A 72,089-nucleotide genomic window follows, 5' to 3' on the forward strand; every position below is an offset into this window, starting at 1 on the left:
ATGTCAACATGTTCATATGAACAAAACATTTAGAAACCATATGTAATAGATGTTTCATTGAAAAAGGGATCCATTGATTCTCTTCTATGAACAATATGGACCTAGGCCCACAACCTGATGTCCTCAAAAAACTTACTCAAGTTGAAGAAATGTTTATAGCTAGGGTGGCACCTATCTTGAAATTCATACATGCGAGAGGAGGAAAATATAAATACAATGGCCATACTATTAGTTTCTCTCATGATATCTCAAACATTGCTCAGGTTTTGCCTCGTAGGTTGCATGAGATTGAAATTCTCATTGTTCGTAAAAGAATATTAAAGGGAAAAACTATGATTGATATGTCAACAAATATAATTGGATGCATTCAAGTACAAAAATTAAAATAACCCTTACTATGTTGATGTTGTCATTGATCTTGAAGTTGTTAATATGCTGCTTGATTCAAGCATGCATGTGTCAAACATCTTGCATAGTGTCGATCAGAATTTCCAAGACCCGCAACAAGAAACAACAACAACAACAACCAATCCTTATGATAGTTTTAATAAACATGAGATCAGATCTCGCGTCCAACTGACCACAATGATCCACTTGCTTGGGACACCCACACTGTTCTTTACTTTGAGATCAGCAAATACCAAATGACCTGACTTGCACTAATTCTTCCTTCCTTCCAATGCTGCAGCAACTAAAAGAACGAGGAAGCAACTTATTGACAATATCATCCAAAATCCACATATCACGTTATTTTATTTACACCTTCAATTCACAGCCTTCCGTGAGGAAGTTATTGAAAAGATTTTGCAAGCAAAAGATTACTAGTATATATATGAATGGCAACACTATGGATCTGCTCATGTCTATGGCTTCATTTGGCTTTTTGATACCCCAAATGTGGACACACTTGATTGGGACAACCGATATGAAATAGAGAAAGCAAGATGCTTTTTTGACACATATGTTTCTGCTTGGAACCCACACCCACCTTGAAAGATACTGGGGACAAGAAAATGGAAAAAGGGTTAATTTGCATGTAATAATCACAAAACTCAATTAAAACATATGAAAAATTCAAAGAACCTTATTGATGCAGAGATTCTTGGAGTTGATCCAAATCACCTACTTGTCTTTCTTGTTTCCTCCAACCTACTATCTACTCAAGCCCATCGAATGGTACTTGGTAAGGGTTCTGCTAATTATACCTCAAAGGCCTAATCCACTTTGGCTTTCCTCCAAGGTATAGCCTCAAATTTTTTACTTCAACACTTCCTATTGAGGATTCCACCTCAATCCCTATCACACCTTCCCAATGCTCCAACAACCTCTGCAAAGGATCTTGATTCACGAACTTGTTCCATGGGTGTAAGATGAAGTTACATAGTGTCTATGATGTCTTTTAAGGGTTTCATCACCTTTAAAACCATTGCCAAACCTTCCCAAAGCCACCTTGGCTATACCGGCTCCAAACAGGCCTAATTCAATTAGCCCTCCTATTACGGTTTTTCAGGGCTTAGTTTCAAATCTTCCCACATAAGGGTACTCATAAATGTAATTCACAGCTACATACAATATTGAAAATGGCATCTGGGTTCTCCGTACACATGGGGTTTCTAGAACTGTCCTATTTTCAAGGGTTTTAGGCCTACCCGGGTGACTTGCAAACTTGGCGTTAGAAAGTTTCACCAATCAAAACCTCTAGACAAAATAATCATATATTTTTTAAGGGAATTCAATAGGGTCTCCAACCATGTTTCAACTTTGGCTCTACCAATCCATGTGTGCTCTAAAAACGCACATCCTCTGCTGTCCTAGTCTCACCAACTCCTAGCTGTGAGCCTAGGGTATCATTGTAAAATCACCACAAAAGTCTGCAAAACCAAAAAACCTACACTAAAAATATTCCTATCATTCCACTGGATTTCAACTGGTTCCATCAGTGGATGCTCAGGCTAGAGCCATTTCTTGCTTAAACCCTAGCTTACAAGGGTTTTGTACCTAGTCACAGAGAATGGTTTGAATCTTTGCAAACACTCACAATCAAACTTGCTAATATACCTTGTTGGAAAGTAGATTCACTAATCCTTCATGCCCTACAAGTAGGTTCCTCTGACAAGTCTGTACTGGACCATACACACAACAAAAACAAGGAAAAAATAGTCAAAATGGTATAAAAACAAGGTTTTTGCTTAGAAACAAAACTTGCTTTGCATTCCAACACTTCCAACTTGTACAATGATATTGTCTTTGGCTTTTAACAACATGATTCAGCTGGTTAGAACCAATTTATTCACTGCCAACAACAAAGAGTGTAACTTTTGCAATGTTGCAAATGTTGCTTAGCACTTTTTACATCTTTTGGTTCTTAGGATGCAAACTTGCACTCAAGTGCACTCCAAGGCTCATAAAGGCCCTCTATCCATCCTAGGAGACCTAAAACACTACATTACACCCTTATCACATGATGACTTTGGTTTAGAGTAGTGCATCTATGAACAACATCAGCATTACATCTTTCCAGGATATCAACATTCTGAACACAACAAAAGCTTGGACAAATCAACCATGACTTCATTGAGTCCCAAATGGTTGGTCCACTTATTACAACATAAAAGACAACATAAAAAACTTAAGAATAAGCCAAAACAATTGCATGGATTGATAGGTTCCCTGCACCACTTATACCTTTTCCTTGCTCCTCTGATTGAGCCAAGTGATGAAGTGGAAGAGCCCTATATGGATGGATAGAGAGAGTGATATGGATGGATGGATTTGGCTAAGTGTGGCACAAATTAGGCATAATATGGGTGCGATGGATGATTTGAAGCTCAAATGGACATCATAAACTTGCTTGAATGATGGCTATGGATATGAAGGGAGAAAACTCCAATTTATAGATTGGAGGAGGCCAAAATGGAGAGTCAAGATTGATTTGGAATGAAAAGTTGAGATTGAAAGAAAGTGGGAGAGGATTGAGAGGACACCTTCTATGTCATGAATTATGACATATTGCCAATGCAAAGGTTAGAGGACTAAAAGCCTATGACATCTTGCTATGCCAATGGTATGACGCATGAGAAATTCATGCTTCCACCGAAGCACAAAAATAGGGAGAGACTAGAGAGGAATTGATTAGAAAATGAGGTGGAAATTAGGAATTAGGAAAATTAGAAATGATGAAATAGAAATTAGGTGAATTAGGAAAATTAGAAATGATGAAATATAAATTAGGTGAATTAATTAATAGGTTTTCATCCATTAATTAATTCATGAAAGAGACCTAGGACTAAATAAATAGATTTATTTAACCCACAAAGAATAAGAAAAGGATTAAATGAACAAATCATAAAACCCTAGAAATAAGAGGACAAGGAATTAGGTCAAGACAACAAAAAATTAATGTAGGTTCGATCATGATTCTGACTGACAAAGGACCAATGTTGATAAATGATTAAAATTGGTTGAGAAAAATCAATGACAAATTGACCAAGATTGACAAGGAGATCAAATTGAAAAGCGCCAATTGACATGATTATAGAGGACAAGGATCGATGATGAATCGATCGCAAAATGACAAAATTGGCAAGGACAAGGATCGAAGATGAATCGATCACAAAATGACGAGATTGACAAGGACAAGGATCGATGACGAATCGATCACAAAATGACGAGATTGACAAGGACAAGGATCGATGACAAATCGATCGCAAAATGATGAGATTGACAAGTTGGTAATCGCAAATGATTACTAATAAGCCAAAAATGATTGAAAGGTTGACAAGAGGACAAAACCCTAATTCTATCATCGATTAGGATTGACGATGTCCAAAATGATGATAGATGAGCACACACCATGATGCGATAGGATAAGATCGACCAAAATCATGACTGAAGATTGTTATCGACAAGACCTAATTTGAAAGCAAGAAAAATGAGGAATGTAGAAGGAGGACTTGATCCTTGCAAATGATAAAGACCAAGTGCGCAACATAGAAGAAATGTTAATGCGACACAAGAACCCTAAAATAAGGCAATGCACAAATGTTAAAGTATGACTCCGCAAGCATTGACCATTTTTAGATGTCTACATTTTGCCCCTCTTTGAGACAATGCGATTCTAAGCGTTGTTTCAAAGAACAATAATGAAAATGCCCCAGACAATAACAATGACATATGCATGCCCCCTCGAGGAATTGGCCAGAAAAATCCAGAAAAGAGGCCAAGTGATCGATAAGAATGACAGAAGATGATAGGTTCAAACGGATCAAAAATCAGAGGTCGAATGCACAAATTACAAGCAGTGGAAGGTGCAAAAGACCGCGACCAGCATAAGATGGAGAGGATGCACGTCCATCTAGGTACTGACAAAGAGCTATATAGGAGACAAAGAGAATGAAAAGAGTTCATTTGTACTGGCCAAAGTGGAGGAATTGTTGCTCTGGAAAAGGACCCTTGCATAGAGATGGCGAACATTCCAATGGCAGATCACGGGAGCAGCGGTATGTAGCTCAAAAACCCATATGCCAAATTTCATGAATTTTTCTTGCTTGCGGGACATTGTGGGGCCCACAGGGGAGAAAAAAAGGAAGAGCTGCGCCTGTGTAAGGTGTTCTGCACTTGTGTAAGGTACACAGGCACAACTTGATGCTGCACAAGCGTAAGACATGGTACACAAGCGCAATTGTGCACTGATGACCCTAATTTGACGGAAAACAATGCGTAGATGATCCTAAAAAGGGGGATAAGGGTAGGATAGGTCAAAAATAGATAAGAAAACCTTGATTGGTGAATGAAACAAGGAAATATAGCCCTTAGGAAATAACCCTAAAAGTGACAAATTGTGCCCCAATTGTGATGCAGAGTTGACAGTATCCATTGATTGCGCGGGAGAACAGACCCGACTGCTTCATGTTGCGATATAGACTTAGGAGTACTGACAAAGATACACTAGCAGGACTTGGATTATACTACATCACATACATGCCCGAGATTAGGGTAAACACAGGACTGCTCACCGTATTGGCAGAGCGATGGCATTCAGAGACTTCCTCATTCCATCTGCCGACTAGAGAGGCGACGGTGACACTAGAGGACGTGTGGCGTATCCTCTGCATTTCGATTCATGGGGAGATGGTAGTATATGACCCAGGGACAGGGAGAGACTCGTTGTGTAGATTATTTGAGTGCGATGCAGATGACTGTGATATCGTAGAGAGGGAGATCTGCTGGGAGACCATGGTAGCAGAGTATGATCAGTGATATGTGGTGATAGCAGTGGTTATAGCATGCCTATTAGCAGGGGACAGACGAGGATATGGATTCCCTATTGGATGGGGGAGAGTGCTAGAGTGGATGGAAATAGAGGGGACTATATATGCATGGGGACCATGTGTGCTTGCCATGCTATATTTTCAGTTGCATCAGATAGCATATTAGGGGGTTCAGACTTTGAGCTATGGGGTCACACTGTTACAGGTATGGGCATTTGAGCACATAGCCATATGTCAGCCGATTGTAGAGAGACAGGTAGTACCACAACGACCATATGTGTACTGCTATGGGGGAGCACTGAGACAGGGTCCATTTAGCTACATATTTTATTGGCGACATGAGCTAGACAGGTTGAGAGATTTCACATGGAGGCCATATCATGATTGCCTTGGATGGTCAGATGATGGCGATGAGCTACCATATTGCAGATAGGAGAGATACCTGATTGGGTGACCAGTGAACCGCCAGAGAGTGATTGAGATGTATTTGCTAGAGAGAGTCAGATGACAGTTTGGAGAGAGGCAGGATGTACTGATAAGGATTGCACACTTTTCCTGATCTCACAGAGAGATGAGTCAGTGGGGGAGGATGATTCGACCACACATAGCATATATCGACTTCACACAGCTATAGCAGAGACAGTGGGATTGGAGATCAGATGTTGTAGATGCCAAGACGATAGAGGAGTATGAGCGATGGTTTGCATGATGGGGGCCAGTGCCATTGACAGATCCTAATATTCCGGTACCTAGGAGACAGGAGGACTTCCCACTCACTGGAGAGGAGGAGGAGGATGATGAGGACGAAGATAATGAGGAGGGAGATGATGAGGATGGAGATGATGAGGACGAAGATGATGAGGAGGGAGATGATGAGGATGAAGGGGATGAGGATGAGGGGGATGAGGAGAGTCCTAGGTGCATGCAGCGAGATGAGTCAGATCCAGCAGATCACGAGGCATTGCAAGATATACCCATAGGGCAGGAGATAGCGAGCATAGAGGAGATGCAGACATGTAGGGCCACCATAGTGAGTCAGTATGATTTCATTGCCACATTAGAGGGACAAAATGCTATCTTGAGGACAGAGCAGGATCAGTGGTCAACTAAGAGGAATAGGTACAGAGTAGAGATAGTCAGGCTGACAGTGGCTCAAGATACAGCGATAGCCTAGGCACAGCAAGCAGAGCAGAGAGTGACCGAGTATGTTAGGTTGATTAGGGATGCTAGTGCACGTGAGATGACACAGATTTTATTAGAAGCTGGAGATGAGATGCACCATTTGAGGACTTTATATGAGAGTGAAGTTCCACCAAAGCAACGAGCAACGTCATATCGGTCATGATCGAGGACAGGGAGTAGGCAACACTCGTGGAGGTTAGTGAGTAGCATGGGGGTGAGTGGACCTATGAGACCACCACAACCAGGGCCAGGGACAGGAGGGGTGTCATCCTCAAGACATGGTAGGGATGAGGAGGACAAAGGGAGCACCTAGTGATAGAGGCACGTGCTCCTTATGATGGGGACATTTGACATTATGTATGCAGCCTGCGAGCCATATATGGGACAGACAGTCCAATTTTATACTCTGATACTTTTTTTTGTTGATATATGATATGATATGTAGCTATATGACGGGATGCAATGTATTGTGGCTTATGTTTACTTTCCATGTATGGATGTCTTATGCACTGTCTATGTACTATTTTTGGAACATGTATGAATGTTGTTTATGTTTTTGATGCATGTATAAGATGAAATGGATAAAATGCTTTGTATGGGCTTGATATATTGCAAATGTACTAACCCATGAATGCAGGATGCAACTTATTTATTTGGAGATCAGAGAACTAGATTGGATGGACTACCAAGACTGACGAAAGAAATGGTAGTAAGAAGAAATTAGACAGAGAACAGTTAGAGATGAAGGAAAACTTACTTTCGCAAATGCACATAAGTAGGTGAGAACCTTTATTTATTGTAGCAAAGCAGATGCAGAGCATCATGGCATTGAAGGCCAGAGCTGGAACGCAACCCCTTTGGCAAAAGACAGATACATCGCACACAAGGAATGAGTGAAGCATCCTAGGGTGCATACATCAAGGGTCGAGGTATGTGCAGCATTCACAAAGCGAATGTACTTATCACAAACACCCAATGATATAGTTGCCCCAGTTTGTGACAAACATTCCACAAATAGCAAACACAACAACAAACAAAAAGGAAAAGGGACCATGAACCATCCCGGTCACTCTAAATCACTCAGTGACATCATCAAGCAACATAGGAACATGATCGAAGCCAAAAATAAACCAATAAAAAGATAAGATGCACAAATTCAACCAAGTCAAACAAACATTCTGATCGTTATTGTCAAAGGTGGAAAACAAGAATGATCGTGCTGTCTGGTTTCAGGGAATGCGGTACCCCGTCTAAGACAGGACACAATCTAGTTTCGAGTATACCACACCCTGTATAAGACCCATGATAATAGTGACAAGGACAAATGATATTGATGTTGATTGATTGATATGACAATTTTGCTCAGTTTGAATGTCTGGTTTGATTGAAAAGTTCATTTGTTAATGCGTGATTTCAGTTAAAGCACAATGTTTGATTGATTGTTGCATGCTCAGCGATCTATCTATGCACAAAGGGGACCATTTATTGACAAAATGCAAAATGCCAAAGAAATTGTTTTTGGATTTTTTCAGGACATTATTTGATTTTTTTTTTTAGGAATTTTTTCAGGACATCATCCGATTTTTTTAAATTTTATTTTTGATTATTTTAGGACATTATGTGATTTTTTTGGGATTATTTTAGGACATTATGTGATTTTTTTTTTTGGATTATTTCAGGACATTATGCGATTTGAAAGCTCCAGTAATTGATCATGACAAGGGGCACACACCCAATGAACATTTGAAAGATATATATAGTGACCAAGACTGAAACATATGCACAAGGACTGGAAACCTGAGTATGCAAGACAATGATGTTGACCAATCATAGGCCTGGAATAGAACATTGGGTTAGGGCAAGGATAAGCATGATAAACTTGCGGGGGGAAAGTATAGCTAGGGGTCATGATAGATGACGGAGCAATAATCTTTTACACATGGCGCCTATTTGCCAGGTTTTCACCATGGTACTTGCCCAAAGCGCTTGTTTGCCAGGTTTTCACTAGAGGGCGAATGATTTTTCTTTACTTTGTTTTGCAATATTTTCACTTTTTTTTTGATCTTTTTAATTTTTTACTTTTTTTGATTTTTTAATTTTTCACTTTTTTGATTTTTTTTTGTATTTTTCACTTTTTTGATTTTTTTGTATTTTTCACCTTTTTGATTTTTTTGTATTTTTTCAGAATCATATTGAAGAATTGCTGACAGAAAAACTATGCTCAGTACTTTCGAAGATGCATGCTATTTACAGGATCTGACAAAGGTTCACCATCTGGGGTTGCAAGCTGATATGCCCCTGAACCATAGGCCACAGTAACTATGAAAGGCCCAACCCAATTAGGCTCAAATTTTCCTTTGATGACGTCAGTGGATTGTGTATTCTTCGGGTTCGCCTTTAGGACCAAATCTCCCACTTCGAATTGTCACCCCTTGACCTTCTTATTATAAGAGCAACAGAGACGGTTTTGATATGCTTGCAAATGTATCAGGGCTGCCTGACGTTTCTCATCTAACATCTCAAGCTGATGCAGCCTAGAGACTCTGTGTGTCTCATCATCAATCAAATATTGCAGGGAAACACGCAAAGAGGGAATTTCCACTTCCAAAGGTAAAATGGCTTCCGCACCATACACCAAGGAATACGGTGTTGCACCAGTAGGTGTGCGGATGGAAGTGTGATAAGCCCACAATGCTAGATTCAACTGCACATGCCAATCTCAACCAACGTTATTGACAACCTTTTTCAAGATCTTAATGATGGTTTTATTCGATGCTTCAGCTTGACCATTACTTTGTGGATAATAAGGACTGGAGAAATGGTGTTGGATGTGAAACTTTTCACAGAGTTCCTTGACATCTTTATTTTTGAAAGGACGGCCATTATCTGTGACTATTGCAAGGGGAACCCCATATCTGCATATGATATAATTCAGTAAAAACTTTGAAATTTGAACACCAGTAATATAGGTCATAGGGATAGCCTTGATCCTTTTTGTGAAGTATTCTGTGGCTGTGATGATGAATTTGTGTCCATTTGCAGATGTCGGGTGAATCTTGCCAATAAGATCCAATCCCCATTGAGAAAAGGGCCACAGAGATATGACAGAGTGAAGTTCTTGGGCTGGCACATGAATGTAATTTCCATGTATTTGACATTTGTAGCATTTCTTGACAAAATCATGAGCATCCTTTTCCATGGTGGGCCAATAATACCCAACACGAATCAACTTTTTAGCTAGACTCAGACCATTGAAATGGCCCCCACATATACCATCATGAACCTCGTGTAAAGCTATTTGTTCTTCGTCAGAATCCAAACACTTGAGGAGGGTGTGGTCAAAGGAACGATGGTAAAGGGTGTCTACGATGATGACATATTTGGCAGTTTGGCGTATGAAGGCTCGGTGTTTGTTAGAGGAAAGGTTAGGTGGTAAGGTTTGGGATTTCAAATATTGATAGATGTCATTGTACCACTGGGAATTAGGACCAACAAGAACACACATCACATCTGCTGTTGAAATTTCAAAAGAAGGCACCAGCAACTGTTCGACCAAAAATTCACATCTGTCCAGATTGTGAGGCATATTTAACATGGAAGCAATAGTTTCCATAGCATCTGCTGACTTGTTTTGAATTCTTGGAACTTGACTGAAATGGATAGCTGTAAATTTTGTCTTGAAGAAATATACCATATGCTTGTAGGGAAGAAGCTTTTCATCTTTTGTTTCATAGTCATCATTCACTTGACGAATGACTAACTGGGAATCTCCATAGACTTGCAAATGTGTAATGTTCCATTGGATTGCTATTCTGAGTCCTGTGACCAGAGCTTCGTACTCTGCAATATTATTGGTGCAATAGAAAGTGATCCTGCATGACTTGGGGATAGCATCTCCTTGAGGGGTGACAAGCAATATACCTGCTCCTGAGCCATACCTTGTGTGAGATCCATCAAAGTTTAATTGCCATTCCTTAGAAGAAGTAAGAGCAAATACTGATTCATCAGGAAAATCTGTCAACGTCGGATGATCATCATGAATAGGTACCTCTGCAAGTTGATCTGCTATGATTTGTCCTTTTATTGCCTTTCTCTCAATATACTCAATATCAAACTCACTTAGGATCATAACCCACTTTGCTAGGTGACCTGTCAAAGCTGCCCCACTAAGCAAGTATTTCAAGGGATCAATTTTTGCAACTAGCAATGTCTGATGATTTAACATATAGTGTCGAAGCTTCTGTGTTGCAAATACCACTGCTAAACATGCCCGTTCAATAGTTGAATAATTCAGCTCATAGCCTACTAGTGTCCGACTAATATAATAAATAGCCCATTCTTTGCCTTTCTCATCTTGTTGGGCTAAGAGAGCTCCTAGTGTTGTTTCAGTTGCAGAGATATACAATATGAATGGCTTCCCTGCTATAGGAGGCATTAGAATAGGTGTCGACATCAGATAATCCTTGAGAGTTTGAAATGTCGACTGACATTGCTTAGTCCATTTAAAGGTGACACCTTTATGCAATAAATGTTGGAAGGGATGACATTTTTCTGCCAAGTGAGCTATAAACCGGCGGATTGACTGTAACTTTCCTTGCAAGCTTCTTAGTTGATGGAGATTGGAAGGAGGAGGCATGTCCATTATTGCTTTAACTTTTTTGGGGTCCACTTCTATGCCTTTGTGAGAAATAATGTACCCTAATAATTTGCCAGCTATGACACCAAAGACACATTTCTTTGGGTTGAGTCTGAGCTTGTAGGTTTCCATTCGATCAAAGATTGGGCCAAGGATGGCTAGATGACTATCTCTTGTGATGGATTTGCATAATAGGTCATCAACATAGTCTTCCATCAAAGTATGCATAAAATCATGGAAAATTGTTGTCATAGCTCTTTGATATGTTGCTCCAGCATTTTTAAGGCCAAAGGGCATCACATTCCAGCAGTAGGTACCCCAAGCACATGTGAATGCAGTCTTATGTTGATCTTCAGGAGCAATGCAAATTTGATTATATTCGGAAAAACCATCCATCAATGATAGCATCTCATATCCAACAGTCATGTCAACTATGATGTCTATATTTGGCAGTGGCAAGTCATCTTTAGGGCATGCTTTATTAAGATCCCTAAAATCCGTACAGATTCTGATGCCCCCAGTTACTTTGCTAATTGGTACCAAATTTGAAATCCAATCTGCATAATCAATTGGTCTGATAAAGCCCACATATAATAATTTTTTGAGTTCTACTTTGACCAAGAGAGCCACCTGGGGATGCATCTTTCTGAGTTTTTGTTTGATGGGCTTGGCATCTGGTTTTAATGGCAAGTGATGAAGGACTAATTCTAGATCAAGGCCGGGCATATCTGCATAAGACCATGCAAAATTGATCTTCCTTTCGAGAAAGAAATTGACAAAATCTATCCTTTATTGTTTTGATAAAGAGGCAGCGAAATGAATGACCTTAGGGTTGTCAGGTGTACGTAAATTTATCTCTTCGATCATTTCCACAAGCAATGTTGATTTATCCTGACTTGACGAGGGTATGTCCAATCTTCCACCTTTGGGCACCTTAGAGAGGTTTTCACCCGCAGGTACGTCTTGTATTTTTACTTTTCCATGGTCAGAGAGTACCTTACGATTTTCACTCAAAGACCCATTCTTTTGATTTTTTACTTTTTCTTTTTCTTTTTCATTTTTATGACTAGAAGATGGAGTTGACTCCTCAAAATATGATGTGGAATCTAAATCAATAGCAAACCCTACCTTATGATCGCCTTGTGGTATGCCTTCCCATAGTCCAAGGAATTCTGCAATTGCTTCGTCATTTTGAAAACAATCCAATTTGAGTGGTTCTTGTTGGTCATGTTGGATAAGCTGTGGATAGACAAGGGGTATGTCATCATCGGTTTCAAGGAGAGTTAGGGCCGAGATGGTAAGGATAAGAATGTCCGTGGTATCACTGTCTGAACTGCTCATATCTGATTCAGAGCTTGGGTCCCAGAATGACTCTATCCAAGCATTAGGACACGTTTTGGGAGGGGAAGTTATTTCATGTTTGTCTTCCATGGGCAAATCATCAAGGTCAAGGAAAACATTTTCAAGGGCATAGGAGCTAGAAGAAAAAGAACTCCAATCCCATTCATTGGAATCAGTTTTAGGTTGGGTATCCTCAGGTGTTATTTCATCATCAGAGGCATGCCCCTTTCCACACGTAGTCACTTTGGTAGATGAGAGTCCAATTCGCAATGGTACAAAACCTAACCCTAAAGTTGGATGTTGGATCTTAGGTATAATAGGTTCTAGTCTTCCTTTCTTTTCAGGGCCTAAACCACTACAACCATCATATCCCTTTTTCTGCAGTATAGTAAACCCTTTTCCATACTGCTCCACTGGCAACTTGACAAGTGGTGTATCAGTTGGATCCTTATAAAGCCAATCTATTACATCATCATCCAAAGTTTCTTTTTTAAGTTCACCCCATTTTGTAAATGTAGTGGGGGGCTGATATTGAATGACTATCTTAGGTTCCTTTTGCAACAAATGTGGTTTGCCATGTGATTTTGGAGATATAGGTAAATTCCCAATGAGGAATGTTTAAGCCATTGAATACTCTCTGCATCCTTGGTCTTGTATCTTCAATTTTCCTTTGACAACATCTAACAATTCATTAGGATCCACATAATTATGTGAGTGGGCCTCTCTATTGACTGGGACTTGTTGCTTCAGAGAATCTTTTAGATTAGCACAAAATTGAAATGGATTACTATCTCCTGGAATTGTTATCTCAGTCCCATTGTAAGGATATTTTAAACACTGATGATAAGTAGATGGAACTGCTTTCATTGCGTGGATCCACAGACGACCAAGAATCATATTGTAAGGGAGATCAAGGTCTAGGACCTGCAGGAAAGTGTTTTCTGTCACTGGACTGACTCCGATAGGCAATGAAATTACCCCTTTAGATGGACGCTCAACATCATCATATGCTTTGATTGTCATTTTCTGTATAACCAAGACCAATGACCACTCTCAAGGTACAGATGTTAAGACCTGCTCCGCCATCTATCAAGACTCGTCAGATCTTGCAATTATGGACAAAGACTTCAAGATGTAAAGGATCATTATGAGGGAGCTTATTAGGAGAAATATCGTTATCAGAAAAGGTGACATGTTGGGAAATAGCTAGATGTCCAATTCGGGCTTGAAACTGGTCAACATCAATGTCTATCAGGACAGTGGACTTAGTTAAAGCTTTATCTAGGACTGCACGATGCATAGGGGACATTTTCAACAACTCAAGAATTGATATTTGTGCAGGTGTCTTCCCCAGATGATCTAGGAGATTATATTGACTCGTAGGAGTTGATTTGGGAGGAATTGCAGGAGCTCCTTTCAGGACTGTTTTGGATCGATGAGTGGTGATTGCGCAAGAAGGATCTTGTCCCTTTATTCTTATGGTGGAAACATAGTCATTTGACGCTCGAAAATAATTGATGACATTGTTATAACCAGTATTTGCATAATTAAGATTCGTTGTTTGGGTAGAGTTTGAAGAAGATGCTTTACCCTTGTCATGATCAAGCAAAGGAGTTTTGAAAATTGTATGATCAGTGTTAGAGGTTGCATTGGGCAGGTCTACCTCAATTACTCCTTGATCTAACAAGTCTTGAATCATATAATTGAAAACACGATGCGGTTTTATGTCCTTTTGACCGATGGTATTCACAATATGCATTATCATTCCACCAATGCGGCTTTACCAATGGTTCTTCCTTGATATCTGGTAACTTGATAAACTTTGCTTGTATTAGTTGTTTCATTACTGACTCAATAGGCTCTCCCAATGGCGTAAACTATCGAGGAGGCCCATCCCTTGATCGAAAAGCTTTTCGCTGCTGGTTTTGTTGCTGACCTTGTTGTTGATTATATTGTTGGTATTGCGGCTGTTGAGTAACATTGCTTGTTCGTGTTTGATTTTGTTCCAGAGCCGACATATTAGGAGCACTCAATTTCTTTATTGTGAACGGGGGTTGTTTTGCATTCACCGCTCTTTCGTCGATAACTCCATCATTAGTGACATTCTTGTTTTTGTACCAAAATCTATTTTTCTCCCCAGATTTGTTTGTGTTATCACTATCTTTGTTGAGTTTAATGAGTCCCTTAGCTACAAGAGCAGTTTCAATGTTCATCCCTTTCTTAATGAGTTTCTCAATGGTACTGGGACTTTTCAATTTGAGTTCATCCATCATTTCTGGGACCAAATTTTGAATAAATAAGTTCACTTGTTGTTCTTCAGGTATATCTAGGGAAGAACGCCTATACAAGCTTCGCCATCTTTGCAAGAAAGTCACTAATGGTTCACCTTGCTTTTGCTTGGTGTTGCATAAATCTGACATGGTCACTTCACGGTCAATGTTGAATGCGAAGTGGGATATAAACTTTTGAGCCAATTTCGACCATGTCTTTATGTTCCCTGGCAAATGCGAATACCAATCCATGGCTTGTCCTGTGAGACTTCGTGCGAATAAGTGCATCAAATATGTTTCCTCATAACTCACTTTAGTACGTGCTACAAAAAATGCTCGAATATGGTCTTTTGGATTGCCGTTCCCTTTATATTTCTCAAAATTAGGTGCCTCAAAATTCTTAGGGAAAGGAGGCATGTACAAGCTCTTCTCAAATGGATTAGGACATAAATCTTGATCTGTGTACAATTTATTTGTCCCTTTGGTTTCCAATGCGTCGACTTGTCATTGCAACTTCTCAAGCTATTGTGCAAATGTGTCAGGTATTGAAGACTTTGGAAGTTCATCATTCACTCTTAGGTGTACTCTTTGTCGATACATCCTGCTCTCCATTGGCTGTTGATGCTCAGAAATTACTGTCTTTGGTGTCTCTGGCATATAAAGTTCTTGATACAGCTCTTGTTGCTGTGGTTGTGCCATGCCTTGACCTTGACCCTTTTGTTGTGCTTCTTGTGGTGGGATCATCATTTGTAGCCTTGGTTGATATTGCAGTTGAGGGTGTTGTTGATATTGCATGGGAATCAATTGTGGTTGTGATGTATGATAACCTGTTTTTCTTGGCCCATATTGAGGCACATGTTGTTGTTGATGCTAACGAATCAAAATTTGCTGACTTTGTGCCAATTGTTGTTGTCCTGATGTAAATCCCATCATTTGCAAAAAACTTTGTTTGGGAGGTTTTTGTTGTTTCTCGTTGAGATGGGGGATGGCACTTGCATTAACTTGCTGTGTTGTTTGTCCAATCCATTGTGGTGGTTGCAAGTTTGAATTAACTTGTAATGGTGCTGAAGACACTGCAACATGTTGTTGAATGTGATATTGCTGTTGTTGTGCATTGCTTGTTTGCGCATTCGATTGTGCCTTTTGTGCATTCCTCAATTGTTGCAACATTTGTTGTTGGTGCACACCACTATTTGTGGCTCTTTGTGTTGCCACTATCGAAGGATCTATCACAATATTTTGCATAATGGGTACTTGAGTATTTGTCAGACATATTGAACTTGATGGGACATATAAACTTTGTTGCATTGTAGGATTGTTTTGAACATTCGTAAGATCAGGTATTCCAGTCGTAAAGCTTTCTTGCATCTTAGATTTTGATCCACTTATAATTATTCAAGGAATCATTTCTTATTGAGGGAAAGCTGTCAACATTTGTGTGGCCATCATTTGATCTTGTGTTAAGGGTGTTGTATTAAATAACGAATTGTTTATTGTTTCGAATGGTGACTTTTATGGAATAGTCACTGTCAACATTTTTGAAGCACGTTTACTCATCAAGGTGTGTTGAGTTTCTTGTTGCACATTTTCTTCATTTGGATGTGGAGAGAAACTTAACAGCTCACCGCCTTGTTGTTTTTGCACATTAATTTGCACATTTGAGGAGGTCACATTACTCATCATATCAAGATATTTTTGTGGAAACATCTTAAAGGCCTTGTTCAAGAATTTATCCATCTTTTTTGTCAACTTTGGATCTTTAAGGAACATATCGATATCATCGGAAGCATCAGAATCTGATGAAGAATCTGGTAAAACATTTGGATTTATTTCTTGTTGAATGCTTTGATCTGAACCGAATCCTTGTGAAAGAGTTTGTTCTTCATGTAATGTTTGAATTTCATGTTGCAGGTTCGATTGATTCTAGTCAAAAGGTGCATTTTGCCTTGGTGTTGGTGGAACACTCCCATATCCAGGTTTCATGGGTACAAACACTGGCTCATATAATAGAGGTGGTCCAAGTTGAACCATTCCATATGGTGGTAATGATGTGTTTGACGAACCTTCACTTTGTAATGATTGACTAGGTTGAAACTGTGAGTTTGATACGTTGTCAATGGGTTGATATGTTGGTTTCCCCATCTTCTTAGATTTTGACCTTGTTTCAACAGACATGTCACTATGCAAATGCAATATTTTTTGGGATTTTTTGATTTTAACAGGATGATGTATGATATGCAACTAAATGCAACCTAAATAAATGAAAATGCAATCTATGGCAAGAATGCAACCTATGTTTTTGTTGTTTTTCGAGATTCTGACAAATGTTTTGGAATGCAAACCTAAAGACTCAACCTTGGGGAGTTGAAATGAAGCCAAGACCTTAAAGGACAAAGGACCAAATGAAAATAGGAAAAATTGACAATGTCTCACCTATATGCTTGGATACTAAGCTAGGTTTGACAAAAATGATATTAATAAAAGGACAAGTTTTAGCCAAGGTCAAGACTTCTTAACAACAACTTAGGGTATCATCCAAAGTTTTGATTTTTTTTTTAAGTTTGACAAACTAAATTTTTGAGACTAAATGCAGGAAGGCAATGATTATGACAATGACTTAGGATATAACATGAAAATGATCTAAGGATATGATATGACAAGATGAAGCCAAGACAATATGACAATACAATGATAAGGATATGCGAAGACCAATGACTTGGAATATGCAAAATGCAACCTAGGCAAGACCTAATGGAAATCTATCTTGGATATGACAATGAAATGCAAAACCTAGGGAAATGATTTTTGAACCTAAGTGCAAAATGAGGATGCTTGCAATGAAAGGGACTAAAATGAAGGGAGATGACAATATGCCCTAGGACCTAAGTTGGACTATGCAAAACCTAGCCTAAAGTGACATGAATTTTGAAACAAGGAAATTTAATGTTTTGACAAGCCACGTTTTGAAAATGTTTTGAACTTTGTTGGGTGAATGTTCTCTTTTTAAAACCTTGTTTGGACAATGTTTGGACTTGTTTAACAAATGATGTTTTGTGACAATTGTATAATTCAACTTTTGACAATCACAAAAGACAAGGTGTTTGGACTTAGACCCAAGACAATCATGCTCATTCACAACAAATCCTATGGCTGGCAAGGGAAATATCTATTGAATCCTCTGTTGGGTCTCAAATCAATAGATTGGATAGGTTCTAAGGAAATGCCAACTCCAATGATCAAACCCTCCAATTGACCTGGCCAACTTATAGAGTGAACCTGTTTGGTTGTTAACTCTCTCACTTTAGGCTTTGCAGGACCTAGGCGGGTATACCTATTCACCGGTTGTTTTTAATGACCAGTGCCTTTTATAGCAGATTAAGTGTCCTGATCTGGTTTCCTCCTATCTCAGAATGGCATAAGTTCCTAGGATGGAGATATAGCAGATGAGTTCAAGATTGTTGTTTGTAGAAGCTATTCGATCTATGTCTCCTACTTAGTTACTCTTATTGCTTTAAAATAACATATGATGAATATGGTGATAAGTGTAATTTGTAAATAGCTAGTGCCTTCTTCGCTGTTTGGGCTACAGAGTCATTATGTTTTCTTTAGGACTTACTGTGCGAACTTGTGAGACAGTTTTTACCCACCCCTTTATGGATCTGTCGGTTATTATTTCTTATGAGATCAATTGAATGCTTATATCATAAGTTGCTTGAATGAATTTAACCCTACCTTTAAGGGACCATTCAAGTAAGCACTGCGAAGAACAATTATAATTCGCAAGCAGAACTTTTATTTCAACCTTATAACATAAAACATAGATTTCATTCAAAGAATATGAATAACCTTATCTCCTTTAGATAATATCACAAGCGACTGCCAAAAACAAAATGAAATAATCCACAACACATACGCAAAGAAAAATGACTGATCATAGCATGTATTCCATCAAAATTTGTACAACAGAAAACTTACAGGCTGTCATACATCGCTGTCTTGTCCCTATATAATATCTCTTATCCATATTACAAAAACCTCTCTCATATATATATGAGAGCAAAAGTCATTTATGAAAAGACGTGTCTTTTCAAAATACTAATTGTTAATTTGAATATTCCTAACAAACTTAAGTAAAAAGAGATTAAGAATTCCTAAATGATGAATATAATTATCCTCTTTAAAAGTCTTGATCTTAATACTCTGTTTCTTCAATTCTTCTCCTTGTGAAAGGTATTCGAAGATCATCTGGTTGATGGTAGGGGCCATGTCTTTGCTTTGATCTAACCTTGACAAAGCCTGATCCTTGATGCTTACAAGTTCATTCCTCAAATCTTCCATAGACATTACTCTTCCTTCTTTTAAAAACGAGGGCATTCCAATAGGGCTCCCATCATCCAATTCTTTAAGATCTCCTTTTAGCATATCTTCGAATTTAACATGATCTTCTATATATGAAGTCCCTTCAGCCTTCTCCTCTGGCGTCATCACATCAACACTGTTTATCACCTCATGCAATCGTGTTTTTAACCTCTCATGCTCTCTTAATGCTTTTATGGTTCCAGTGTACACCTTCCAATAATGTTCGACATGTATAAGCATGGTGTTGAATCGGTGTTCAATGATGTCATTAACCAATTTATCCATCTTTTGCTGGATATTATTTACCTGTTTGGTAGCCTTATCTGCTTGATATTTCCAATATAGAACATCAGAAACATCATCCAAGCTCTGTCCTATGGGATATGAGGCATATTCATTCAAAGGAGTCCCTGTCTCAAGTTGTAATATTTTCGTTTGTAACTTCTGATTCTCCTCTTTAGATCTTTCATACAAGCCCTTATAGGTAATATTTTCCCTGACCAAAAACTCTGTCTGATCCAAATTTAATTTGGCTACATCCAGGTTCAACTTTGCAGTGACCCTAGGGTCAGTCTTTCCAACCTGATGAATCATGAGGTGTCCAAAGGTTTCTTCGATATCCACAATAATTGGTCTTTTTTCTTTCAGATATAATGCCCATTGTAGGAGAGCCTTTTGATTAGGATCATATCCGGAGCCTAGGAATAATTTATCTATCTCCTGAGGCAACACTTGTTGATTCAAGTCCTGTTTCTTCAAGAATCCATCAAACAGAAGTGCTGAATTTATGTCCCAACCGGAAAAGATGATAACACCAGCCTCTTTTAATATTTTCCTCCCTTTCTCAGGGGTCATATCTTTCATGAGGGTATCGATTTCATCCTGTAGTGTTTTCATCTGTTCTTCCTCTGGTTTTCCAGCCATACTCCATTTCACATGAGCCCCTTTATACTGGTACAAGAATGAAAGGAATTCCCTTGAAGAAGCGAATCCGTCATCAGCAACAAAGTCTTCATGCTCTGTCATCCTTATATCAACTACATCTCTAATGTTAAATTCACCAGTGTCCACATCCACTTCTGCTTCAAAACTAGGGGGATAATCTTCTCTAGGAGAGTCAGCAGGGATGCTACTGGCAGCTGATTTCGGTGACATGTGAGCCAATGGTTGACTATCCTTTTCAGTGTTGACAAAATGAAGGAATTGTGGGGGCACTCTATGCATAATCTCTACTTCATGTTGAAGTAGCTTTTTGGCTATCTCCAAAGGGTCTTGGAGGTTTCCAAGTAAGTCTCCGTCCACCATCCCCCTTGCTCTTTTCCATTTGAAAGCTTCCAAAGTCATTTCGCTTCTTTCTCTCAAAACCCTGGCCTCTTCCCTTTCAAGGTTCTTAATTAAATCATCTGGCATTTTAGCAGCATGTATTCCGGCTTTTAGTTTTTGTGACGCCCTGACAGCTCTTATATATCCCTCAGGATCAAAGTTCTCTCTAGGATCACCCAGAGTCATGCCATAATAATCTAATTTATTTTGAAGTAAATGATAGCTTTTGGAACTTTTAACAATAAAATAAGAAAACACCAATAACCCTGGCACAATGGATTGTTTACCAAAATCCGTAAGATGTTTGGCACTGACAGCAGATAATTGTCTCACAATTTCTAGGCTAGCCACCCTGTTTGGTACTGTAATTGGAAGCATGTATGGCTTTCCTTCATACCCAAATATCCTGATTTCTGTATGATTAAGGTGGCAATACCAGTCACCCCAGTTGTGATCAATCTGAGACTCTGGAGATAAGTCTTTTGGCTTGAGGAATCTCTTAATTTCAGGGGACAGAGTATAATCTCTATGTTGTCCAAAGGCCGCACTAAGAGGTTTCACAAAATACTCCTGAAAGTGCCAATATTGATTGTTTATGAATCTTTGATCCCATGCAGAAACCCACAACTAAACTGGTTTCTTCATACCATTCTTATCATAAGCTCTGATGCTGAAATCATCTGACCAGAAATTGATTTCTTGTCCACAATAAAGAATGATGTGCATCAATAAAGAATACAATGAGAAATGGACATTTACAAGGTCTCCTTTCAACTTTTCCAACCCATGATTTAGGGCCTCTGCAACATAAGTGGCATAGTCAAATGACCTAGGGTCTTTCGATTGTAAATCAACACACAGAACCATAACCCCAATATCCATGAGAGGATGAGCCTCTAAGCCTAATACTTGGGCTGCAACATAGTATGTATACTTAAAATACAGATGGAATTGGTTGACATCAAATGGCACCTTGTCATCTTTACTAAATGGAACAAAGGACCCCCCTACTTTTGGCCGGTGAATGGGTAATCTCCACATCCTGTAGATGTCTTCCAAGTTAAAGAATTCTCGCGACAGTTTCTGCATATCAATTTTCTCTTCTACTTCCCAGTCTAGATCAAATACCATATCAATAGTTTGTTTGTTAATCACCACCAAGGGATTCCCTCAGTAGTCGCATATGGTTTTGGTTCTTGGATCATAGCAATCTACCAGAGCTTTCATTAATTCGACATCCACAAATACATTCGGGACTACCAATTTCCCTAAGTTTTTCTTCCACAGGTTACTTATGGGCTCAGGAGCATCCCTTCTCTTGTAACTAAATAGGAACAACTCATGTCCTTTGATTTCAGTCCATATGTCTCCTAGATGTTCAAATCTATCTTCCAATCCTTCTTCTTCACTCTTGATCTTTTTAGACCTCACACTGGATGTCGGGCACTGGTCTAGCAAATCCTGAGTCAAAGCTCTACCCTCCTTTTTCTGTTGTTTGGGCTTCTCTTCAGGGTTTAATTCTTTCCCTTTTCTACTCTTTTTAGAAGAAGAAGAAGGTTCCATAATTTCAGTAAATATGAGAAATCACACTTACTTGGAGAATTGTCGAACTCTTCTGATTGTTGTTCACAAACTTCAGCAAATCCCTTGCAATTTTCCGTCTTTTGGCATCAATCTGGTTCTTATGAAAATTCAATCAATTTAGCTGTAATTGCATGGGCAACTTGTGCACAGTTAATGTCTCTGCATCTATAACGGCTATTCAAATGTTTAAACTTAACTGCAGATGTGACATCCTCCACTTGGGCTTTTAACTCTTTCGCGGGAAGTACTGTTCAACTGATATGATCGTAAATTGAGTTTTCAATGAAACCCTTGTCTTCGGCCGAATACTTTGATCTTTCACTGAAAGCTCACTTTCCTTGACATCACTTTATCAGCGAATAGCCCATGTCGAAAAACCATTTTCTAGTCTCCTCGAAATCATCTTTTCATCGATGAACTTTCTTTTGATGAGTCATTTGTGAGTTTCATCGAAATCATATTTCGATGGACACTGTTCTTCGGTGAAAGTCCATGCAAGCCCTTCGAAAGCCCTTCTTTCTTCGATGTCCCCTTTATCGATGAAACCCCTTTATTTTTATTCGATATAATGTTATCGATGAGATCTGCCTTTCGATGAATATTTTTTAAGTCTCTTCGGCAGTTGGATTTCCTCGACTTCACCTTTTGCTTTTTGCTTTTCACTTTTTGATGAAACTGGAGTATCGATGAGCGGCTTCCTTCATTTATCGAAAGTGATATTCCACCGAAGACATCTTTACTTTAGTGTTTCACACGTCATGTTCTATTTCGATGAAAGAATTCTTTCAGTGAAACTCCTTTTGAGATGCTCGATATGATATTTTGGCCGATAATCTTTTAGTTTTCACGCCTATGGGAAGATTTTTTTTATTTCAAATATAGTGTTCAACATCCTCTAACCATGAAATACAACACTCAGCCGGATAGCTAGACGCTTGGTAGCACTGGCTCCCCCTTACAGTGCACTCACTTCTCGAGCATACCAAGCTTCGAGTTCAAGGGGCATCACTTCCCAAGAACTTGCTATCTCTAACTAAGGAGTACATGAGAGGTGTATTCAGCATGCGCGTATCACAATGCCTGAGCCAATAGATAGAAGGATTTTGGCCTCTAAAAACAAGAGATTCTAGTAAGGGCATCCGTTCGGGTGGGTATTGATCCGGCGAATAAATTGTCGTAATACCATTCCAGCACCCGTTGTCTACAACTTTCGTTGCATCCATAGTTATTTAGAGTGGTTCAGAAGAGCTTGGCTTTAGCTCGTCACCACTTTGGGTCGTTCCCTCTCACCAATGCCTGTGCAAAGTGCCAGGCAAATTGGGAGGCAGGCCCAATTCTAAGGGTTAAAACATGCAATCAAGCTAAAAACAAACAAAGCATGCATGGTGTTCATTAACCTTTAAGAAATTAAATGTGCAACTACTTTAAAAAACACAAGCACGATGTTTTAGTGAAAGTCTTTGACTGCGTCCTGCATAAGATTTGTTAGTAGTTGTATTTTTGGTCTTCATCACACGTAACGCCAAGATGCTGCACAGAGAATCAGTACCAAGGAAAAACCAAAATGTAAAAAAAAAATAGAATGAAAAACAAAGTAATTTGCAAGTAAAAACTCTGGTTTCACCTCTGTTTCTGGCCTTACACAGGCGCATAATGCCTCAACACAGGCGCAGGATGTCTTGACACAGGCACAGATCCCATCAACACAGGCGTAGGATGTCTTGACAGAGGTGCAGGATGTCTTGACACAGGCGCAGGAGTGTCCAGAAAGCTCTGAGTCACCCTGTTTCTTGAGTTTTTTAACTGCAAATCAGCTCAAGAGCACTCAAAACATGGTTAAGTGGGTTAAGATTCACGTTGGGTTCACCAAAAAATGTAGATAGGAAAATGGAAATCATCAAAGCAATGTTAAACTAGCTCAACCACAAAAACTAGATTGCAATGATAAGAAATCCTAAAAAAACATTCAATAAAGGCATGAAGATGAAATACTAAAATAAAATGCAAACCAAAGCATGTATCTCCTTCATTGTTCCTCCATTGTCCTTCTTTCTCCTTCAAATTATTGTGTTTGTGGATCTCACCTACAAGTGCAAAAGCGTAGTATGAAAGTAAGATGACTAGAAAAATGACAACATAAGGATACTAGAAGCATGGTCGATTGATCTCCTTTGATTGAAGAAACTCATCCAATTTATAGACAAATTGGAGAGAGGACAAGATTAGCATGAAATTGATATTAGAGGCAATTGATTTCAAAAATGGCAAAATTGAGTTGAAGGAAGAAGGTTATGACACCTTCTATGTCATGAATTATGACATATTGCCAATGCAAAGGTTAGAGGACTAAAAGCCTATGACATCTTGCTATGCCAATGGTATGACACATGAGAAATTCATGCTTCCACCGAAGCACAAAAATAGGGAGAGACTAGAGAGGAATTGATTAGAAAATGAGGTGGAAATTAGGAATTAGGAAAATTAGAAATGATGAAATAGAAATTAGGTGAATTAGGAAAATTAGAAATGATGAAATAGAAATTAGGTGAATTAATTAATAGGTTTTCATCCATTAATTAATTCGTGAAAGAGACCTAGGACTAAATAAATAGATTTATTTAACCCACAAAGAATAAGAAAAGGATTAAATGAACAAATCATAAAACCCTAGAAATAAGAGGACAAGGAATTAGGTCAAGACAACAAGAAATTAATGTAGGTTCGATCATGATTCTGACTAACAAAGGACCAATGTTGATAAATGATTAAAATTGGTTGAGAAAAATCAATGACAAATTGACCAAGATTGACAAGGAGATCAAATTGAAAAGCGCCAATTGATATGATTAAAGAGGACAAGGATCGATGATGAATCGATTGCAAAATGACAAAATTGGCAAGGACAAGGATCGATGACGAATCGATCACAAAATGACGAGATTGACAAGGACAAGGATCGATGATGAATCGATTGCAAAATGACGAGATTGACAAGGACAAGGATCGATGACAAATCGATCGCAAAATGACGAGATTGACAAGTTGGTAATCACAAATGATTACTAATAAGCCAAAAATGATTGAAATATTGACAAGAGGACAAAACCCTAATTCTATCATCGATTAGGATTGACAATGTCCAAAATGATGATAGATGAGCACGCACCATGATGCGATAGGATAAGATCGACCAAAATCATGATTGAAGATTGTTATCGACAAGACCTAATTCGAAAGTGAGAAAAAAGAGGAATGCAGAAGAAGGACTCGATGCTCGCAAATGATAAAGACCAAGTGCGCAACATAGAAGAAATGTTAATGCGATGCAAGAACCCTAAAATAAGGCAATGTGCAAATGTTAAAGTATGACTCCGCAAGTGTTGACCATTTTTAGATGTCTACACAATGAATCCAAGAACACTGAGAGGGGGGGGGGTGAATTAGTGTTCTGCCAGTAACACAAGATTTTAACCTTTTATAACATACACATATAAATCGATAAATGAAGAAACATATAACATGAAGTAAATAAACCAACCACATGAATGAACACCATAACACACATAATTTATACATGGAAAACCTCAAAGAGGAAAAACCATGGTGGGATTTGTGACCCACAATATCAATTCACTGGCCATATGAAAGATATTACATAGTATGGGGGTCTGCACATGCAAGATGACACACTGCTCAACACAAAAGAGTCTCACTGACTACAAGCTTCTGCTGAGATAAAACAGTACTGGTGAACTCACAAAATACATTTGCAATGCCAAAAAGAGTTCCGGTTAAAGCTTTGTTCTGTACCGGTTCATAAACCCTAAACCCTTCTACCAGTATCTCCTTTTCTCCAAGAATGCTTTACAAACCATCTACTGATCATAGTATGATATTACATTCACATACATATCCTTCACATCACCTTGTTCTACTACCTTGTCATATATAAATTGACCTAATAGTACTGACTTATATACCCTTTACAAACAATATGCCTTATGTCAACTTATAATACAAAAGATATTCAATGTCGGCCCTATACAATAATTACAAAATGTTTTTACAAATAAAACCTTTCAGATCCCAAACTGATATCGGCTTCACTGAAGTGCTGGATGTTGGTGCTGGTGTCGGAGCCGATGATGACCCTGAATACTCTAATACTGGTATCTGCCAATGTATGCCTCCAAATGCCGGTATATGCCTTCAGTAGAATCTTGTTGCCATCAATGACAACATATGAATCCAATGAGTGTCAATTGCCAACAAGGACAAGGTGTGGGATTTAAGAGATTTTCCATAAAGGCATTTCTTATCTCCACACTTCTCAGGTACATGGGGAAGAGATCCCCAAGTACATTTGAACAATAAAGAGGAATTAAACATTCCTTAGGGGAGGACAAAGGATTTAAAAATTTATAAATAAGAGATTGTGTGGGAAGAATAAAGGAGAAAAGGAATTAAAAATTCCTTGGGAAGAGAATGGATGAGGGTATGCAAAGGATTTGAAATCCTTTGACATGACCAAAGTTGGTGCATTTAAGGTTTGGAGGGTGAGATACAAAAGCCAGTTATGACAAAGAGTTGACGTGTCCCTAATCAAAATGATTAGGGATGTGCAAATGATTAAGAGAACAAATTAGGTGGGGTAATGAGGGTTAGAGTGCAAGTGGAAAAGTTAGGAGGATGTGACATGAGGAGAGATAATGAGTGGAGGAAATAAAAATTTAGGGATAATGATAAGCATGATTAAGAAAGAATTAATTAGGCTAGATGATAATTAGAAAAAGTGATTTGTAGGAATCACATAGTTATGTTAATTAATTGAAATTAATTAACTAAGAGAGGTTTAGAAGAAATAAAATGATGAAGGTGACTTTAGAAGAATAAAGAAATAATTAATTTATTGATAAATTAATTATTGGGACTATAGTGATAAAATTGATTAAATTTGACTTAATTAATTTTAAGAAAAATGGGGTGGATATAATTAACTAAATTTTTTATGTAGAAAGAGTTTAATTAATTAATATTAATTTAATTAATTTTAGATGTCTAATTTTGCCCCTTTTTTATGCAGTGACAAAATTGGTGGTGGGTAAAAGATGAAGAAAGATTCCCCATCATGAAGATGTGGGTGAGGTATGCCCCTCAAGAATTTAATCAAAAAATTAATTTTTTTCCAGGAAAATTCTTGAAAAAGAAGAAAATGATAGGAAAAGATGAGAAAGATAGAAAAAAAGGGGAAGCAAGAAGAATTTTGAAGGAAAGAGAGAAAAAACAGAGAAAAGGTGATGGAAAGCGAAAGAAGGGCCTATATAAGCCACACGGGGCCCAATGAGGGGTCATTGTCACACACATAGTTCAAAGAGTCTGGGCAAAGTAAGAGGACATCATGCTGAACATTCCATGACATGAGCACTGAGGTAAGAGGGTTTGGAGGTACTAGAGGCCACTAGAGTATGGACCACCGATATGTACCCTAGTCTCGATTTGGTTTTTTGGTAGGTTAGCATTAATAAGGATCAATTAATGGGTGGGAAAGCTAGCGGGGCACGAACGTCAATTGCCAAATCGATATCTATGCACGGGGATCAACATATGAGAAGACGATCCCAGTTTGCACATGCGTGGAAACGCTTGCAAAGACATTCAATGTCTATGTTACTGGGATAGGAAAAAACAAGAGGGGATTGTGGAACACCATCTCCGCTCTATGGAACGATGCACAAGATACAGTTTCAATGCCTCTATTGAAGGAAACGTCGTCTCTGCCTATGAGGAAAAAGAGAGAAAGTAGAAGGCAAAGACAAGGCTAAGAGGCTTTAATAAGATGCCCCAGATCTAGAAATAGGCTAGAATGCTAGAAGAAAGGGCTAATGGAATGGTTTGGATGCTTGCGGGAGGATCCTACAATCTTGGGATCATGGGAGCATAATCCTCCCACTATAGCGTTGTGGATTCAGTTGAGTGGTGATGAGCGGACCCTACTATTATGGTGCAGTCTAGGAATTGTTGCACAATGGCCCCGAGTTCGACGCCACATGGTGATGGTGATGGCACTAGTTGAGCATTGACATAGCGAGATGTGCACCTTCCACCTGCCTATAGGTGAAGCCATAATCACACTTCTTAACGTTTGGTGGATCTTGAAGGTGCCAATTTACAAGATTATACCACTATACAGGCTGGAGGGCACAAAGTGGTACATGCAAAGGATTTGTGACTTAGATGACTTATCGATGGACCAAACACAGATGGTTCTCGAGCCAACGATGGAGCATCATTGGGGGATCCCATGACTTATGTTGTTTATATGTGGAATCATTAGTGGGAGGATGATGCCCGACTTGAGTGAGCATGGATTTTAGATAGGATGGTCCAGATGCTTATATTATATGTTTGAGGATGGTGTCCGCTATGCATGGGGTGTAGCGATATTGGGGCAGTTATATCATGACATGTACATGTGTGTATATGGAGGCTATAAGAACCTCAGGACAAGTATCACGCTCCTACATATATGGGCATGGGAGAACATAGTGGTGACTCGACCATTAGGAGTACAGGCGTGCAGGAAGAGGTACCCTTATATAGATAGGTACAAGGGTCTACTACAATACACTCAAGTTGGAGCTATTTGGTTTTTGCATCGCATATTTGATGAGATGATGGACTTCACATGACATCCATATAGAAATTATGAGTGATGGGGAGGAGACATCTTAGTGTTCTGGGTTCAGACATGGGGAGATGTCATCGGGCCTTTTCAAGTTTGGTTGAGTTGGATAAGTGCGGAGACAATAGTGTGGAATGAGTTTCAGGATATTATTGATATAGGTTGTACATGGGCATATGCGGCATGGTGGGAGGCCCATAGACCGATTTGGGATGCATCAGGGGAGGGAGGAATAGTAGGAGGAGCTCGGGTTAAATGATGGGCTCCATGGAGAGGAGGGAGGGGATAGGGATAGGTACCCATATAGGTATAGGTGCAGGATGTGGTAGAGAAGGCAGGGCCATCTTTACAAGTTGGGGGACCTCCACCACCAAATTTTCTATAGCCTGAGTTGATGAAGGTATACGTGGAGGGAGGATAGGGATAAATCTCTTAGGTCATTATGGATTAGGCCATTTTGGAGAGAGAGACAGAGAGAGCCCAAGTTCAAATCTTATAGGATTAGCTGGTAGCAGAGAGGGCTAGAGAAAACCAAGAGCAGGCAAGGGTAAATAGCCTTCAAACTGAGGTAGACTGACTGAGGACAGAGGGGGAGGACCCGAGGATAGATCTCGAGGCATCTATAGCCAAGAGAAACAATTACATGACTTAGGCAAAGACCAACTCAAAGCTATTGGAAGCAGCTAGGGGAGGGGTTGTAGCACAAGAGATGAGGAGGATGGACAATGAGATACAAGCTTTGAGGGAATGATTGACTTGAGTAGAGGTAGATGTTACTCCCCTCTAAGGGGAGAAGGAAATTTCCTATTAGCTACTAGTTCCTAGAGGTTTCACTATTGTGTTTTTCAGAGATCACAGGTGCATGCTAGCAGATTGAGAGGATGACACGAGAGACCCATTACCACCGGGATTTGTATCTTTAGGCGATGCTAGTAGATCAGAGGGTGACATCCTATATAGAGAGTGCCTGATCACACAAGACTCAGAGACAACAATTGGGAGGTTCAATTGTGATGAGGGAACCTCCAGCAAGACCATCTGGTAGGTGGGCATGATATCTATGTGATATGTGCGATTTTTAGTGCTATGATGGTTTTTGATATGAAATGAATATGACTAACTTATAATGTATGCAGGATGTGATATGGATGATGTTGATATGATGGATTTATGTATGATTTATATGCATATGTGATTATGATATGGGATGGATGCTTAATGAGTGTAATGAGGTTAAATGATGTGCAATAACTATTATGATGTGGTATGAAAATGTATATAACATTATGATGACATGAAAAATGAGATGGTTATGTTTCCTAAAATTCTATTGAATGAACTTACACACCTAACTGAGATGCTCAAATGATCTTAAAAATGAACCTTGTGCATGTATAATGAAACCTAATGCGAATTGAATTTTAACACAATATGCAACTAAATGGAAATGAACATCTAGAATGTATGAAATGACATAATGCAAAGGTGAATGTTGATATGACATGTAACACTAATGTGAATGCACATGAAAATGCAACAAAATAGGGATGGACAATTTTTGTAATGAGCCAACCATAATACAATGAATAGGACTAGATAGACGAGACAAATGAAAAGAAATGAATAAATTGGAGTCTCCAGAATGGATGAATGATGAATGAATGGGGGGTTTGTGTTTCTTGGTGTGTAGATGTGGAGAGAAAACCTAGTTTGATATTGCCAAGAATTATCTACACCACTGATTATAAGAACTAGGATGTTGTGAACATCCGAGGTGTGGGGTAGACTCTCAAACAATAGGTATCTCAATGTAAATAGGATCACAAACACCATGACGATGTAAATGCGAGACTATAGGATCGTGCAAGGGAAACCCTAAAACACGCCATACCACAAAAGATACCCTAATATACACCAACCTAAGACATACCAAGATATAGGATGATTTTGGTAGCCCTCGATAGGAGTAGTCATAGGACACAATGAAAATCAAAACAAAAAGACCAATCATTTAAACGATATACACATGGGCAACTGACATCTCTTGGCAAGAGTAGGATTAATATTGTGATAATGTGCTGGATGTTAGCACATATTTTTATAAAATATTTTTGTGCTATATATGGATGCTTTTTGCATATAGTTTTATCATAAGAGAATTTATTGTTGGATTGTATATGCAGGTGATATGTTGCAGTGTCTTCATGAAAAAGCATCACTTGGGCATATTCAAGGGAAATGTTAAGTATGATGGCATTCTAGCAATCCTCCTCTTCACAATTAGTTTCATTGCAGAAGCACTTTTGGAAGATTAGCATAGAGCAGGGTTGTGAACATGTTTAGAGGTGTCAATGGTGTGGGAGAAACCTTTCAGTATGGTTATTAAAAGTTGCATCGATGGAGAAGGGTTTCTTTTGTAAAAAATGCAAAATTTTGCTTATCGACATAAGTCATCCCGATGAGATCGCCCAGGGAGAACGAAGTGTGTTGAGCGGAGTAACTCATGCCGACAATGTTTCCTAAAAGATGTGAGTGGTGTGAAGAAGTGCGACTTAGTGGTAATCCATCCAGGAGAGTTACGACGATGATATGATAAGAAGTCGGAGTCATCAGAGTAACATACACTATTGGCAACGAGGAAAAATGTTATCCCGATACCCGATGGGGTTATCGATGGAGCTCTGGCTGACAACCGATGGGGCAATGTATTCATAGTGATAACATTAGGTTATCGAGAGGTCCTAATTTATGTTACCCCGATACTTGATGCACTAAGTGGAGAAGGTGACTCTATCAGAGAGACTTTCTCTAATAAAGCGGTACTAGACAAGAAAGGGAGCAAGACTCATCGGGATAACATACAACATCGGGGAGATGCATTTTGAGTTATCCTAATACCCGATAAGGAAGATGAACTCGTCACAGTCGAAGTGACTACATCAGGAAAACTTACACCGATAGACCGAAGCAACCCGATAAGGAGAGTAAAGTGCAAGAAGACTCATCGAGATAGCTTATGCTATCGGAGAAACATTTTTAGAGTTGTGCCAATGCCCGATGGGTAGAATGCCACAGAGGGTAGATCTATCGCGGAGACTATAACTATCGAAAGCAAGGAAAATATGCTACATCGATGCCCGATGAAGCAATCGGTAAAAGTTACGCCAATCAAAAAGAAAGGTAGATGCCATGGGACCATCAGATGAAGTATTAAGTGACTTATTCCAAAGTCTGATGGAACGACTGGAAGGATTAGTAGAAAGAGGCTTCATCAGAGAGACATACCCTGATTTAACATAAAGTAAAGTTGACTAATAGAAAGGAAAGGAGGATCCATCAGGATAAGTCAAGCCTTGAGGAAGAAATGGAAATGACCGTGGTGAGATCCGATGGACTAGTCGGAGTGACCTATGCTGATACACAAGACAAAAAGGTAATTGAAGGAACACAAAATTTGGTTGGTGCCAAGTAATTAAATTATCAGGTAGGGTTATGTCGATTAGCCCTTAGAATGTCTGATATGATAGCCATTATTTAATGCTCATGATTAGGTGGATTGGATCCGCATGAAGAAAATCTGATGAGTTTTTGATCGTTATAGACTCTAGCTGTTGCATATTGAACATAAAGAAAGAGTTTTCATGCCAGAATTATTCACAGTTTCTTCAATCGTCAACATTGAAGTTGTAGACAAGAAGCATGGGTAATTTGAGAATTCAAGCATTTAATCATGGAGGCTTCTAGTTCACAAGGGAAAAGAAAGGTCATAGAGATTTTAGATACACAGTCTACTAAATAAAAAAAGACAAAGTCTATGGAGGGTGTGCAAAAGCGAAAGTTGAACCAGGAAAATGATTGACCAAATGGAGTCATCTGGTGCTAAGTTGAGGAGGTCTAAAACCTATTTGCCACCCAAGGATCAATTGGAAGATAAGTACAAAATGGTTGGAGATATTTAGACAACCATAAGGGGCCATAAATTGTTTCTATATCACTACTTGAGGCAGAACAAGGAGATGCCATTGTCAAACCCTTGGACGACAAATTTGGGCAGAATGGTGGTCCCAAATGTTTTTCTGAAACTCAAATTATTGGAATTGCTTACCAGGAAGTACAACACAGAAAAAAGATGCATCCAATTGCCCAATGGGGATCCATTCATACGGATGTCTACCGGGTCTATTCACGAGGTTTTTGGTGTGTCTTATGAGCCCTACATGCCCCTATCCTTTACAGACCTAGAAGGAGAGTATACCCAAATGGACACCACTCACAAAGTGTGGAAGTTAGCAATTCACAAAAAGGAGAAGGGATGACTCATAGAGTAGGATGGTCCTCCTTTCAAAATTACTCTGTTTAGGCAATATTTGCAGTACACATATTATGCATGCGGCCAGGTCTGCAGGGAAGAAGTTCCTTATGTTACAAGGATAGGCCCATTGGTGTTGGTTGTAGACATTCAAATCCATGAGCCAAGGCCATTTGATTATGCAACTTACTTGGTAGAGAAGTTGCATGAAGGATTCTTGATTTTGCAAACAGAGCCTAACCCTACTTTCAAATTTTACTCATTGCTAATGCATATGGTTTTGTTTCATGGGCAGATGAAAGGTTTGTGGCAAAAAGAATTAAGGGTGACTCCTAGGAACAAAGATGGACAAGACCAACTGGTTCAATTATGGGTATCCCTATGGGATTCGAGGTTTGACAAGTCACATTATGTGTTGTTTGAAGAATATTTTATTAAGCCTCTGTACAAATTGTTTGGAGTGGAATGTGATGGGTCTATCTCACCTGAGATCAAGACATTCTTGAGATCCCATGCTTTTGGAGACACTAGGGTCAACCACAATTGGGGTGACTGGTTTGTATGTCAGAATTTCACTTTTTTCAGGGTTTATGGTTTTGAGGGTGTTCCATATATGTTGCCTACATTAGTTCTTGATAGGATTTCCTATTTAGAGATTGTTAGGTAGCTTAGTATGTCAAATGCAAAACATTTGGGTGGTGCACACAAGAAGGTATTTATGCCTAGCACTTTGCATTTTGGAGACTTCACCATTGTATCTACCAAGGCTTATAAGATGATAGAAAAGAAGCTGGTAGAGGAGTACACTTTGTTTGGACACCAAACTCAAAAAAATTATGATCTAGAGGGATTTATCCACCACTGCAAGAAGAGCCAAAACCTGGGAGAATATTTGCATATACCCATGGAGGCTGAAGATTTATTTAGAAACAAGGAATGTGATGAGGCTGCTGCACTTTTAGAAGAATTGAACCAAAAATTGGAAGAGCGGAAGTAGAGGCTTCAAGAACTAAAAGAAGAAGGAGATTTTGAGAGTGGGTCTGATGAGAATATAGCTGTATCAACCCTCCATGCACCTGAATTAGAAGAAGTGGCAGAGAGCTAGGAGCAAGCCACGGTGAGGATAAACGCCAACACAATTGTGAGAATGGAAGAGCATGCAACTTTTGTTGCAGATGAATTTTTTGTACAGTCCAAAGAGTTTAAGTCATTCTTGTACCATTACAAAGGGAAAAAGTTGAGGGAAAGCATCCCAAATGTTACCCTAGAAAATCAAGCAGAGATGCTTAAAAAATTGAAAGAAGACATTGATGCAGAAGTGGCCACAATGACACCACAGAGAGGGAGACAACTTCTCAGTGAGACAGGCATCATTTTGTTCCCAGGATGGGACTTAAGTGATTCTTTCATTTTTGATAGCTTGTTGCATTCTGATAGAAAGGATGTAAAGTTAGACATACAGGGTGTTGATGACATTTTTATTGGATCGAGATATGATCAAAATGAAGAGGAAATGTTGCTTTGGGCCCTATACCCTCCAAATAAAAGGCCCAAGATCATAGATGTAGATAAGGCATTTGGGCACATGATGAAGTTGAAAGTGGGAGAAGTTAATCCAATTGTCACGATAGATTTGGGGATTCACATTGCAAAACTAAATAAGGCCCAAATGAAGTGGGTGTTAAAAGAGGGTAAAAAATATAAGAATTTATATGAAGACCTGTTGAGAAATCATTGTCATGAAGTACCACAGATAATTGATACTAGTGTGCAATGGAAAAAGAAATATGAAGAGCAAATGAAAGAAAACATTAAGCTAAGAAGGCAAATCAGGACTGCCAGGGTAGATGCTGCTTGTGTTTTGTTGACAAATAGGTTTGAGCATTTATTGGAAGTCCTCAAAGAATTCTGGACAAATTGTCAAAAGACCTAGAATAATATGACTTCTCATGAAAGATCTTTGAAGAGGCTGAAGGCATTGTTGAAAGAGAAGAGTGCTGATGACAAAATTGTTCAGAAGATCCAGAGAAGGTTGAACAAACATAAGGCATTTGGTGTAGACATTAAGTAGGAATTGACCGATTGTAAAGATATTGTTAAGTATGGTGTACCAGATATTGTGGATGATGCAGAGCAGTTAAAGGAAAAAAGGATTTGGATTGCAGAATGCCAAAATGTAATTAACACATCCCTTAATGTTGCCCAGGCAGATGTTTTGGATATGAAGGAGACATGTGAGTAGATGGAAAGATTGGTTACCATGGAGATCACTGCCAGGGATACTGTATTCAACACCAGCACTCACAAGGACAACAAGTATTTGGAGCACATACAAAAGTGTGATACAATACTGGACGACCAAAACTAATTTTTATTATATTTTGTCTCTAGTAGTTAAGTAGTTAGGTGTTAGGTTTTAGTTAAGTTTAGTTTAACAAGATGAAAGGGCGTGTCCTTTCATCTAAATCCTTTGGCTCACATATATGTAGTGAGTCATTTTGTATCATGAGGGATAATTTTTTTTCATATTTCAGAGACCCTGCTTGTTGGGACTTCTAGTGTTATGTTAAGGCAAGTCTAATAGGAATGAGGAGTTTATTTTGTGCAAACTGAATGTATTGGAGTATTTATAAGTGCAGTTTTTGTGTACATTCTTATTCCAAAAGTTAATATACAAGATTTCATGCTTTTATCTTCAGATCATTATGCATAATTTTGTGTTTGATGGAATCATATGTCCTCTTGATAAATCTTTTAGATTTGCTGTGATGTGCCATCACATGATGTTGTATTGAATGTAAATTTGGGTTTTTATTATTCATGCAACACATAATGAAACTTTCACAGTGATGGTCTTATAATTGTCTCTTGAGTTGATAGTGATTCTTGTCCACAAAGTTATTCATTAATTGTCAGATAAAGGCACTGGTCTGTTATTAATCTTTTCTAAATAAGTTTGTATGCATTAGGTCCTTATCAAAGAAACAAATCTTCTAATTTCTATAAGTACTGCTCTTTTTCATAATGGCTTAAAGTCCTAACAGTATTAACTATATTCACACTTATTTTATCACTTTTAAAGGCATTCAATAAAAAGCACTTCTGTTAGCATAATTGCAGGAAAACCTTTTTCCATCCCCGCAACTACTAATTCCCACAGTTTAAATTCACTCAAAACAAACCTCTTTTGTGCTTGAGAGTGTAAGGTACACCCACCTAGGTTTAGTGGAGCCTAAAGTGCAGAGGGATTCGGTCTTCGATCATCCTTGTTCGTTGGCCAAGGCTGATTGGATCAACTAAGGATTAGGCAAGTCTTTGGTTTTCCAATATGTGGTTTTAGGAACCAACACTGGACATGGGAAGGATGCATCCTGATGGGCAAACATGACAAGTAGGACTAATTTAGGCAATAGAGAAGATGGAGATGTGCAAGTGGATGCAGATATGGATTCTCATTATTGAGATTTGATTAGCACGGTGTGGATGGGCGCTGGGGTGACATGCAATTCAAGAAGAAGCTCAATTTTTTGGGATAAGCTCATGAAGTGGGGGAAAGCTTAGTGTGATGGTATAAAAGCTCAGTTTACTGGGATGATCCTTATTCATGGCTTGGAAGAAATCTCATTATCTCATGGGGGAGAAGTGAATGTGAGGAATCAAGGCAATTGATGTGGGTGAGCAAGATGGAAGTGACCTACACAAATAAGGGGAGCATATGACAAAATGAGTGTCAAATTAATGGCTTACATTACTAAAGAGAATATTGATGTTGGTCGAGGGGGGAGAAGTAATACAAGTAGGGTGGGATGAGTGTCCAAAGAGCCAATGGATCCGACTTATTCTACCTTGACACCTGAGAATAGGTTTTCACCAAGGTACTTATCCATAGTGCCACAAAGTGTTTTTCACTAATGGATGAATTGATTTTTCTTTACTTTTTTCTTTTTTCATTTTTTTGTACTTTTTTATGATTTTTTAATTTTTTTTTATCTTTTTCCAATTTTTGAAAGCTGGTAATTTCTTAAGACTAGGCATAGAATTTATTATGATGCATGATGTCCATGGGCTCATCCAAAGGATCTCCTTCAAGTGTAGCCAATTAATAGGCTCCTAATCCATACTTTGCAGTGATGACATAGGGTCCAAGCCAATTAGGCTCAAACTTGTATTTCTTTTCATGGTCTTGGAGATTTCTTTGATTTTTCATAAGGACAAGGTCACTAATGCCAAATTCTCGGGTCCTAAATTTTTTGTTATAGCTTATCATAGGCGAGTCTGATATACTTGGAGGTTATTTAAGGCCTTGAGATACCTTTCATATAGCAATTCTAGCTCTTGTAGCTTGGGCACTCTGTATTCTTCATCAAGAAGGATGTTTTGCACTGATACTTGGAGTGAAGGGATCTCGATCTCAAGGGGCAGAACAACTTTAGAACAGAAGAATAAGGAGTATGGTGTAGCTCCTGTGGGGGTGGGAATGCTTGTGCGATAGGCCCAAAGGGTGGGATGGAGTTGCAATTGCCAATCATGGCTAGCTTCATTGATTGTTTTCTTGAGGATCTTGATAAGGGTTTTATTTGAAGCCTCAACTTGATCATTACCTTGATAAGCAGTGTTGGATGGTGAACTTTTGGCATAATTCTTTGAAATCCTAATTTTTGAAGGGTTTGTCATTGTCTGTAATGATAACTTTAGGGATCCCATAGCGACAGATTAAATAATTCTAGATAAACTTGGAAATTTGTTTTCCAGTGGTAAATGTGAATGGTATGACTTCTACCCACTTGGTGAAGTATTCAGTGGCTATTATTATGAACTTGTGGTCATTAGATGAGGTGGGATGGATTTTTCCTATGAGATTGAGCCCCCACTATGAAAAGGGCCAGGGTGTGATAAATGGTTGTAGGTGTTGAGAAGGTGCATGAATCTTGTCACCATGCTACTGACAAGGGATACATTTCTTCACATAATGATAGGTGTTGATGAGTCCTAGTTTATGTCTTTATTTGTAGTCATTTTATCATGCTTAGGACTCTTATATACCTACTATTAGGATTTTATATTATTTTTTGACTTACTTTTTGAGCCTATATGATGGTCATGCTGTCTATAGTTTGAAACTTTCTTTATGACAAAACAGTGAACCTTATGAATTCAAATATAAATATTTACTTTATCTTTGTATGATGATAAATGTGTTGCAATGAATGGTCATGAAATGTGAATAGAAGTACTTGTGCCAACCTTTGTGCTGCAACTACGTGGAAGACTTTTGTGATGAAACAAGGCTTTATTATCAACAACATGGCAACATGGATAGGACTAGACATCAAGGAATGAAAGGGTCAAGGGTTTTTACAAGTCGGGCAATAGCTGTTTGAAGTCATTAGGGAGCCTTCAAGAATAGTCATGTTGTATTAATTATTTTGTTAAATAACCATGTTGGATGTTAGAGAAAATCGAGGGAAGATTTACAACTATTTAATGAGGGAACAAAGTCCTATTTTTCTTAGCTCTCTTAGACTTTGTATTCTAAATAAAAGCCTTAACTTGGATATTAGCAGTGGAGCGGCTATTGTGGAAAACTATTGTAAGGATGAATGTTATATAAATCCTTCTAAAGTTTCCTAGTTTAGTTAGTTGATATTTTTATATTAGATTGTTATGCTGTCAAGTTGATTCTGAATAAGAACCAGATTTACTGTCTTGAATAAGTTTATGGCTTTTTGATATGGTTATGCAAGCTTCATAGTTAACTTCTACTGTAACTTCTAATTCAGGAGACTCACTCAAGGGGGCCCACTTGGTGAGGATTCTGTACATTTATTTTTATGCACTTTATTTTTCAAAGATTTAATTCTGTTCTGGTAAGTTGTTCACTGTTTGCTCTTGCAGCCACTAGACTGATATTTGTGTATGGTCCTACAACCACAACATAACAGAACAATTATTTCTACATAGGCTAGAAGAGCTTATATTTTGTTGATAAAAGTTGGTAGAGTTTTCATGAGTTATAATCTTGAAGCAAGTTATTTCCTTATGAAGATTTATTCAACATTTCCATTTGTTTAGAATAGGATAGACTGGTTCCTTAAAACTCTTGGTGCATATATTTTGCTGTCGCATTTCAAGTTTTACGTTCTCATACTGATAATATAAATGAGCCAAGATAGTGGGGATTTGGATAGCTTCTCAATTAGGACCTTATGTCTCTAAGCTTGAGTATAATACTATGCTTAACACCTATTGTTTTCTACCAACATTTTTGGTGTCATTGCTGGGGATGGTGACAAGATGAGAGTTTATGGGAATATAGGATTTTATTTTCTAAGTCATTGTTATAGTAGTTGTTTACTTCATAGAATAGATTATGTTATTTATGTAATTCATAAAGGTTTAATGTTAGTTTTATAATCCTTGTATGCATAGAAGAAGAGATTCCCTTGGGATATTCCTTCTTAATCAGAATCGACTTGAAGAATATCTAGCTGGAGATCCAAATATTGAGCTAGAATTTAATCCATTTGCACAACTCTTTGCAGACCTAGATAATAATGTAATAGACAACCTCATTCCTCCACATGAACTACCACTTGTAGAGAATATGTTTGCTGCATTAGTAGTTTACCAAGGCAATATGGCAAGCCTTGGCACTAGTGGTAGTGATGGAGGTGGTGGTAACAATCCACCCCCACCTCTTGAATTGACCTTTAAGTTTCCCACTCCACCACAAAGAGCCAATGCCAATATGAAGAAGATTCCTCTCGCTACTCTCCCTCACTTTTGTGGCCTTATTATAGAAGACCCAAATACCTTCCTTTTTGAGTTTGATGTGCTATGCAAAAGTTATGACTATACAACATATTCACATAGACTTAAGTTGTTTCCCTCTAGCTTGAAGAACTCTGCTCTCCATTGGTTTATGTCCTTAGAAGAAGATTCTATAGCTGACTGGGACACCATGAAAGAGAAATTTCTCAACAAATACAAGGAATATTGTAGAGGAAGTGATATGAGGGGAGATGATATATTTCAGATGCAACAAAAAGATGAGGAATTGCTGGAAGAATATGTAGAAAGGTTTTTCTTCAGTTTGAAGAAGTCCAAGCATGATCAGTTAACTACAGGTTCTTAGAAATTGGTCTTCTTAAGGGGAATCAATGAGGAATGTATTGATGCTTTGAACCTTATGGGAGGTGGTGATATTACTCAAGCAACTTGGGATGAAATACAACTCTATCAAAATTATTCAAGAGTTGCATTAAAAAGGCCTAGAGTATACAAGTATACATCATCAGGAAACAAATCCAATTCCGGGGTCTCAAGAACAACTTGTTGACTAATTTTCTTAAAGATTTTCAACAGGATATTATCAATAACATGGACACACAAATTGATACTCTTCAAGAAAAATAACATCAAGTAGCTATAGAGGCAATACTGGTTGAATTATGTCCTCACTATAGACAAAAGGAGTGTAGATGCAAGAAACTGGCAAGCATTGACAACAAATCTACTCAACCAAAATTTCATTCAATAGAAGATGATTGGGGCCAAATTTTCTATGTATCACAAAGGAAGCCATTAGTTGTAAGATAAGGTATGTCACCTGATCCCTTATCTTTTAATGGTCCATATTCTTATGCACTTAGTAATCAGTGGCAAACGCAATATTCACAAAATTTTGGCAACTAAGGAAACCCACAATGGAATTACTAGCCAAACTCTTGGTCTGGACCCCAAGCTCAATGATAACCACCCCCAAGAAATTGGCAACCACAACAAACCAATTGGCCACAATCACAAGCATGGAAAGGACAATAATGGCCTAATCAGCTAGTTGGATATGTCCAACCTAACCAATATGCTAGCTAGCCAACTATTATGCCACCTGCACCTACCAATGTCCCACCAAGACCTACTCAATTACCAGCTCAACCTACTCCTAATCCCAACAATAAAACACAACAACAAAAGTAGCCAGTGTATTCAACAGAACTCAACCAATACCCTACATATGCAGTTAGTGTCAGCATTTGATCATTTGAACTAAACTGGTAATGTGTGTTTGTTTGATGCAACCGGTATATGTCTGTTGTACATAGAGATTAGATTTATATATAATGACTATTTTGCATGTTGTCGTTGATGGCAATTATGTTTCTTTAAGTTATCTAAGTCCTACAGTTAAACCGGCTAGACTTCACCGTTAAAGCAGAGACAGTTTTATCAGAACCGATAATTAGGACTTCTATTGGTAAATGACAGATAGAGTTACATTCTGACAACCGATACGTGAAAATAATGAAGAATGAGATGATGCGATTTTGTAGCAGTATTGAAGGCTATCAGATGAAGATATGTTTGTGACCATATGTACAAAGTCAATCAGGTGAATGAGATTTGTTTGACATAACATATTAGTTGATGGAGACTTAACCAGTAGTGATGAAAATCACTCAGATAGGTAAAATGACACAGAATTGGATTTTGATGTCACTGACCGACATAACTAAAGCGTACAATGTAAGATTGTCTAGATGCATTGAACCCAAGGAATTGTAACAAGGTTCTATTCGACCTTATGATGATTTAAATTGTGTGATGAGGTATGAAAGGATATATATACATGAGCTTGATAGTTTGATACATAGACGAGTGAATTATGTATTTCTGATAGTGCGATGATCAAAGGATTTGAGAGATGAAGTATATGTGATGTTGTAATGTTCTAAAGTGTATCTTATCAGATATTGAAGGTGTTATACTAAGATCATTTGTACTTGTTGACTCCCTAACAGTTGCAACACGAAAATCTTCCTACAAGGTCACTCCTAATAGAGTGCAGTCAGAACCTAACAGTTCTGATCATTAAATCCTCTAATCAGGTGACACATTAACTTGTGTTTGCAAATACCAATAACTTGGGTAGCTCCTAACAGAGCTGGTACTCACATGCCTTTTTTAAAGCTCTCAACCGGGCTTAGACACTTCATACAGGGTGTGCCCCTAACCGGGTGTTGTAGACCTTAACCGGTCAGATCTCTATACTACAGATAGTGGATCTTGTGGTTATCAACTCCCATCGTGGTTTTTCCCATTTGGGTTTTCCATGTATAAAATCTTGTGTCATGTGGTTTATGCTTTATGTGGAAATTTCATACTTGCTGTTATTTCTTACATGCCTATTGAGTTTTAAGTTGGTGAAATTGATAATGATATTTATATTGTTTTTACTATCACTAATTCATGCCCCCTCTTAGTGCCTTATAGGTTAATTAATTGGTATCAGAGCCTAACTTCCTAAGGCTTAACTGCTTGGAAGGGATCTCTAATCCTAAGTTAAATATGGGAGAAGGAATTAGCTATAGAGAGATGGTTAAAGAACTTGCTAAAACCAAGGATGAGCTAGAAACCCTAAGATGCAAGTATAAGACATCACTATCTAAAAGGAAGGAACTGACCGAACAATTGTTGGAGATCTCTGACAGTAGCTCTTCAGATGAGGTGAACATTGATGCACTGGTTGAAGAAGTGGAGAAGCTGAATGGTGAGAAGACTAACCTGAGAAGAGAGCTGGAAGAACTTACAATCCGGATGAGTGAGGAACTTGAAGCTAGAAGAAAGGCTGATGATCAAATCTGAGATAAAGAGCATGAAATATTTAAGATCAAGCAGGATAATGCAACTTTGTATGAACATTGGCATGAGGAGAAAGAAGAAAAAGAATCATTAGAGTTAGATCTTGAAATGGCAATGTCTCTTAGAGAGACCCTCATGAAAAGACATGAAGATCTTACAAAGGAAATTGCTGAGGCCAATGAGAAGCTTGATAAATTGAACAAGAGTTCCTCTATGCTGGAGGAACATATCCAATCTCAAAGGATGAAAGGTGATACATCTGGGTTAGGATACAATACATCTGAGAAAGGTGAACCTTCCGGTACCAAGAGCAACATGCATGAAGCTAAAACTTCTCCTAAGGCTCAGAAGCCTATCGGTAAGAAAGCTTACAAACCTGTTTGTTTTAACTGTCATAAACTAGGACATACTACTAATGTTTGTAAAAGTAGATCTGATGCTAATACTGGTTATAGATCTAATGCTAGATATGTGTCTAGGAATTTTCAAGGTTACTATTATACATGAAACATGTATGGGCATAGATCAGTTGAATGCAAATGTGGAGAAAACAATCCTACACCTCACATGAACCCAATACCTATTGGTTATTGGAGAAGGAATTTAAATGATAGGAGGAACACAAATTGGCAAAGACCCTATGTTAACTGGTCTAGTCCTTATGAGATGGAAAAGAGTCAATGTGATTTGTTCAATCTGCAAATTTTTTGGACATGTGGCAATGAACTATAGAAGAAGAATAGGAAGAGTCAACTCAGGACCTTAGAGAGCATCTAGAATGGCATGTTATCATTGCAATAAATCAAGACACATTGCCAAGTTTTGGAAAACACAGAAGAACCAACTGGCAAATCATCCCGCAGACCAGAAAGGAAAGCAGAAAGTTGATATTGAAGAAACTAGAGCTAAGATGAATAGAACCTGGAAGAAGAAGAGTGATGAAAAACCATATGAGGAATTAGATTCTTCACCTAATGTGGAGAGTCCATCTCTGACAAACTAAGTTGTTTCTACAACTTGGGGTGAACTTATTGTCAAATCTTGAGTTGAACCCCTAGATGATGTATTGTAAGTTAAATCTGCATAGTCTGATGCATTTTAATATTTTGATGTGTTTTTGGATCTTAATCGATAAATATCATTGAGTTTTTGGTACCGGTAATATGTTTTAGAGTATTTTAATGTATTTTAGGGTTTTGTCAGTAAATGCATTTATTGCAGTAGTTAGAAGGTGAATAAATAGAACTTTTTGAATTTCATTTGTCACTTTGCGATCTTGAGAAAATTTGACGAGCGAGAAGAGCAGAGATATGTTTGTGCTAGCAGAATTCAAACCATTTATGAGCAATCTGAGGTGATCAAAGTAAAGTTTGAATTGATGATCGAGTGTTGAAAGTTTTTGACAGTTGGAAACCCTAGTACCAAAGAAGAAGAGGTATTTATCTGAAAAATTATACTCTTTGCTTGGTAATTTGCATATTTGAAATGGATACACCTCATCTTGTCGATGTAACTGAGAGGGAAAGGCCAGAATTCAAATTATCTAGATGCATTGATCCTAGGGAAATGTAACAAGGTTCTATCTGACCTTATGATGATTTTAAATGTGATGAGGTATGAAAGGATATATATACATGATCTTGATAGTGTGATACATAGACGGGCAATTTTGTATTTTTGATAGTGTGATGATTAGAGGAGTTGAGAGATGAAGTCTATGTAATCTTGTAATATTCCGAAGTGGATCTTATCAGACACTGAAGGTGTTATACTAAGATCATTTATACTTGTTGACTCCCTAACACTTGCAACAAGAAAATCCTCTTACAAGGTCACTTCTAACAGGGTGTAGTCAGGTCCTAACAGTTCTAATCATTAAATCCTCTAATCATGTGACACATTAACTTCTGTTTGCAAATCCAAGTAACTTGGGTAGCTCCTAACAGGGCTATTCCTCACAGGCCTTTTGTAAATCTCTTAACTGGGCTTAGACACTTCTAACAGGGTGTGCCCCTAACTAGGTGTTGTAGACCTTAACTGGTCAGATCTCTATACTACAGATAGTGGATCTTGTGGGTACTAACTCCCACCGTGGTTTTTCCCATTTGGGTTTTCCATGTATAAACTCTTGTGTCATGTGGTTTATGCTTTATCTGGTGATTGCATACTTGGTGTTATTTCTTACATGCCTATTGAGTTTTAAGTTGGTGAAATTGATAATCGGATTTGTATTGTTTTTACTATCACTGATTCACCCCCCCCTCTTAGTGCCTTATAAGTTCATCAGTTAGCATTAGTGATATACATCTTCAGTTAGGAAAAACCTTACAACCTCCTATTACTCCTATTATCACAAAATTATCTAGTTAAGAAGAGGAACAGGTAGATTCTAATCCTGTCTTACCAACTGAAGATCCTAAGAACCTAGATCCTTTAGTCCATCAAAGATTAGCTCAATCAAAGCCCATATATGAGCCAACCTTTGATTTCTTGGATCATCTTAAGCATTTTTGTGTTAAGATACCTCTCTTTCAAGACATTAAAGATGTTCCCATTTATAGTAAAGCTATTAGAGAGGCATGCTTAAAGAAACCTGGGAGGAAGAAGAAGGATCCTACAACAATTCATGTGATGGGGAAGTTAGCTGATATTATGTTAGGGAAAGTGATTATGCCTAAGTATTCAGACCCTGGTAGCCATGCAATTGCAATAATGATAAATGGAGTGATGGTTCAGAATGCCCTTATTGATTTAGGAGCTAATATTAATGTCATGACAAAGGATATCATGCATCATATAAATTTGATAAATATAAGGCCCACTCATACAATCCTTCAACTAGCAGACATTTCCACTGTTAAGCCAGACGGTATGATGGAAGACATTGTAGTAACTCTTAATTCTTGGTAGTATCCAATAGATTTCATGATTTTATCTCCTAAAGCTACCTTAGGGGGGTATCCAGTAATTTTGAGAAGACCTTGTTTAGCCACTGTAAATGCTTATGTAGGATGCACATCAGGAGATATGACTATTTCCAATGGGGATAGTATAAAGAAATTAACACTGTATCGACCAACTCAACCACATGAAGAGAGAAAAATTTATTTGGCCTAATCTTGGTTATGATCCTAAAGAAGATGGAAAGTTTGTGGTAAATCTAATGATGCTTGACAGAAGTACTCTCCTCCAGTTACATGATGAAGATTAAATCTTGACACAGGTAATAAATAATACATGTGTAGTAGATGCTACATGAGAAGGTACTTATTCTGTATGTCCATCACAAATACTACTCCCTAGTTCTAATTTGATTACTCTTGCACTACTCCATACTTTGTTGCCCCATGAAATAAAATTACCCAAAGTGAATGAAGCCTACATGAAGGAAATTACTTAATAGATAAAAGTGGCCCCTGGGAAGAAACTCATTGTGAACTGTAATCTTTCTGCACAACATGAGCATTCCCTAAAACAATTGTTGAAGGATAAACTAATGCATTTGCTTGGGACTACACTGACATAGTAGGTTTGGATCACAAACTATGTACTCATAGAATATACATACAACAAAATAATAAGCTAACCAGACAACCAAAGAGACAAGTCAATCTAGCTCTTAGGAAAATTGTAAAGACTGAATTACAAAAATTATTAGATGCAAATTTTATTTACCCTATTTCAAATAGTGAATGGGTTTCACCTTTGGTAATTATTCCAAAGAAGAATGGAAAATTGCGAGTATGTGTGGATTATAGAGAATTGAACAAAGCTACGAAAAAGGATCATTTTCCACTCCCTTTGATTGATCAAGTTGTGGATTCTCTAACAGGAAAGAATTATTTTCACCCCTTGATGGTTTTAGTGGCTATAATTAGATTTAGATAGCACTAGAGGACCAGGACAAAACTGCATTCACTTGTCCCTGGGGAACCTATGCCTACTCTATTCTTCCATTTGGATTGTGCAATGCCCCAACAACCTTTTAAAGGGCTGTCTTAAGCATATTTGTAGATATTTCTCACAATTGCATAGAGATGTACATGGATGATTTCACCATCTATGGAGATGAGCTTCAGGAAGCACTTGATAACTTATCCAAAGTATTGTGGAGGTGTCAAGATCACAATCTTTCATTAAACAATGAGAAATGCTTCTTCATGATGCAAGAAGGGGTGGTCTTAGGTCACTACATCTCAACTAAAGGCATTCAAGTGGATCCTGCTAAGATTGAGGTAATTAAAACTCTTCCAATTCCCACCAAGAAAAATTATGTATGTAATTTTTTGGGGCTGCTAGTTATTATAGGAGATTTGTTAAAAATTTCAGCACTATAGCAAGTCCCTTGTATGGTCTATTGCTGAAGGATGTGGATTTTCAATGGACACCAACATGTGACAAAGCCTTTTAGGATCTGAAAATTGTCCTTACTCAACCACCAGTCATCTAAGGACCTAAGTAGAATCTTCCATTCTATATTTATATTGATGCTTCTGACCATGCAATTGGAGTGGTCTTGGTGCAGAAAGATGGAGCCATTGAAAATGTAGTCTACTATATAAGCAAAAATATACAAGGAGCTGAATTAAACTATATTGTAACATAATAAGTAATGTTATCAATAATATGTGCCCTTAAAAAATTTAGGCATTACATAACAGGGTACCAAGTGTATGTCTATACTAACAATACAACAATCAGAAATCTCATGAATAAACTAGTTGTTTCAGGTAGACTTGCTAGATGGCTACTTCTAATGCAGGAGTTCGATATCACTATCATAGATAAGCCAAGTAAAGCAAATGTAGTAGCTGATTTCTTGTCTAGACTTACACATCAGCTTCATGAGCCTATCATTGATGATTCCTTTCTAGATGAACATCTCTTTGCTATTACTGTTCATACACCTTGGTATGTTGATATAGCCAATTATTTAGTTACTAGCAAAATGTCCTAATATTTCTCTCCAAAGGATAGAAGGATCCTAATTGAAGAGTTTTCCATATACATGGTTCAATGGATGTTTATTTTATACAGGACTAGATAATGTCATGAGGAGGTGTATTTGAGAAGATGAGACATATGAAATTCTTCATGCCTACCATGACAAACCCTGTGGAGGCAATTTTGTAGCCAAAAGAACAACAATGAAGGTACTCAATATAGGTTATTACTGGCCTACTCTCCACAAGGATGCAATCAACTATATAAGGAAATGTGATAGATGACAGTGAATGGGCCGTCTAACTAGGTTAGCTGAAATGCCTTTGCACCCACAAGTTGTTGTCACACCTTTTGATAAATGGGGAATGAATCTCATAGGTCCAATTTATCCACCATCCAATGGAAAATCCTATATATTGGTATGTAAAGACTACCTTACTAATGTAATACCCTAAATATGGTAACCTAAACTACAGGCCCCTAATCTCGACAACATCACCAAGGTCCTAACCAAAGGGAATTAAATCAACCTTGAGCACCTAATTAATTAATTCTTTAATCATTAATGTTAGATAGCAAATAGATCACTCTATATAAATTAAATATTTATTTAATTAATTAATCATTCCAAGTAAATCATTTTGATCAATTATCCTATTTATTTCATTAAATATCCTAGCATATTTAATTAATAAATAAATTTGCCATTTAATCATAAAAAATAATTAATTTACAAAAAGAGATTAATCACAAAAAGAGGAATTAATTTACAAAAAGAGATTAATCACAAAAACAAGAATTAATTTACAAAAAGAAATTAATCACAAAAAGAGGAATTAATTTGCAAAAGAAAGAGTTAAATTGAAAACAAAAGAAAAGAATTAAATTGAAAGAAGAAATCAAACTTAAGATATTTCTTCTTTTCTAAAATTAAGATAACTTGAATATCAGAAAAAACAATTAAATTGAATTAATCATTTTCTCTAAAATTAAAACTCAAAGCTTTTGAGGAAAGAAGTTCAGTTATATTGAAGAGCCCCTTTTTTCAAATAAAAATCTTGAACAAATTAAAGAAAAGTGCATGTAATCACCTATTTTTATTTCAAGTCCATGGAATCAACTAAATTTATCTCCAATGTAGACTCAGACTTATAATTTGAATGCATTCAATCAAGCTATAATTGGAATCTATCTCAAGATTAACTTTATCTGATCTCTCAATTATTTCAATTATCCTGAAATGTGCTTTTTATTGAATAATCTCAGCCGCTTATTGCTAATTGATCTTGACCATTGGTCTCTCTTTTGAGTCTCTATAAATTCAACCTTCATCTCTCATAGAAAACACCCTGGAGATTTATTGTTATTGTGCAGTTTTTTCTCTGGAGTCATTGAAGATATTGTGCTTTGAGATTATTGTATCCTAGTTTAGCTTTTTGCATATTTAGTTTAATTATTATTGCTTCAATTCATCTAGCTTATTTCTTTCATTCATCTAGCTTAATCTTCATCCATCTAGCATAATCTTCATTCATCTAGCTTAATCTTACATCTATCTAGCTTAATCTTGCATCCATTTAGCTTAATCTTGTGCTCATATCGATTAAATCCTTTGTCTTGGTGTAGTCTAGTCACTGGTATTGCTTAGACAAATCTGAAAGCAAGTCTATACTCGCATCTTTTAGAAGGCAATAGGTCGATTTGTATGGTTTTTATATTCATAATTATATCTGTCCAAACATGCATGCAATGACTTAATTGAAGTGTTGTGTCTTACATCTTGCAAACTTATTCCACTTTTCACACACACATTTTTGGCGCACATAATTATATTTGTCTAACCATGCATGCAATGACTTAATTAAATAAATAAATTAAAAAAAAAAGATAAAAAAAGAGAAAAATCAAATGCCTTGGTGAAAACCTAGTAAACAAGCACCTTGGTAAAAAAAAAAGGATCTTTGCCAAGCAGGTGAAAACTGGGTAAACAGGTGCCTCTTGTACTCAAGCGCTCCATCTATCAATGCAAAGTTGACATTTACCATTTTCATTCCCACTTTCTTGCATCTTTGCTTTTGCTTGTACATGTCTTTTAGTCACATTTTTCATTGAGAAAACAAGCAAAACAAGACTACTGAAAACAATCACTAAACTGTTTGAGATATGATTGCAATTTTCTTTGTGTGTTGTCTTTTACATTGGTTTTCAATTATGATTCCCTCTGAGTGAATCGAGGAAGTCTATCTTGAGTAAGAGGAGAAAAGATTGGGGGCATAATACTTTTCTTTGTTTTCACTTTGTAAGAATGATTCTGATGATTTGGAAACATCTAATCAGCTAGGTGTCTGTGATAAGGGCCTTCACATCAAGGTGAAATCACCACACATATATCGACTCCGCTTATTTGTATTCTATAGGGAGGTTGGAGTCATTTCTTTGTCTGTTTGAGGGAATTTATTTAATGTGCAATCTAGATGCATGCGTAATCTATCCAAGAATATGAATGATAAAAGGGTCATTGCAGACAAGATAATTAATATTGCATATGGAAAGAATGGAACTCTATTTTGCCTATTGTATTTGTAAAAAGCTCAGTGATGGAAATTAAGCATACCAAATCCAGTGACTAAGTTTAGGTTGCATTCATTCTAAATTTTATGCATTTTGAGTGATTTCAACATGATAACAATGATCTCTTTATCTTTTGAATGAGAGTCTGAAGCAATCATCATTTCTCAGCTAAGTGGTACCCCTTTTTTATCATCATTTCTTCAATCGAGTAATTGTGTATTGAGATGTTAGCTGCATACATGAGCATCTTATTTAGATCCATACATTTCATTATATATTTATTTGCATTCATATTATTGCATAATTTTTTTTTTTGTATTACTAATTACTCATTTTCATCATTTATTTGCATATGCAAAAGAAACAAAAAAGCAACATCCATATTTATCTCCATTACATACATCCATACTGAAAATATATGTATACATATAGAATAAAGCATATAGAAAGCCATCTCATAATCAATCAACACAAGTACGATGAAATCAAATCAAGAGCTCGTATATCTCGTCATAATCTCAGTGTCCAGGAGTACAAATGATATCAACTGTTAAATACAATGTCTCATCGGAGAGAATTGTATAGGCTACAAAAATGGGGTATATAACAAAATCTAGTAGATATAACAAATATAGCTCTCTGCCTCTCCCTCATCACTAGGTGGAGGAGGTGGTTCCTGCTAACCGATGTCCTGTCTGGGTGCCCTAGCTCCCTCAGATCAAGTCATATACTAAGAATAAAGAACAACTTGTTGCGCTATTGGGACCGCTACACAATAAGCTGCACAACTCATCTGATGCAAAACATCTCGCTGAAGAGCATCACACTTTGCTCTCACCTCTGCAAGTTGTCGATCGCACTCAGCTCTGATCTCAACAAGCTGTCGGTCTCGCTCTGCAAGCTGTGTTTGCACCACTGTCAAATGTGATTGCAAACCTGTCAACCTCAATGCCAAAGATTGTACTACATCTAGTACTACCTGCTCTCTCCCAACATCCCCCTCTCTGCTGCCTAACCTGCCTAAGAGCCACTCTCTCCTCCTTACCTCCAACCTCTGTTGCCCTAGAACTGCCAGCCTCAACCCCAATAGCTCCTAAGGATCCACCCTCCCCTCTCTGTCACTGTCAACCTCCCGCTAGTACCCTGCTACTACTAGCACTAGGATCACCTCTTGTCCACCTAGGTGCATCCACTCTCTATCCCTATACCTGCCCTCATCCCTGTACCTGACCTGGTACCTCTGCCTGTGCTGGTGCATCCTCCTCAACCTCCTCTATAAGAGGTGCATGCTATTCAGGATCTATAAACTGAGGAAATGGATGTCTCTAAAACCAATCTCTATATTGGGGCAATACCCATGCATCTACTACATCCTTTAGATAATCCTATCTCTCTGGCTATAAACCCACTAACTCCTACATGCTCAACACATATGACAATCTCGGTACCCATCCTCATCTCTCCTCTTCCCCATATCTAGTATAGGCTATGAACACTTGGGATATACTCTGCGGTCTCCCATACTGTCTCATCACCCTAGATACTACAAATCGCTCAATGATAGACACCAATCTACCAATAAGAGGTCGAGTCATAAACATATCCTTCCTTTGCACTCTCCAATCATCCCACAACTCTAAACCCCTATACGGTCTTCATACTACAACAATCAAATCATCCAACTGCCTCCTCCAATAATCAGTCTTTCCCAGGTGGGACCGAGTAACATAACCTGAATAACAACATACAATAGGTTGGTGTGCCTCTCTAGAATCATCTACAATAGGTCTGCGTACTTGGATGTGCTCCCATGCCCATATCTGTAGAACTAAAACACCTGTTGCCATGCTCTTCCCCTCCCAATACACAATCTCATGCATCTTATGATACATATGAGCGAGTAAGCATGATCCCCACCCTAATCTCACTGGATGCATCAACAACCTCTCAAGCATTCTGCCCCAACCACATAGAAATCCCTGTTGTCCCCTATCAGGCATCACAAAACAACCAATTATACCTGCCAAAACACGAGCTAGAGGGTACTATGCACCATATCTGCTCATCAAATCATCCCAAGTAATAACACAATCAAGAATAGTCTCGTCATGGAATATCTGTCTCAATACCAAAATACCAAGTCGTGGAGTAGAATTATAATCAACCTTATCTCCAACAAATGGAATCCTCAAAATCTTATATATATCCTCTGACATGATGGTCATCTCTCCAATCGGTAAATGAAAGGTGTTATGCTTAGAATGAAAATGCTCGACTAAAGCAGTCAACATACCATGATTCACATGGATATCAGGCATCTATAATAGGTATCCAAATCCACACAAATGAATATGACCTCTCTCTGCATCTGATAACTCATGAACCAACCTCATCATCGATAGAAATGTACACAAAAAATAAATATCAAGAAATTGAATCTGTGAAATCGAACATACAAATCATCAGTACATGACCCAATTTGCACTAAGAATGTGGTAAACATAATATAGAATCCAAATATAAACCATTCAAAATAAAAAAATGTTGTTTACACTCTAAAAAATGCTTGTTGTTTTTGATACGAGCTTCCACAGACAAGCAGAAACTTGTACGAGCCAAAATTACATGACGAACGATTAAATACTATCATACGACAATTTAATACTCATCGCACAACAAATTGGTCAATCAAGAACAATTTCATATGAAGCAAGGGTATACATCAGATGACAAACCCTACTTGCTCAAATGACAAAACACAAAAGGACAGATACTCGTACGAGAAATGGTATTAAACCGCACGACAAAATGACATCAACAACTTTGAACGAAATTAAAAATGCAAAAATTCAACAAAAATTCAAAAATTAAGAAATGAAAAGGCTAAAGATCAATCACTTACTTTTGGGTCGTAGTTTCATGGTCGATTATGACGTCTCTGGTGCTCAAATCGATGCTCCTGAATCAGAATGGCCATTTTTCTTTGCAGGAGGTTTTTCAAATTTTAAACTTTGAGATGTAAAAATGAATTGATAATGACACATTGAATCCCTTATATAGCCCAAACCCTAATTTTTAAATTTGCTCCAATGGACATAAAACTTGTACCCTAAGCTAAATCGGCTGTCCTGAGTCCATTTTCGGGATCAAAATTGAAATTTGACGTCAATTTTCTAGTCAAAATTTCACGACATTGACCACTTAGCACTTTCATCCTCAAGTCAATTTTTGAATCATTTTGCGCTCAATTCTAAATCTTAATTAAATTCTCAAATCAACTCTGATTTTAATCTTCAACATCAATCTTCGTGCTCAAATAATTATCATCGCTAAAAATTGCCTAAAATCCTTGTACCCTCGTTATCTTTTGATTTCCCTCTCGAGGGGGTATACTCATTACACCTTTTCAGTGATCATCATCATCAAAAGTCAAGAAATTTTTCAAATCCTCTTCACAAAGTCGAGCAAAAATCTTTTCAAACAAAGAAAATCAATTAAAACTTTTTACGAGGGGCATCTTAACTAAATCACGTTGTATCAAGTTGAGATTCTTCGATGTCAAATAAATCAATCTCTAGGGGCATATCAATCTTTGTCCTTATCTGAATCAATCTTCAAATCGATGTTCAGTTTCATCACATCAAATCAAGCTGGACATTTTCTCTTGCTAATCGATTCTTGTTCAATCAAGCTCGGAATCGGTTCTTTTAGTTTGCTTAATCGATTCTTGTTCAATCAAGTTCAAAATCGGTTCTTTCGCTTTGCTCAGTCGATTCTTGTTCAATCAAGTTCAAAATCAGTTTTTCGTCTCTTTGCTCAATCTAGTTCAATCAAGTTCTAAACCGATGCTTGTTTCTTGATTCATCAAGTGCAAGAACGGTATCTCGCTCTTTGTCGATCCTAGTTCAATCAAGTTCAGGATTGATATCACTTTAATCAAATTTATTCAGTTTCATCACTTCAAATCAAGCTAAACATCTCGCTCTTTATCGGTTTGTGTCCATCAAGTTCAGAACTGATATCTATTTGACATCAACTATTCTTTGAACCAATGCACTGATCGCACATTAATTGAAAGAGGTGAAAATGTAATACCCTAAAAATGGTCACCTAAACCATGGGCCCCTAATCTCGACAACATCACCAAGGTCCTAACCAAAGGCAATTAAATCAACCTTGAGCACCTAATTAATTAATTATTTAATCATTAATGTTAGATGGCAAATAAATCACTCTATATTAATTAAATATTTATTTAATTAGTTAAATCATTCCAAGGAAATCATTTTGAACAATTATCATATTTATTTAATTAAATAGCCTAGCATATTTAATTAATAAATAAATTTTCCATTTAATCATAAAAAAAGGAATTAATTTACAAAAAGAGATTAATCACAAAAAGAGAAATTAATTTACAAAAAGAGATTAATCAGAAAAAGAGGAATTAATCTACAAAAGACAAAGTTAAATTGAAAACAAAGTAAAAGAATTAAATTGAAAGAAGAAATCAAACTTAAGATATTTCTTCTTTTCTAAAATTGAGATAACTTGAAAATCAGAAAAGCAATTAAATTGAATTAATCATTTTCTCTAAAATTAAAACTCAAAGCTTTTGAGGAAAGAAGTTCAGTTATATATATATCTATATATATATATATATATTTAAACAAAAGTGACAAGCCACTGATATATATATTACTAAGAAAACTGATTCAAGAGCTCAATAGGGAAAGAACCAAAAAGAAAACCCTATATGCTTGCTCAGATACAATGAAGAAGAAGGAAGGAGGCTATGAGAAGAAGCTACCCAATCCAGAGAGATAAATAGGGATTGCCCATAGAATGAGTCTCTTAGGGGTCAAAAAGAGAGTAACCGGTCGGGACAAGACCAGAGGAAACCAAAAATAACCAATCCCCTTAACCGGTTACCATGGTGACTGAGAAGCGTGAATCTGCTTGTCAGAGCATTGATGAGCTGCGACAACCAGTTTTCGATTATGTTGTACCGGTGCTTTGATACTGGTATGATGTCCTTATGATCGGTTCATAAAAAGAAAAGCCTCCAATACTGGTGCAAGTCGACAAGCAAAGAAGATGACTCCTCTATCGGTTCGGTTGCTGTTAGATTTTCCACCCGTCAAGAAAGAGAAAATTCTGGGTAGCAAAAAACAAAGCCGGAATAACTTTACTCATTCATGGCGGTGTCTTCCTGGGTGTGAATTGCAGGGGCATCAAATGAGGGCAGAAGGGAAGTAGTCCATCCCGTGACTTCATCCTGCATCGGTACGTTGAGGTCTGGAACCCTATCTGTAGTGTGACCCCTTTCCACAGGTTGCGATATTTGCAAATAGGGGTCAGCATTTTCTATTTCCAGGTTTTCCATTAGAGCCCCAACTTTAATTTTGACTCTGTGCACAATGTGGTCATCCAATTGTCTGCCGAATTGATGCAAGTCGTTCTTCACATGGCGAAAATTTTGCCGTTCAAGGGCATGCTTTATTCGGTCATAGAGTACCATGTAAGCATGGCTAGATTGAGTAAAGTAATGTGGAAAGAGGCCCCCAAGGAGAGTCGATCCCCGCCATAGATTATATTTTGCCAGGGCTTCATGGAACGAGGTTGGGGGACACACATCTTGTCTTACCAATTTGAAGAAAACTAGTTCTAGCAGAGAAATAGATTGCAAGAGATCTAGAGCATTTGACAGAAAGGAACTGAGAAGTTGATGGGGATACATAATCCTTTTAGCTTGCGGGGATAACATCTCCTCACTGATGAAGTCTTTGACAACTCTTCTCAATTGTGTATTGTGTAATAGAAAAAGTTGGTCGAGGTCCCTGTCATTGATGTGTCCATGAAAAGCCGCACTGAAATCCGGTCATTCCATGGCATATACTCCTAGTGAATTTTCCTGCATCCTCCACAAGAACCATTTTCCATATTGCAGAGCATTGTGATACTTCAAAAATTTAAATTTTTGAAAATTTCAGCTGAGAATTGTGTGTGTAAGAGTAGGCTGGTTCCATTTATAAACAAAAATTACCATCTCAAAGTGCAATACATGATCAGATTTTAGGATCCTGTTTGCGATCCTTGCATTAATTTTGTGACCATAATATAGTCGAGGGGATGTGTGAGAGGCCTAATTCTATTTTGCCCCGTGTGAAGTGACATATTGAGAATCCCCGGGTACTTCGCACTAAAGTTCCATATATACCATCTACAAAATGCATTTTAAAGCATAAATGCAAGTGTCCTATTAGCCTTGTTATTCACCGACACCGGTTATGTGCTTGCATGCGAGTATTTAATAGGAAGTAGCTTGTGATAAGAGTGTTGTACTTTCCATTTGTACTAGTTCGAGCAATTTGGGAAAAGAAGATAGTTTAGTAGGAATTGCAATCGACTCCATGGAAATGCCATCGTAGACCATGTTTGCTAACAAGTCAGCAATAGAGTTGCCCTCTCTTAGTGTGTGACTGACAGAGTAGTCCAAAAAAGTGTCGAGAAGATCCAAGGTATGCTTTAGAACATAAGATAGCTGCCAGGTCTTAGATATTTTCAAGGTAATTGAGTTGATAATGACTAAAGAATCCCCTTCTATGTGTATATTGGAGAGGCTGCACTTCCTTGCTAACACCAGACCGGTAAGTAAGGCATTTGCTTCTGCCAAGTTATTCGTACCCGAAGGGATGGGTGAATCGTGGAAAGCACACATTTTGCCAAAATGGTCTTGTATGCAAACTCCAATTCCTGATTTCCCTAGATTTCCACGAGAAGAGCTGTCAAAGTTGATCTTAAAAAAATTTGGAGCTGGGGGTGTCCATTTTATGGACGACCTGTCTTTCACATGGACTGAAGACCAGTTTGGGGGAATCCTTATTGGCAAAATAATACCATGCCAAGATTTTGCAATTACCTTATCCCACTGGGTAAATGACTGGATGTCCTTGGAATTTGTAAGAGAAGAGTTTATGATTTCTGCAATCGAAGTTTCCAATTTGATCAAAACTTGATCCAAAGAAGAGGATATTTTTCTAAAGATTCTTTTGTTCCTCTCCCACCAGATTGCCCAAATAATGTGAGTAGGAGCACATTTCCAAATACCTGAGAAGGTTGATGTAGAGAATAAAAGAGGCCAAGAGTTAAACATATCCCACAGTGATTTCAGAAAGGGCAACATGAGTTGGAGTTTATTCATGATGAAGAACCAACATTGGGAGGCGAAAGAGCAGTGTAAAAATAAATGATCAACTGATTCTTCCTCTGAGTCACAAAATACACAATTAAGAGCTTGTGTAATGCCTAGTTTTACTAATCTCTCTATTGTTAAGATTCTTTTATTCAATGTTAGCCATGCAAAACAACCTGCTTTTGGTAAGATAATGTCATTCCAACAGAAGGAGTATGCCCGACTACTTGCCTTACTGCAACAACCCTGCTGCAAGGTATTGTAACCTTCTTTAATTGAATATTGCCTTGATTTTGAAGCTGCCCAAAATAACACATCATCTCTGTTAGACATGATAACTAATCTATTCAATTAAATGTTGGCCAGTGAGGAAGCTTGCTGGAGGGATATTGGGAGAAGAGTAGGATCTTTCCAAATTATTTTCCCTGAAAATATTTCTACAACAAACACATAGTCACTCAATTTTGTACCACAATGGGCTATGGCTATATTCATAATGTCTGCCATGTTATCCAATTGAGCAATAGGAGGATGCCCACACCATGAGTCTGTCCAGAAGTTAGCACTGAGACCATTGTTGATTTCCCATGAAAAATATTTGGATATTAGATTCCTTGAATCCATCATGAAATTCCAAATAGCAGACCCCTTTGGAGGGTCTAAAAGTGTCAATACTCTTGATGGTTGAGTGTTGTCAAAATATTTATCTTGCATAATCTGGCACCATTTGGAGACTGGGTTAGTGTACATTTTCGAAATTAGTTTCCCTCCAAAGGCCTTGTTGCGGTGCTTCAAATTGGGAAGTCCCACTCCCCCTTGGGATTTTTGGCATGACATATTTTCCAGAGAGGTTAAGGGGATTTTCCTTTCATTTGTCATATTATTGTTCCATAGAAAATCTCTAACGAGTTTCTGCAATTATTGGATGATGGATGAGGGAGCCTTGAGGACAGACATGTAATAGTTCAGAATTGCTATTAGCACTGACTTAATAAGAAGGATTCTACCTGATAGTGAAAGCCATCTTACTTTCCAAGCTGAGATTCATGCCTGAATTCTACCAATGACAGCAGACCAATAGGACAGTTTGTTTGATCCCATAAAAAAGGGGATGCCAAGGTAGGAGGATGGCAATTGGTCCATTGAGAAGCCCAAAATCTTGCATATTCTTAGTGATAAGATTGAAGGTGTGTTGAAAATGAAAATCTTAGACTTGGCAGCATTAATTTTATGACCCAAAGCAGAAGAATAGATATCTAGTGTTTGCTTGATGAACTTGGCTTCTTTTAGAGAAGACTTATCGAATAACAATGTGTCATCAACAAAGAGAGAGTGAGTTACTGTTATTGAAGTACCTTGAAGGGTGACCCCAAGCCAAGGCCCTTTTGAAGATTGAAAATTGTTGTATCTGCTCAAGGCATCTGCCATGAGAATGAAGAGAAAAGGTGACAGAGGGTCGACTTGTCTTATCCCCTGTGTACCCTGAAAAAACCCTGAGGGATGACCATTTATTAGAATAGAAAAATGTGCGTCTGAGATGCAATTTTTGATCCATTTGCACCATTTGTCTGAGAAACCAAATTTTGATAATACTTTAAAAAGGAACTCCCACTTAACTCGGTCGTATGCTTTCATCATATCAAGTTTGATAACAAAATTTTCTTGTTGGCTCTCATGGACAGAGTGTAAAACCTCATGCGCTACTAGGGCTCCTTCCATAGTCTTCCTACCCAAGACAAAACCCCCTTGTTCTTGTGAAATGATCTTAGGTATGAGGAAGTGCATTCTAAGGTAAATGGCCTTAGTTATAATCTTATATATTGTGCTACAAAGAGAAATGGGTCCGAACTCTGCGAATGAAGAAGGGGAAGGGGTTTTTGGGATAAGAACAATATTTGTTGCATTAAAACCTTTCAACATAGCTCCCCTTTTCCTGGATTCTTCCATTACCTCTAAGAGGTCAAAACCAATCACATCCCAACACTTTTGAAAGAAGAGGGTGGTGAACCCATCCAGACCTTGGGCTTTATCTGGGGAAAGTGAAAATACCATTTTGTGGACTTCCTCCAAAGTGAAGGAGGCCAGAAGGGCTCTGTTATCCTGGTTAGAGATTAGAGGTTGAATAGATTGTAGTATAAGCTCAACATTGTCCTTCCAAAAAGGATCTAAATTAGAATGTGGTGGGGCTAGGAGATTCTTAAAAAACTTTACTCCTTGATCTTGGATATCTGCTAAATTTTTAATCAATTCCCCTGAGTCCTCATGCTTGATTGAGAATATAATATTAGATGATTTTCTTTGTTTTGTGGAAGCATGAAAGAATTTTGTGTTCTTATCTCCCTGTTGCAGCCAGAGCTCTCTTGATTTCTGTCTCCAGTAATCTTCTTCTCTCTTACAGACCTCTTCCCATTCACTTTGAAGGCCCTTTTGTGTAGAGTGCAGGAGTTGATCCAAACCCTTGGAAATTATGTTTTGGTTAACTGGTTCCAGTTGTTGGGCAATGTTTTTTTTTGAAAAAAACATTCTTAAAAATCTTTATGTTCCATTCCTTAGCCCGAATCTTAATAAACTGAAGTTTCTTAAAAAAATTGAACATCTTTGTTCCACTACATGTAGGGGTAGGTATCCACCATTGTCTTAATAAAGCCTAAAAATGTGGGTGTCTAAACCACATGCGCTCAAACTTGAAGGAGGAGCCATAAACCGGGATGGGGTTCTGTTTTTGCCATTCCAGGATAATTTGGACTGGGAAGTGATCTGATTCAAAAATGGGGAGAATGTCTGAATGATAACTGACCTGATTAAGGTGCCATTCCAGAGGAATGAAAAACCTGTCGAGTCTCTCTGCAATCTGAAGGAAGCCTGATCTCCTGTTAGTCCAAGTAAAGAGACCATTATTGGGGATCACATCCAATAAGTTGTTTTCAATGGTGAAACTTAGAAAATCCTGCATAGATCGTGAGGGTGGGAAAATTCCTCCTTGCTTTTCCTTATGAGACAAGATTTCATTAAAGTCTCCTCCAATGATGAAATTCTGTGCTTCCTCTTGTTGGAGTAACAAAGTCAGCTTGTCCCATAGGCCTTTCTTTTCTAGAGTGGGGATGGGGCCATAAATATTAAATACCGTAAAGGTCTTGTCATAGCATACTACTTTCAACGTTTGCTAGTTAAGATCTTGATCTAATAAGTGAACTTGGACTTTTTTAGGATTCCATGATGTAAGCAATCCGCTCGAGGCCCCAACACCTTGCTTGTGGGCCAATCCAAATTGTGTCCATTTAGCCACTATTTTGTGATACATTTCCTATGATAGCTTCGTTTCTTGGATTAAAAAAATGTCTGCCTTTGAATAATCAAGGTGAGATTTGATTCTCCCTCTTTTGTCAGGGGCATTAATGCCCTTGACATTCCAAGAAATCATTTTCATTGTGAAGAGGGAGTGCCTTTTGCACTCCTTGTAATTCTTTTTGATACTTTAAATTTTTCATCTAAGGTACTCTGCACACCTGCCTCTATTTCTTCTTGAATTTTCACAGAGTTTGGTTTTCTACCTCTCTTTTTTGGGGTTGTAAAGCCATCTGATTTCAAGCTGAGGCTCTGTTCAACCGATAAGGATTGTGCATAGTCAAAAATAACTTTTTTTTTCCTATACCATCTTGTGAAGGGGTTTCCACTTCTTCTTGCCCAATTTTCGAGGGGAGTTCCCCTTTATCTGAGATGTCAGGAAATGAACAAACGTACCTTGTTTCTCATAAGGGACACATTACGTTTGTCATACTAACACTTTTCTCTTTTGCAATTTCCTCAATCATAGTGGCAGCTAGAGTGGACAGGATATCATCTGCTATTTCCTGGATATGACCCTCCTTACTTGAGACAGCTATCCCTGAAACTGATAAGCTCTACATTAAATTCTGGATATCAATCGGGGATTCATTGAACATAGGTCCCAAACTATAGCTTCTCTATCATCAGATGTTTTGTCACATAATTGGGGAACTGGTGTGGGCATGGAGGCAAATTTATAGCTATAAAGGATCTAGTTATACGTGATAAAAAAATGGGTCAAATAATTAATCCATTGGACATAGGATGGTTCAAAGGCATCTTGAGGTTCAGGGGGATCATTACATGATTGTACATGATTAGAAGACAAAACTACCTCATGCTGGTGGGCAAGACATAGAAGAGGATCTAAGCAATGATTTTTATAGACTAAAAGCTCAGGGTGCTCATGACCACTACAAGAATTCATGAAGTGGCGTAATTGTTGTTGATATTTGCAGATGACCTTAGCATTATCCAATGCGATGTCTTGATGCCACAAAACCCATTTTGATGAAAAGGTTAAATGCTTTGGCAGGGTCTTTATTGAGGTAAGGAGAAGACATACCTTAACATCTCTCTGGATTGTTTCAAAGGGTATAAGATCATGAGAGACAAAGATGCCTAGTTGATTGGCCATGGTCTCCACAATATCCGGGTCTCTGTATTCCAAAGGCAAACTTGGAAAGGAGATCTAGTGGGGATAAAATCTGCAAAGATTAGCATCTGGTTTAAAGTTTGGAATCCAGGATAAGGTAAAAAGACCATCCCCTTGGAAAAACCAGCCTTTGTTTTTGTGTACTACATCTCTATCTTCTGCTGAAGAAAATAGGGCTATAACAAATTCCTAGTGACTGTCGGTGAAGAAAATATCACGAAGACCCAACCAGTAACTATTTGCCCATGAAATTAGAATTTGAAGCGGGATTGAAGAACTAAACTTACCGATGAGAGCCGATTTCTAGAGAAAAGAGACTGACTGGGAGAGAACATGGTCAAGAAAGGATATCTTGACAGCGAAGGTGTCCTCAACTGGAGCCCGAGCCGGAATGGGGAAAGAGGATTCCATCTCTTTAAACTTTGCCAGTTTTCTTTTCCACACAGAGTGCATTGGTTTCGATTTTCCATGATCTCCTTGTTGATCTGCTCCAGTTTTCCTGTCAGCTAAGCAAGCTTTGAGAAGGGGTTGGTGAGGGACAGAAGTTTCTTTTGGAGTTTTGTTTAGAATGGATTTGGAAATGGAGGCTTTCTGACATGATTTTTAAATTTTTTTTCCCACCCAAATGTATTTTGATTTTTTTTCCCTCCCAAATGAATTTTGATTTTTTTTCCCGAAGGTGGACAGTGGCCTGGGTGTCCCCTAAGGATCGTATGAGCCCCATGGTGGAGAGAAGCTCCCTGGATGCAGGTGTTGGAGTTCAAATGATTCTGAAGGTTACCCACTGCTTTGTGGGGATGGGAGTGAAATGAGCGGGCCAGATGAGCAAGAGGACTATTGAAAAAAGTGTTAGGGCTATCTGGCTGATCTTGTAGACATGTGAAATGATTGAACCATCAATTTCCTGAGGGTAAATCTGAAATCGGTTTGATGTAAGGTTTGTCCCTGAAGATTTTGATGAAGGGGTTGATGTCAAATTTTGAATATTGGCTAGAACGAAGGGCATCCTTTGACTGTCCTTGGCGAGACTGATGGGGGACACTGAAACCTTGCCACCATCTATTGTTCTCTGCAACCCTACTTTGAGGCCTTTCTCCGCCCTACCATGCTACACTGTCAACTTGCCACCATCTTCCATTCCTTGGAACCCTGTTCTAAACCCTAAGAAAATTTGGGCCTCCTCCCACCCTGTTCTGAAAACCAAAAAAATTCAAACCTCCACCCATTATCCTGTCAAGTGACAAAGGTATCTGTCACTTCCACCCTCCCACAAAAAAATTCGGGCCTCCTCCCACCTTGTTCTGAAAACCAGAAAAAATCAAAATTCATTTATATTAAAAAGGCCTTTTTCTAAATAAAAATCTTGAACAAATTAAAGAAAAGTGCATGGAATCACCTATTTTTATCTCAAGTGCATGGAATCAACTAAATTTATCTCCAATGCAGACTCAGACTTATAATCTGAATGCATTCAATCAAGCTATAATTGGAATCTATCTCAAGATTAACTTTATCTGATCTCTCAATTATTTCAATTATCCTAAAATCTGATTTTTAATGAGTAATCTCAACCACTCATTGCTAATCAATCTTGACCGTTAATCTCTCTTTTGAGTCTATAAATTCAGCGTTCATCTCTCATTTAAAACACCCTGGAGATTTATTGTTATTGTGCAGTTTTTGCTCTGGAGTCATTGAAGATAATGTGCTTTGAGGTTATTGCATCCTAGTTTAGCTTTTTGCATATTTAGTTTAATTATTATTACTTCAATTCATCTAGCTTATTGTTTTCATTCATCTAGCTTAATCTTCATTCATCTAGCTTAATCTTGCATCTATCTAGCTTAATCTTGCATCCATTTAGCTTAATCTTGTGCTCATATAGATTAAATCCTTTGTCTTGGTGTAGTCTAGTCACTGGTATTGCTTAGACAAATCTGAAAGCAAGTCTATACTCGCATCTTTTAGAAGCCAATAGGTCGCTTTGTATGGTTTTTATATTCATAATTATATCTGTCCAAACATGCATGCAATGACTTAATTGAAGTGTTGTGTCTTACATCTTGCAAACTTATTCCACTTTTCACACACACATTTTTGGTGCACATAATTATATTTGTCTAACCATGCATGCAATGACTTAATTAAATAAATAAATTAAAAAAAAAGAAAAAAAAAGAGAAAAATCAAATGCCTTGGTGAAAACCTAGTAAACAAGCACCTTGGTAAAAAAAAGATCTTTGCCAAGCAGGTGAAAACTGGGTAAATAGGTGCCTCTTGTACTCAAGCGCTCCATCTATCAACTCAAAGTTGACATTTCCCATTTTCATTCCCACTTTCTTGCATCTTTGCTTTTGCTTGTACATGTCTTTTAGTCGCTTTTGTGACATCTAGTTCTTTTGGAACTCTCATGGCTTGAAACTGATCAATGTCCTAGTCTCAGGGTAATCGACTGATCAATTTACATGTCCTAAGCAGTATCAACCAAGTCATCTTTCTGTCAGTAGTACCAAGTCATTCAATTCGATTCAGTCACCTATCTCCAAACTACTGAAGAGTTTTATCATTGGAATATATCTCAAGATTAACTTTATCTGATCTATCAATTATTTTAATTATCCTGAAATGTGCATTTTATTGAATAATCTCAGCCGCTCATTGCTAATCGATCTTGACCGTTGGTCTCTCTTTTGAGTCTCTATAAATTAAGCCTTCATCTCTCATTCAAAACACCATGGAGATTTATTGTTATTATGTAGTTTTTGCTCTAGAGTCATTGAAGATATTGTGCTTTGAGATTATTTCATCCTAGTTTAGCTTTTGCATTTTTAGTTAATTATTATTGCTTCAATTCATCTAGCTTATTGCTTTCATTCATCTAGCTTAATCTTCATTCATCTATCTTAATATTAATTCATCTAGCTTAATATTGCATCTACCTAGCTTAATCTTGTATCCATTTAGCTTAATCTTGTGCTCATATAGATTAAATCCTTCATCTTGGTGTAGTCTAGTCACTGGTATTGCTTAGAAAAATATGAGAGAAAGACTATACTCACATCTTTTAGAAGGCAATAGGTCGATTTGTATGGTTTTTATATTCACAATTATATCCGTCTAACCATGCATGCAATGACTTAATTGAAGTGTTGTGTCTTACAACTTGCAGACTTATTCCAATTTTCACACACACAACTAAGTGGGTAGAGGTCAGAGCTATGAAGCATGCCAGGGACAACAAATTTGCATAGTTTTTTATATGAGGACATCTTTACCAGGTATGGGGTTCCTAGAGAAATTGTTAAAGATCAAGGTGCTTAGTTTACATCTAATTTGATAGATGTCATGGTGGAAGAATATAACATCATACATAAATAGTCTACTCCCTATCACACACAAGCCAATGGCCAAGTTGAGGTGACCAACAGATAAATTGAATCTATCTGACAAATACTATGGCCATACATAAGAAAGATTGGGCAAATCGCCTACCGCAAGCAGTATGGGCTTATAGAACCCCTTCGAAAACAACTACATGGTTTACACCTTTTGAACATGTGTATGGTATAACAACAGTCATTCCTATAGAGTTTGAACATAAAACTCCATGTACTACACTGTACTTGGGAATGGATCTATCAGAAGCACAGGGAAAGAGTTCTACAACTCAATCAAATAGATGAGTTGAGGAAATCAACTCTACAACATACACTTCTGGCTCAACAACGCTGTATCAAATGGAATGATAGATATATTAAGACAAAATAATTTCATGCAGGTAATTGGGTTTTGCTATATGATTCCAAATACAAGGATAATCTTGGCAAATTACAAACGAGGTGACTTGGTCCATATGAAATTGAACAAGTGTATTCTAATGGCACAATCAAATTAGCCACTACTGATAATGTCAAGTTCAAACTCCTAGTCAATGGCCACCATCTTCATATTTATGACAAGCCCAACACTAAGGAGGAATTTATGCAATACTTTTAGGAATTTCAAAATTCTAGTACTCCTGCAGCCACTACTGGTGATCCTCTGGATTCACCATTAGTTTGGACTCAGTACACATTCACCATAATAAAAACTCCATGTCCACATGGAGTTCTTTTCTTTATCTCATCCATGTCACCTCCACTTCACTCATCTTTCTTATCTTCCATTTTTTAGTTTTGTCATCACAATCATTTCTTGAACATTTCGCAATGCAACACATTTGCTTTGCACGTGCCAACAATCATACAAGTGCGCCATGATATTATATTTGATCATGTAAGTAATTTTTGATTCCTTTCATGATTATACTTATTTGTTACATTTTTTTTGTCATATCATTGATGGTAATGTTTATAATTACATTTTGTTCTCCTACCCATCCGCATGTGTGGACATCTACGTCTACCTTCAGTTGGGGGGGATTAATTATGCTTAAAAGATATTGTCATTATTAAGATGGTGCAAATTTTAGTAGACATGTTAACTTAGGTTGGTTTTTGAGTTGAATTTCACTTCACCTAATGCTAAGTCCAATCTAGGGTCAAGACAACCCCAATTTTTAGCAAATTTTAAATTTTTTTAACAAGACTGCATGATATGACCTTTTATTACACTTGCAAAAATTAATTCCTTGTTACATATGAGAAGCTTTGTTATAAGTGCATCCTGTTATTTCTTCTTAAGACTCAGGAAAGAAAGGAATTCATATTTGAATTTTAGCATAATAGAGGGGTTTTCTCGAGGAAGTTGGTGTTTGTATCAGGAATGGGAGGTCCTCCAATTTGACATGAACCTACAGATCATAGTCTTTTGTTGAACAACCAAGATTGTGAACTGCTATTTAGAGGATGTGGGTGGATAGATTACTTTATGAAGCTACATACCTTTGATGATGGTATTGCCCCGGAGTTTGCACAAACATTAAAAGATGACCAGGCGGTGGTAAAAGGGTTAAGGGTGCCTGTTTTAGAAGAACGCATTTCACAAGTCACGGAATTTCCTACTAATGGAGAACCTTTTCCTGAAACAAATGATGCTAAGTCTATTAGAGCTTAGTTTACAAAACATGGTAACCCTCCATTGCATATTACCAAACAAGGGACAAGTTGGGTGTCGCTTCCACCTCTCTGGGCTTACATGGTAACACTTATTATTATGTATCTCACTTGTGAAGGATGACAATCACAATTGAATTTAGTTCATTTTAAGCTACCGAGTTATTTAAGGCATGGAAAATGCATGAATGTTCCCAACTTCCTTTACAGTATGTTAAAACAGATGGCTGCCCAAGTGCAGAAAGGTAACATTCAGTCAGTTTCTCACCATTGTTTAATCCAACTGTTTATTGAGTGAACCATAGTTGAAACAATCCCTGGAATGTAATGGGTAGATTTTCTTTCTATAACTAGAGCTCAGCCATTAAGGCAGGTACCTAGCATTAGAGAAGCTGCAGGTGCTTCATCTTCCAAAGCGACTAAAATTCCTAGTGAAGATTCTTCTAGTGGAGATGAGGGTTCTGCTAAAAAAATTGCAGAAGAAACTCCTATGGCATAGGGGTTAGCACCATTTAAGGGAAAAAATAAGAAATAAACATAGGAAATAGTGGTGAAGTAAAGAATAAAGGTTAAGCCTTCTAGTGTTACTTTATGTGAGCTAGCACTACAAACGATCATATCTGAAAAACAAAAAGTGAAGAAGTCTAAACTCCCTACAACAACTCAAAAATTGAAGAAACTAGTTGTTAAAGCAAGTCAAACTGGTAAAAAATGAAAGCAAATAGATAAAAATTATGCAAGAAAATGTCCTACTAGGAGCAGTCATAAACTAAAGAAGAAGTTCAAAAGCGAGATTCCTCAAGGAGAAAATATTGACATCTAGAGCTCAGATGCTGAGGAAGAAGAAACTCTTAAAAGGATTTCCCCTAAAATTCCATCTCCATCTTCTTTTGTGAGTGAGGAGGAAAGCCAAGACCAAGAAGAATCCCATTTTGAAGAGTTATCTAAAGAAGAGTCTGAAGGAAAATAAAGAGAGAAAGAATCAAGGAATGCAACATACTATGAAGTAGGGAACGTGGCCCAGGATGTAATTCAGTCTATGGCAGAAAAGGAAACACAAGACGCTGCAATAGAGGAGGAAGAAGTTGCAGAAGAAGAAGCATCAGTTCATTCTGGAGAGATCGAGGTTGAACTTAACATTGAAAACACTCATGAACCTGAACAACCATACAATGAAGAACCTGCTATTGAGAAAGAGACTGTTGCATCCAAGTTGAAGAACTTAGCAGGAGCTACAGAAAAAATTAATCTAGAGGAAAAGAGGATGAGAATCATGGTAAGTAAACATAAACCCCCCTCATTTTCTTGGGCTTCAGTCGCTCTTGAATTGTTTATGTTTACTTACAAATTCCTTAGGGGCCATCAAAGATGAATTTAACCGAGACAATTCCCTACTTATCTTGTATGAAAGATGTAATTCTTTTAGGTAAAGGGAGTATACCCTCGGAGGTGGTCTACATTCAATTGTCTGAGACAGTAAAGTAGCTATATTATCTATTCTATCCTCCAATTTATTTATTATGTTTGTGCGCAAGAGATTCTTAGCCAAAGTGAAGCCTCTTGAGTGTGCTCCATAGATTCCTTCTTGTACTTCACATATTGCTTGTTCAACCTCCTCTTTTTTTAAACACCTTAGGATGGTTCCATCGAAGTACCTTTGAAATAGGGTATCACCAAGGATATTGTAGCAAGCGGATTGACAGATGAATGTTTGTTATTGGGTCTTGGTGAGGTGAGGGGGGATTGTGTTATCTTAGAGGTAAGTGAAGGTTTATTGATATCATGGGGAATAAAGACCAACAAGGACACATACCATGTCCAATTTAGGGACATCATATGCTGGTACTAAAAGATGCTTGACCAAGAATTCACACTTCTGACTATTTGTGGGCATCTATAGAAGAGAACCAATTGTAGCCATTATGTCGGTAGCTCTGTTGTTTGTCCTCAAAACTTGTTCAAACTGGATGAAAGTGAAGTGTTTCTTGAAGTCTTAAACCATGCGGTGATAAGGAAGGAGCTTGGTATCTTTTGTCTGAGACTCATCATTAACTTGTTTAATTTTAGTTTGGGAATCTCCATAGACTTGTAGTTCTATGATCTTCCATTGGATAGCTAAATGGAGTCCAGTAATAAGAGATTCATACTCCACTATGTTGTTTGTGCAGGCAAAGGCTATCTTGTAGGACTTAGGTATGTAATCACCTTGAGTAGTAATCAACAACATACCTGCCCCTGATCCATGTTGCATGCAAGAACCATCAAAATATAGCTGCCATTAGGTTGATTGTGTGACAAACATGATGGAATCATTAGGGAATTCTTCTATAAGGGGGTTATCACCTTGAAGAGGAACATCAAGCAATTAATCAACTATTATTTGTCCTTTTATTGCTTTTCTATCTATGTACTCAATGTCAAACTCACTTAGTATCATGACCCATTTAGTTGTACGCCTAGTGAGAGTAGCCTTAGACAACAAGTACTTGAGAGGATCAATCTTTTCTATGAGTTTGGTCTTGTTGTTAAGCATGTAATGGCGAATCTTTTGAGTTATAAAGACCACTACAAGGAAAGCTCATTATATGGGATTATATTTGAGTTCATATCCCACAATAGTGCAACTGATATAATATATTGCATGCTATTTTGCTTTGTTATTAGTTTGTGCAAGTAATGCCCCAGAGCCACTATTGTCATTGATATGTACAAAAGAAGTGGTTGTCCTTGGTATAGGTGGCATCAATACTAGAGGGGAGGTTAAATACTCTTTCAGTTTATCAAAAGCCTTCTGACATAGGTAGTCCCATTTAAACTAGGTATCTTTGTGTAGAATATGTACAAAAGGATGGCACTTATTAGCAAGTTGTCCTATAAACCGGTAGATGGAGTGAAGCTTTCCCTATAGACTACGAAGTTGCTTGAGTATCTTAGGAGGAGGCATTTCCATGATTACTTTGACTGTGGTTGGATCCACTTCAATTCCTCTATGAGAGACTATGAATCCTAAAAACTTTCCAGATGTGACCTTGAAGACACACTTCCTAGGATTAAGGCACTACTTATATTTCTCTAGTCTTTCAAAGATTCTTCTCAAGGCAAGAATATGCTCTTCTCATGTTTTAGATTTGTCTAGGAGGTAATCCACATGGTCTTCCATAATGTCATTCAAGAGGTCATGAAAGATGGTTGTCATTGCTCTCTAGTAATATGTTCTTGTGTTATTTAACCCAAAGGGCATGACTTGATAGAAAAATGTTCCCCAAGGGGTAGTGAGTGTTGTCTCATGTTGGTCTTGTTCAATGATCTTGATCTGATTATATCCAGAGAAACCATCCATTAAAGAAAGCATCTCGTGTCCAACAGTTAAGTCTACAATCATGTCTATATTTGGAAAGGGGAAATCATCTTTTGGACATGCTTTTTTGGGGTCCCTAAAGTTTGTGCATATCCTTATGCCCCTAGCAGGATTGCTGATAGGTACAATGTTGGAGACCCACTCAGGATAATCAATGAGCCTAATGAATTTGACATCCAACATCATTTGTAGTTCTGCTTTGACCAATAAGGCAATTTGTGGATACATCTTGTGGAGATTTTGTTTCATTGGTTTAGCATCTGGTCTAACAATGAGGTTGTATACTACTAGCTCTGGATCCAGGCCTGACATGTCAGCATAAGACTAGGCGAAGTTGATTTGTGTTTCATTGAGGAAACTTAGAAAATTTTATTTCTCTCGATATACAAGGGACTTTGCTATGAGCAATTTTTTTGGATTGTCATATGTACCCATGTTGATGGTGTAAGTTTCTTCAATCAACAATGGTGATTTCTCTTGATACGGGGGAACCATGGTAGGTAGGTCAAGTCCCTCATCTTCTAGTGTTTGATCTAGGTTTTCACTATAAGATACATCCTTTATTTTTACTTTTTCTAATTTCGAAGGTGCCTCATGGAGGTTTTCACCAAGGGAATTTTCATTATTCTTTTTATTTTTTATTTTTGTGACTAAGGGAGTTGACTTGACTACCAAAGTATTCCTCCTTGTTGTGTTGGATTCCATTCACAAATGTATGGTTCTCAAGGGCTCACATGTTGAGTAATGCCTAGAGGGCATTGTCATTAGTGCAGATGTCAAGGCTAGGTGGTACTTGTTGGTTCCAATCGACGAGTTTGAGGTGGGCGAGTTGGAGTTTAGATGAGATGGAAGGGGTAATGAGGGTGGTGGTGTTAATGTATACATCATCAAAGAGATCGTCAAGGTATTCTAAAGGAACTTTGATGAATTCCTCTTCATCAAAGTCTTTGATTCCAGAAGGAGGATCTGTTGGAGCACCAATGATAGTGACCTTAGGCACTGGTGAGTAACCCAAGTTCGTATTATGTTTATATGAAATTGGTGAGATGGGCACTTTTCTTCCTTATTCTTGAGGTTTGAGACTGTTTACTTTACAACCCATCTTGTCTATAATAGTAGATGCCTTAAGCTACATTTTCTTGGGAATATCTGTTGGTGCTTCATCCTCTTCTCAATATAGCCAAGAAGTAACATCAGCTTCCAGACTCTCTTCATCAAGTGGGCCCCATTGCTCAAAGGTGGTCTTTTTACATTTCAGAGTGGGTTTCTTTTGGATCTCAATCACTTTAGGCCATCCATATGACTTAGGAGAGGGTGGGAGTTGGCCCATATAAAGTGCATTTTGAAGTGTGTATTCTCCACAACCATTGTCAATTATCTTGACCTTGATCTTGGGTTGAGAGGATATGGATACGACGTTTGATGGATCAGATGGAGGTGGAGGAACTATTGTATTGATGGGAAAATATAGGGGTGTTTTACCTTAAGGAGTTTTCAATATTGAAAGGATTGTGGATTAGCCATGATTATGATCTCTCTACCATTGTAAGGGAATTTAAGGCATTGGTGGTAAGTGTATGGAATAGCTTGAATGGAGTGAATCCATGGAAAACCAAGGAGAATGTTATAGGGGAGATCAAGGTCTAAGACTTGACATGTAGTTTCCAGTATTATAGGGCCCACTGGAAGAGGTAGTGTTATGGTGCCTTTATAGACCCTTTCTACATCATCATAGGTTTTTATTGTGATATTTCCAGATACGTCAACCAAATCTTTAGTGATACTTATTTGTTCGATGAATTTATATGTACAAATATTTAGGAAGAATCCACCGTCTATAAAGACTCTCTTGATTTTATGCTTTTGAACAATAGCCTTAATGTGAA

The sequence above is a fragment of the Cryptomeria japonica genome, chromosome 6, assembly GCF_030272615.1.
Source record: "Cryptomeria japonica chromosome 6, Sugi_1.0, whole genome shotgun sequence".
In the NCBI taxonomy this organism is placed as follows: Eukaryota; Viridiplantae; Streptophyta; class Pinopsida; order Cupressales; family Cupressaceae; genus Cryptomeria; species Cryptomeria japonica.